At 36.3% G+C, this 72,089-nt stretch overlaps 1 protein-coding gene across 1 annotated transcript; it reads left to right on the forward strand.

Annotated features, from left to right (window-relative positions):
- The first annotated feature begins 4,666 nt into the window (after positions 1–4,666).
- Positions 4,667–39,647, forward strand: zbbx (zinc finger, B-box domain containing). Its single transcript, XM_015378266.1, has 10 exons — positions 4,667–4,764; positions 4,995–5,046; positions 7,818–7,927; positions 22,555–22,776; positions 24,871–25,081; positions 29,916–30,075; positions 32,379–32,476; positions 36,497–36,567; positions 36,825–37,151; positions 39,509–39,647. The coding sequence occupies exons 4-9, from the start codon at positions 22,735–22,737 to the stop codon at positions 36,975–36,977; spliced, it is 735 nt and encodes a 244-aa protein (XP_015233752.1). The 5' UTR covers positions 4,667–4,764; positions 4,995–5,046; positions 7,818–7,927; positions 22,555–22,734; the 3' UTR covers positions 36,978–37,151; positions 39,509–39,647.
- Positions 39,648–72,089: the final 32,442 nt, after the last annotated feature.

The following is a 72,089-nucleotide window of genomic DNA, read 5'->3' on the forward strand; positions in this document are numbered from 1 at the left end:
TAGAGCAGGGAAGAGGTGCTGGCTTTCCAGGAGCAAGACAACAGTACACCAGAGAAGCAGCAAGGCCAAATAAGAAGGTTGAAGCTTTGACTCAAAAGCGGGAGATTGAAGGCGGACAGTGGTACATTTGAGAAGCCAGAAGGGGAGAGTCCACTTAAGCAGGTACAGGGTTAGGGTTAGTCTCTCTTTGGTGGGAGGCCGGGTTTGAAGCCGGAAGAAGATGGGTTAGTGTGGCAGTGACACTGCTCCCCTTCCCTCCATCCGGATGTCAGGTTCGCCTACTGGGTCATCCGGCAATACCAGTGCTGCTGGGTCCTCGGTCCTGAGATTATTGGATGTGAGTTTTATGTGTGAATGTGCGTCGCGTTTTTTTTTTTTTTTTTTTTTCCACAGAGACTGTTTGTTGCGATTGGAGGCACTAGGGTGGGAAGGCATGATTGAGACTGTGTATTTTTCTGGTCAGGTTCTGGTCTGAACTGCTCCCTCTCTCAAGAACATCTCAAGTCTCTGCTAAGTGACTTGACCGATTCCCCGCGTCCTGCCCCCCTCTGCTGGCTGGTGCTTTGGCTTGCCGGCACACTGACAGTGCTCAGTGTTTGGGGGTGGATGCCCGGGCAGGTACTGACTTATTCCTGGTGGATGCTTGGCGGGGCCCGGTCGGGGCTCCCGTCGGGGGAGGGGCACAGAATTATAATAAAGGTATTTATATGCATAAATCAAGCGGAACACTATGGTCATAGCCGTGGTGCTCCACTTGTGAAAGCAAAATCTGTTGGGCTCTCTTTTTGGCATCAAGACAATTATTCTTATTGCCACATTGCCAGACAGGACGCTGTTGAAAAGTAAAAAATAAAACAGCTTTTTAAGAATCTATTTGCAAAGCTCTTGCCAACCTAAACTCTCAAGACTAATACCTAAACATGAAGTGATCTTTGGTAAAATACATGTAGCTCCTACTTGGCTTACACCATATGATGGGTGACTAAATACGGTGTAACACCGTGTCCCGTGTGTCCACCAGAGCTACTCCCAGTTTGTCCATTAGTCCGGTGAGTTTTTCATTAAAAAAAGTTTAGTCTCTGCTATGCTCCATTAGTTTACATCACAGCCACATCCAGTCCCTAACCAGTTAACATAAATTGACAGAAAAGTTTAGATTTCGGAATTTCAGGGTAATTTCAATTTGCTATGTTCGCAGTTCTCCATCACTCTATCATTGCGTCCAGCCTGCCTAGTGCTCTTCTGTTTTGCTCTGGTCAACAAATTTACACCTTGTACATTGCTTGAAATGTGTCTTTCACATAGCTGACCGTATCTTCGCTCTTGAACATGCATTTACATGAAACTCCTACATGTCAATCAAGTGTGAAGCACCCTAACAACAACCGTATTCAAGCCTTTTTAATAATTCCGTCCTACTTTGTGAGTTCTGATCAAACAACTTCATATATTTACCTTTTCAAATCCGAAGTTGGAGAACCATTCTCCTGCTCTATGAAGAGAAAGTGTTTTAGGTACTTTTCTCTGGAATGCAGCTTGTTGTACCAGCTTACGAATAGAATAAATGTTTTGCAACTCACTTGAAAGAAAAAGGGTTAAACTATTCTATACTCACCTTAGAAAGGACATTTTTAAAGCAAGTTGGATATATAATTTATATCCATTGAATTCCAATTGCCTGTTTTATTATTCCTGCTGATCCACAAAGGATGCGATATCAATCAGGTTTCAAAAGAGAAGAAAGTTAGGGTAGGGTTAAGTTTATTATTTTGGGATTCTGTTCTTACTTTAACACTATTAGCTTTCAGATGTCAAAAAGTTTTACAAAAATATCTGCAATTTGTACTGCAAATCCACACTGATACAGTATAACAACTAAGGCTGGCATTTGACTTTACAAAGAGGTGTTTCTTCTGAAAAAGATTTCTAAACTGTAAACAGTCACTCAAGAGCTGTGCTGAGGTACAGTAAGGCCAGTATAATGTATCTATAAAGTGGCATTTGCTCTTAGATACCTAAACTTGTAACTACAAGGACTGTGGTACAGTAGTATCAACAGTTTGAATAACCGACTGTCATGTATATCAGATGTAAAAAAAGTGAAAATATATATTGGATTTCTGCAGCCTGCCGTAGATTTCAATTGCATAGAAACAAAACAATTTTAAAAAGTCTTTTTGGAGACTCAGTGCCCATGTATTTCTTTTAGGTCCTCTCAACCCTTTGGTCCGGAGCTTATCAGTCCATGTAGGATCTTGAAAAATTATCTTTCAATAGTTTTACTCATACTTCTATTACCTATGGTAACACTCGCATGAGTATTGCTTGTGCACGAAATGGTTTAATAAATCAAGTTATTTTATAAACACGAGGCCACACTTTCACTGAAATATGTGCTGTCAATGTGACAGCCTGATAAAACCACTGAGGGTTGTATAAATCAGCTGAAAATGCTGCTTTCTCAGATGTCATGCATAGTTGGAATGCATGCTGTGACAAAAGACTCATACTGGCATCTTCAAATCCATCACAACTCCTCACTGTCTGATTAGTGAGTATAAGGAGGCAGGGGTACATGTCAGACTATAAATGAGACTATTTTGGCATAGCGATACTAATTTACTGTTGTTTAGTCTTAATAGATTGAATAAATGAATCAATGAAAGAGTCAATGCTTCCTCTAGAGATTCGGGAGTTCTGACACAGTTACATTAAGTGATTTCACAGTTTAATCCATAAACCTCTGTAACATAGACTTCTAGTCACAGCTTTACATACAATTGTCAACTTCATGGTGTTTTTTTTTTTTTAGGTATTTATTATGACATTATAGCTGTTCTATGCATGAACTAATTGTGTGACATACATCGTAAAGAATTATTTTTTACACAAGCTTATATCACCGTTCATAATATTGCTCAAATTTCTGAACCTGTCTGTAACTGTATCTTTTTCTTGGTATAAACACGTTTTTCAAATAGCTGAATAAACTTCCACTCATACAAAATTTGATCTATTTACTGCATTAATTTTTCTTTTTAATTGGTGTGATGTATTCCAAAATTTAGGATGAGGCAGAATATTTTAATTAGCCCTTCTTCGTAATATTTGTATCAACTTTTAGCACTTCACCAGTACTAACATACAAACATATCCTGTGTACAGTTATATCAGTATGATGCTTGACAGCTGGGTGCTCCATTTAAAAAGTCTCTTCTTAACTTTTCCAAACATATTTTGTGTATGAGGCTCAGTCTTTGTCTCACTGTACCTCTCTCCAGTGGAAATGTGGATTTTCCATGTCAACAAATTATGGGCAACTGCAACTTTCAGCTTAACTTAAACGTGTTTTGTGTTTTATACAGGGCTTTGTTTCTTATTCTTTTTTTCTTTTTGTGTGTCCTGATTTGCTAATATAGCCCTGGGAATAGATGTCTCAGAAGTAGAGGATAGCCCAACAGGTTTACTTTCATAAGCAGACCATTATTCTGTATATATATCTAATTTGTCGGCAACATCAACACCAAGTTAAATTCCTTTTAAGGGCAAACCTACTCTGCAATAAATCTAAATCTGATTCATATTACTTTTACCATAAGATTCCGCTTTGTACTTTATTTAAAATTATTTAGGGAGTAAAATTGTGTACAACAAGCAGGGAGGTGAGAAGGAAAGAAGTGATAAGAACTAAGGGGAGAGAGAAATCTATAGAGACAGGAAAGAAAGAACCCCCAGCAGAAATAGACAACACTGAAGATATACAGTAACTCATAGAAGTCCGCTTCCAACCATGAGACAAGAGGGACGGAAAACAAAGAACATAACAGCAAAAAGAAGACAACAAACAACCAAAGTAAACAAAAAAGCTTGCAGGGGGATGGTTTTACCCTTAGATATCAATGTATGGTGAAAACAAAACCTATGGTGATTACACAGTATTATGTTTTAGGGTAGTATATATCTGTAGCTGCACCTTAGTTTTTAGTAGTAGTGTGTATCCGTGAACACCTGGAACCAAACTCCCATGGTATCATCGTGTGTAAAGGATTTGCAAAGCTTCTTCAGAGGGAAAACTTGCTTAATAACAGGTGTGGGCTGCCAAAGACTCAACCTACAGATATAGCGATGGTCGCACCGTTCAGAGAAGAGCAGATTATATATTTTAAGGTTTATCTTAATCAGAAATATAGGTAAGAATATAGACAGAATCTTTGTCATGTTTTAGCAGGAGACTAATATTTGCAGAATTCATATTTGGTGGAAGCCTGCCCTTCTCCTTGGTGTCCTGTAGCATTCTGTGGAATGTTGGTTACAAGATATTCCAGAATTCTGTATAGAATTCTACTGGAAATCCATCAGAGCCTTAATATCTGCCGTGCCTTTCACAGCTTCCTACAATTCATCTGCTGTTAGCGGTGAATTCTGGGTCCTGGCCTGATTATCAGATAATTGAGGAAGTGTTACTTTGTCTAAATAAATTATTAATGTCACTATCAAATGAGTGTATTGTTGATGAGTATATAGCTTTATAAAAGTGTATTCAATAATCTGATTTCTGGCACAGCAAATACCAGATTTACAGTAACTGTACTTGTGTTACTACATTACAATACTCTGAAAAATCATTTTGTGTGTTTGTTTGTATTCTTTTTCTCTTTTAGATGTTCAAAAGACTTTAAAGGGAGATTTGGACAATATATTTCTTCAAACAGAACCTCTCACCAAAACAGATCCGAGAGGAACGAGGACAACAAATTCCAGAAAGTAAAGTAAAGTTTTTACTCCAAATCCTTTCCTCCTGTTTTGTGGAACCAATCTTGCAACTCTGAGCTTGATTTATGTTTATTTTCAAATCTTAAAATCTTGCAGCACATACAGCTACACCATTAGGGTATTCTATGTTATTAATGCCAACAAAAAATAAATAAATCAAGCAATCCTTTGAACTGAGGGTATAATTAGATATTAACCATTTTGATTGTCATTTTTCACAGCTTTTAGCTGGAAAACTGAAGATCAGAGTTCTGAAGGATGACACATCAATAGGTGAGAGTTTGAAACTATAATTAGGCACAGCTTCAACATGTTTGTACCATAAAGTAGACCTGTACAAAATATTTGGACCTGTCAATCTATCGGTTATCCTTTTTGAAAGCATATTGGAACCGATTCCAATTCAAATGCCTTAAACATGGGTACCATAGTATAGTTTTTAGTTTAGAGATATTTCTAGCAATAGGTAGAGCTTATACTGTAGGGTCAAACAGTGTTCACATATATACAGTATTAGCACCAATGGAGCATTTGGTTCTCAATGTTCATGCCTCTATGAGTGCCCCGCAGATGGACTATAAGTATTAGTTACACAAATCAGAAAGTTGGACAGGCTGCTATCACCTTAAAACTTAGCTTAAAAACATAGGTGAAGATTCTTAGTCATCCACGTCATAGTGGAAGCCATAAAGATGCCAAAATGACACCATCCCAATGGGGTGGAGTCCTTCATCTGTTTTAATTTGTATGATTTCAAAAAAAACAAAAAAAAAAACAAGGCTTTGTTGGGCTGCTGTATAAAACCTCAAACTCAAAGCTATTCCTGAACTTTTGAATTGAGAAAGCTTCCTGGATGGGAAGCAAATCATCTTCAAACTTGGCAACAAAGTCCAGTGGATTGTTTTTAATTTTCTTTTTTTGTAATTCACTTTAAAAAGCATGGTAACTCTTTCCCAGTGAAGATAGAGTGTCTGCGTAGTGTAGCATGAGTCATGTTATTACTCATTGATGCAAAGATTTTGTAGCCAAATTCCCTCAAACTGCAATATTTTGTAGGATTCTTATCTCAGAGATGGGATTGTCATGCTGTGGAGTTGATATTGTTTAGCTTGGGTTCAGATTACTGTATGTGTTTTACAGTGGGTGATATAAGTTTTGAACATGAAACCAATTTCTCGGTTAATATATTTCTTGAGGTGCTATCAACATGACATTTTCACCAGATGATGCTAACAATCACTGCAATCCACATATACAAAACATCTAATGATAGATGTCCAAAATTAAAGTTGTGTTATAAAGTGAAATCACAGAGGGAAAAGTATTAAACACCCTTTCAGAAATTTATGTAATACTTTGTAACAAAAGCCTTTGGAAATGACAGGTTCAAGATGCCTCCTCTATGGGGAAATTGGTGGCATGCATTGCTAAGGTGTGATTTTGGCTCATTCCTCTATGCAAACAGTCTTCAAATCTTTAAGGTTTCCCAGGCCCCTTCTGCTTATCTTTCATTTTTTCTATAGATTTTCTGTTGGACTCAAGTCAGGTGATTGGCTAGGCCATTCTAGCAGTTTTATTTTCTTTCTCTGAAACCTATTGAGAGTTTCCTTGGCTGTGTGTTTGGGGACATTGTCTTGCTGAAACCCACATTTTATCTTCATCATCCAGGTAGATGGATGTAGATTTTATCAAGAATGTCTCTATATTTTTCCATTCATCCTTCCATGAATTATTTGAGGTTTGTCCATACCATATGCTGTCTAAATGTAGGGCAGCAAACTTTACATGCACTTCAACATGCTTTTTCTTCAGCAATGGAGTCTTGCGTGGTGATTGTACATACAGGCCATGGAGGTTGAGTGCATTACTTATTGTTTTCTTCTAAACATTTGTACCTTCTTCCAGGTCTTTCTGAAGCTCTCCACAAGTAGTATTGGAATCTTGCACTACTTTTCAGATAATTCTTTTCACTTCAAGAACATATCATGGTCGCTTTATGGTGAAATTATGATCTCTCCACTTCCGGTTTATGGTCCCAACATTGCTCACTGGAACATTTAGAAGTTTAGAAATCCTTCTGTAATCATTATCATTTGGAACAATATGGTTGCCAAGGTCTTGTGAAAGCTCCTTGCTTTTACACAACATGAGATATTTTTTGTGTGATACCAGACAACTTTTTATAGGCCATCATTTGCGAGTGAACCAGCTGATAATATTTTGCACTCACAAGGAGTACAGTAGGAGGCTTTTTAATTACTGAGAGATTTTAGGTGGTTTGTTGGCTTTCTATGCCTTGTTGATCCTGCCTTTCTTCACGTGTTCAATACTTTATTCCTATGACATTCCACATTATTGCACAAAACTTAATTTTGATAAATCTATGGGTCAATTTCTTTGTTTGTGTGGATTGCATGGATTGTAACTGACATCTGAAAATGTCATGTTGATAGCACCTCTATAAACTTTACTGAGAAAAATGGTGACATGTTTGATTCTTCTTTTACCCTCTGTACATGCAAAGGAAGGTGTATAGGAGTATTATTTTCCTAATTGTTCATCTTTTTACAACATTGAAAAGTAAGGCAGGTGCACAAGAGTGTATTTGTTTATATAAAGAAGTGATTCATATAACACTTTGATTTAGGAGGATTCAAAATGTCCTGATATCGGTTATCGAAAATATCAAACGGTAAGTACAGCTGGGATTCCATTTATATTGTTAGTTGGTGTTGCAAAAGGTTGTTTTGGATCATATCATCAGTATGAGATGCATTTCACAACAGAATTGAAATACTTAATTATTCCAGTTGTGCATCAACATTATGCTTACCTTTGTTTGTAAAAAAACATATGATTAGGAAAAAACAAGTTACTTTGAGATCCACACAAGTTCTTCAGCAAAGTCTTGTGCACACTATTTCCTTTTCTTAAAAATGTGCTTGGATTGTGTTTGCCAGTTCATTATGCAAGTACAATCCAAATGTCAATAAAGATAAAGTCCCTGTGCCAGGTGTCAAAATCAGTGTGTTTACTCTTAACAGACCCACCTCAGTCAGCAGCTTCCCATTCTGTCCCTACCTCTGGTACTGGACTGACAAGCAGAGTAAAGGCAACGATCTCAAGACCATGTGAAACCAAGACAACTAAATTAGTAAGGACAGAAATACATTTGATATTTACTCTCTGTGTATTTTAATTTACTCACTTTTAAGGAAACATTTGAAGACAAAGCCACATGTTGTCACTTTGTTATTGCTTACTGGCATCTATTGGATGAGTCCCTTTATCAGTTGAAATAAAGTTTATGCAGTCTATATTTATCCTTTTGCCAAAGCATAAATATTTACATTTGGTTTTAAGCTCAGGTAGTAATGAACTTGAGCTACATTCAGAAATTGAATCTTAAATCGCAAATTTTACTTGTTTTTGCCCATTCTTTTTCAACCCTGTTCCTACTCTCTCGCCATTCATCTGTTGATTTCATTTGTATGCATTGTTCTCTGAGATGCCTCTTGATTTACAGTAATTCTGTTCTTTGTCTCCTCTTCACTTTCACTTTCTGCTGTCATTCAGATGCCCATTATCTCCTTATTGTTTCCCTCTTGATCATTAGGTTTATCCATCTTTCTTCGTACCAAACACTTTATCTCCCTACTCCTTTCCCTCCCTTCAATCTGCTTTATAATGAAGTTGTCTTCCCTGTGTCTTGTTTACCTGGGATTCTTTATCTTCTCTCCTCCTTTGCGACACCTCAACTGTCCTATCAAACAGTCGATCTGAGTGTTTGTGTTTGCACTGATAACTGTTTAGTTGGATCCATTCATCGATACTGCCCCTAAGGGCTCTGTTGTTTACTTTTTCTCAGTCTTCTTTCTCCAGCTCTGGAGGTGCGACAGCTACTCCTAAATCTTTGTGTGAAAAAAAGTGAATAACTCCTTGTTATGATTTTTTTCCTTATGTTTTACTATATATTTAGCTGTCTTTAATTTACTACTGATGCCTCCAAGTGATGGCTGTGAGAGCAAGACAGACTCACAGAGAATATGAAGGAGGAGGAGGGGTTGAGTTGGCTGAGTTGACATCCTGCCCTTTTATGTTGTGGAATAAGTTATTCAAATCCAGCACACAAAATGCATTCAAATCTGATGTGGTAATTTGCCTGAAAGTGCATGCGCTGATGATGGCATTGAGCTGTCTATTAAAGTGGCCAATGCCCCCAGCCTTCCATAGCGATAGGTTTAATGTCAGCACTTACTGTATAGCATTCTGGGCGGACACATAGACAGAATGCAAGCACAGATACACACAATGCCCTAATATGCAGACATTTTACATAGCTCTTGTACCATATAATGATTGTGATATAGGGAAGCTTTACAGCTATCTCCACACCACTGTCTGAAAAAGCACTTATGCACACAGCTGCTCAAATACACCTGCAAATGCAAACTTCTTGCCATAAGTGCATTTAGGCTTGTCTGAAGTCATGACTCAGAGTTGGACATAATTTACCAATGCCCCACAGGCACACAGACTCTGCACAATCTTTTCAGTGTCATCTCGACAAAAAGGGGAAAAAAGGGCTGGAAAAACTGCCTACCTTACTTTCTGCATAGAAGCGCAGAATGTAGTGATATGCTGCTTGGAACCTGATAGGGAAGCCTCATCCCCAGGGAGTGACTGTAATTTATCCTCATGCCCGGAGGAGGAAAATGAGGCTGTGTTTTACGGTATGCTATCAAACTACTGTGTAACAGCTGTAAGTATTTGCGTGCATGCTTACAGACATGCTCTCTAATAGAAGCAGCATTTCAGAATAAAGAATTAATGCTATACACATTACACATAGCATAACTTACTGTGATTATGAGGATCTTATTGGATAAACAAGAACTAAATAACTGTGAAAGGAAGAGAGATTCATTTCCAAACTGAGGCTGGAAATTTGCTATGTATTCTTTAACAACAATTTTATTAAGTTGTTGATTTTAGTGCCATGTTCTCCTAATCAGTTTCTAGTATAAGCCAAGAACAAACAAATAAAACAAAAAAAGAGCTTTAATAAAACAGTGGCATTTAATTACCTTTAAAAATGTTCATGGAAATACATACATTAAAGGTATAGAGGACGATCTTTTATTTCCAGGTGGATCATCTAAATAAGTGGTCCTTCTAATTGTCAATCATTCTGGTGATATGTTAACGTAAGGCCGTCCTACGCGTTCACCCCGTTAGCTATCTTTTTCCTTGCATGCACACTTTCAGAATCTTATCTGTGGCGAGTTACGGTTTCATTGAAGCTCAACTTTCTCACCGCTGTCCTTTGAAAATGGCTGAGGGTCCTAAGAGAAAAAGTGTCGAAGTGCATTAGAAGAAAAGAAAGGCCTCAGAAGAGGCAGATATATCCCAGAATGCTTTGTGTAGAGAGCTCTCCTAGCAAAACATTACGGGATTTGCTGTCACAGCAACCCTCTGTCCACATAGGGACCCGACATCAGCGACTAATAGCAAAAATAGCGCAGGCAACGCGCAGTTGATGAGGAATTACGTGACCACTGGAGCAAAAAGCAGTGATCATTTGTCTGAACAGTCAGTTAACTGAGTTTGCTATAAAGTCCACTACATAGTCCCAGCTGTGTGTGGACACAGTAAGCTTGTATGAGCTATGAGAACAGCACATTTTTAACAAGGCATGCTCGAGGAGAAATTCACGCGTATTTTTTCTAAAGTGGAAAAAAAATCCTCCACAGTACCATTAAATATCTTCTTTGAAAAATTATCTAGCTTTTTGTAAAAGGAGAACTATCAAAGCAGCTTAGTGAAAGCACTTTTATTGATTTATGCTGCCTTATTTTTCTGGCAGGCAGTCCCTCATTTCTTTGTGGAATATTCAGTCAAACAGGATGTGACTTACACTGCCACTCGAAGTGTCTTTTTTTCTTCAGAGAGAACTTGGGAAAATTGCTTACATATATTTCTATGTGTACATTCTGAAAAGCCTTGAAACTAACTTTAGTCTAGCTTTAGCCTAGAAGTCCAACAAATCTGCATTCACCCACCCTATTCCTGGCCGTGTTGTAAGACCATTTATGAAAGTCATTTTTGTTAAACGATTAGAGGGTATGAATAGGTTATCCAGTTTAAATGTAAATGTAAACATTCCTACATGTTTTAATTTGCATCTACTGTGCTTGACACAGGTTGTTTACATGTAGTTCATCTTGGTAGAAATTGACATAGAATTTGATAGAGACACATTATTAGTCATTGGAAAAAGGTTGATAGAAACTCTACCTGCTTGTAATGCTTTTAAAATATTTTTGTTATAGTTAAAAATATATGGAAGTTTAAAATACTGAATGAAAGAAATCAAGCAGTATGTGAAAAGAAATATTGAGATTTTATTTTACTTTTAATTTTTTGCCTTAAAAGCCTGCTCTTTTAGTGTATTATTATTCCATCACTGTGTCGTATTCACCCCCACCTTGCCTCTGTGGACCATCCACCTAGGCTGGGCATATCTCCTTCACCTGCTGATGCAGTGTTTTTTTATCCCCTCTATGACTTGAGGATCTTTTAAGTTGCAGTGATAATGACCTCCCTAAAGATGCCCAAAAATGCATATGCACATCTCATGTTCTCCTGGTGCAGTGACATAAGGTACATGTACAAAAAAAGCACTTCTGTTGTTCCTAAAATCCCTGCCAGAGGGTAAATTCAGTACTCCTTCTGTCAAAGTTTGTCTGGCAAAGATGAGGTTGGAAGATAGGGTAATGCTCAAGTTTAAGTTTAAACAGGTTTTCACAGATTGCTACTAAAGAAGGGTAAAGGAATGTGAACCTGCACAGTAGGTGTGCTCTAAGCCCTTTTAAAGGACTACGGCACAGGTTATTGCACAAATCTTTACATTTTTGTCTTTAATACATCCTCCATGGCTCTCAGTCATATTGTACCCATATCCCCGTGCATACATACTGAAGAGAGTCTTTGTCTCTGTTGTGATTTATACTGAGCACTACAACTTAAGCCTCTTTGACAGGTTTTAACAGAAGGGGGCACTGAAGCTCCACAGCAGGATCTTTATTCATAGAAGCTGTATCACATGTGTATTAAGCCTGTTCCCTATCCATGTTCAGTCACTTCAGTTTCAGTTATATATCTTACAGGTCTGCTCTACTTAAGTTTTACTCATTCTCCTACTTTACCTGGCTTAATTTTAAGTCAGTAATATATCAAAATTTACCTCTACAATACATCTGTTTCTGTTAGTTGGCATGTGTTCATTTTTAACAGGTGCCTTTCTTGTCAGTAGCCAGCAGTTTAATTATGAAATACTGAGATAATAAAGCCAGTCCTATTCTGGATACAAATAATAAGTGAGAGAGGTGTAGACAAGAAAGAGCTGGTATATAATGCAGTGAGGAGCATTGGGGACCATCTGGCTACTCCAAACGTTCAATAGAACTGGGTAGAGTAATTTCTGGAATACAAAAGAGACCCATTTCACAAACTTGAATTAGAACTATCTGATTTGAATGATCTAAAGCTAAATAAAAGAGTAATGTACATTTTTTGTATGACTTTTAACTGCTGTTAACTGCAGTTGTTTATCTCTTGGTTTGTACAAACAGGTTGTTTTCTCTATAGAATTGCAAAGTTAACCAAACAACTGCTTTTTTCGCTCAAATGAGCAAACCAAAACAAACAGCTTTTAATTTATGCTCAATTCATACAATATAATACAGCTCATAATCGTTCAAGCACAAAGTACTGATTTTATATTTGATGCAACTCTGTTGGGTTTGCAGTAGTGTGCCTAAATAGTGTTGTGATGCACAAACAACCCCCATGTACTTTACTTAGTCTGAGACCATAACAACTCAAAAATAGTTAATGCAATCAAAATCTTTTTTTTTTTTTATCTGGATCTTATTTTATCAATAAATGCCTCATTGAAGTTGCCTCAGATAAAGAATATGCTCTCAGTGATGCTTAAAGTGTGACCAAGTTGTAAAAGAAAATAAATCTGATATCTAACTCCTGGACTGATAGGGAAATGAAAATCTATTTCTAGTTATCTTTTTGAAACAAGATTTGATAAAGTCTAATAAAAATCAATTTCCCAATAAACTGTTGTCATAGTAAATTTGACAATTTAATGTGACGATTGGCTGCAGATAATCAGTAGACATGTGGTTGCCTAGCACTGCTCTTGTCTATCGAGATGGTGTGTTCTGTTTAAGATGTGCAGAAACTATGTTTTAAATGAACCCTTTTGCATATAATATATGTTTCTGTTACTCACAAAGTAGCAATTCAATCTAATAAGACCTAAATGAGACATATATGAATATAAATGCTTAGATAAACAGTTACTGCATGACGTCAGCTCTTTCATTAGTTATAAACACTTTTACAACCTACTGATTACAACTTTAAGGCAGCATTATGGTATGGTCTAAGACATAGGTCTTCAACAGGGGGTCTGCGACCCCTAGGGGGTCCACAGAGGTACTGCATGGGGGTCGCAAAAGTTTTAGTTGATTAGACTTATTTTTTATATTCTCTCCTTCAATTTTTTCCACTAATTTAAATGTCTTTAAATCCACATTAAACATGAATTTAACACACTGTAGTAAACAGATAAATGGAGGCAGAAGATGTCTTCCAGGCATCAATGCACACATTCAGCGACACACAGGAGCTCTTTCAAGCTGGGCACCGTTTTATTCACAACACCTGTCCCATCAACCAGGAATCAGAATCAGAAATACTTTAATAATCCCAGGGCGAAATTACTTTCGTTTCATTACACCATATGTAATAGAGTGACTATAGGACCAGTTTGATATAACACTATTTCATAGAATATATATAATTAGGGGGTCCCTGCTCCATCTTGCCATCAGTTTGGGGGTCCTTGGCCTGGAAAACGTTGAGGACCCCTGGTTTAAGAGATGCATGCATTCATGAACTGTTCTTATATTTGTTTATATTGACAAAATTCTTGTGTTCATTGAAAAAAGGGACTGTCCTCATCAAATCACCGTAAAGTCAACAAGGTGAGAAATGACAGAAGCTATTACTCATCTACTCATGGCCAACATAAAATTAACATCCCTGCACCAATTGAGCTGTAATTGTATTAAAAATAATTTTCTTTATATACCGGTATATAAATAATAAATAAATTATGTCACATGTGAAAATGACATCCATTAAAATATATTTAAAACATTACTTTAAAGCCATTGCAAGTCACAGGAGGTTCAAGGTAGTTCTAAAAAAAAAACAAGTTAAATGTCTTATAGAATATAAGGTGTAACCAATCTAAGGGTTATCTATTAATCAAACTGAAAACAATTCTTCAAACTTTATTAAACAATCTGGATTTTTTTTTTACACTTTTAAGCTATAATTTTCAGTCTTTGCAGGTTGCTGTATATGCCGTAAGTCTGCATGGCGAGCTAGCACAAAATGCGTTAGCAACCTGCTGTCTGTTCAGGCTTTTTTGATTTGCTATTAGGGGATCCTGAAAAGCAAGTGTATAGGTCAAACATCTTTTTTTTTTTTTTTTTTTTTGCCACCCCTGAGCCTAAAAGTGAGAAGGAATCAGAACTGACCTTACTGTCCAACAAACAGGCTTGAAGTTTTTGAGTGAAATCGAGACACAATTTGGTAGTGTTAACTCATCAGTAGCTTTAGTGACTGTATAAGCAGGGAAATTACACAAGCTGTTTTTTGAGATAAAGTACATTAGAATCCTTTAGTTGTACCAAAGAAATTAAAGGACAAAAACTAAGAAAGAATCCAAAAAGTAAGACGGCAATATATTAAATAATAACCAAAAAAGCTAGGTAATGGTGCTTAATTTAAATAATTGCTATTTCCAAATAGAGTATTTTCCAAACTGAGTAAATTTATCAGAATTTCTAAAAATGCATTAATTCAATGCAGCTACAATTGATTCAGTATTTTTAATTCAATCTAACATTTTCATTTTCAAACCCACAAATTCAACACTGTACAAATCATAATAATGAGTGAGATAAACTGATTTTTTTTATTTTTATTACCTGATATCATGGTGAAGTGGAAGAAAAATATTGCCATCTGTATTCTGAGAATGTATTCCATTATGGGCACCTACTTTATGTGTGTTCCTTTAAATTGGCACAAGAATTTCAATGAGAGTTTAGTTCTGTTGGCTTTAGTTGGTTTGATAAATCATGTTGACTGTGATCCCTCAGCAGGTTCACTTCATGAGATTTTCAAAAGTCATGGACCAAAAATCTGGAGAAAGCATTCTGTTTGAATGAACTCCAAGTCTTTTTAAAATCTGTATAGACTTTATAAAGTCATGTAGTGTGACCCCAGTTTAACAAAGGAGGAAGGAAAGTCAAGACCTTATATATACAGAACTGAGACAGCCAAGACAACCATGAAGCCAGAGCAGCAGGGGACAGGAAATAACCAGTATTTGTGAAATAAAACAAGGCTGATATGTAAATGATCACATTCTGATAACTAAAACCCAGGAAAGGAATATGAATATCAAAGCCCAAATCTCTTTGCACAAACAAAACCATAACAACATTGTTTTCATAACATAAAGGTCTGCTCAATTATACTTTAGCATACTTTGAAAAAAATACATTTATACATTTTTCATTGCATTCAATGCTGAAGACTTTGATGTGACTATCATATCCATTTTGTGCATAAATATTGAGTTTTTTAAATGCTAAACATCATTGTTTACATTTTTTTTCAGTACTTTATCATTTGTGAATTTAACACATTAATGGGCCTTTGGAATGCAAATTGAATTGAATAAACAACGCACATGGATGGGCTGAGACAAAAACTGCATAGTCTTGAAAAAGCTCTATGAAACCACAAGAGACAAACCTTATTCTTTCTGTATCTTTTCACTGCTCATTTGGGCTTCTATCCTCGCTTTAGCCAGTAGTAATGCCAAACTGTGTATTTTGGCAGAATACAGACTGGGGATTATGCTCATGCAGCTGACGCAGGCATATCTCCCCCCTATGCTAATCCTGTTTGATTTTCCTCTAAAAAAAAAAAAGAAAAAAATTATGCTTCCCCCTCTGATGAGGAGCAAGCGAGGATGAGTTACAGAGTAAAACAATCATCAGAAACGTTTTTTCTTACCTGGTCAGCCTTTTACAAACAAAGACCTGGCTCCATAATGATCAGTGGATTCACCATCATCTATGGCTCATTAAGGCATATGAAAAAGGGCGTGGAAAGCTGCAACATAGCAAAATGTCATCAGGTCATTTTTGAAAACATTATTTAAGGGAGAATTTTCCTGTTTAATTAAGCTTTTCTCTGTCATTGTGTCGTTTTTCTTTTATTCCCTGTCAGATCATTCTCATCCACTTTTTGTTTTTTAGCTCCACTCTGAAAAACATGCAGCATGCTTCAATATTTGTTTTCAGTAGGTCATATTTCTGTAATCATCCTACATCTCTCTCCCACAGTTACAAGATCTAAAAGAGAATAAAAAGAAAACAAAAATTGAATCAAAGACTTTCACTTTGAAGTGCAGATTGGGAAACAGAAAGACTGATGAAATAAAAGGCACAAAGACTTGTGCCAAGGGGAATTTTAATTGTTTTTCTCCATCATAAAAGGTACTCTTAAGATGCTGGTTTTACAGCTGTCAGCCATTCCAGAAGCTGTTTAGTAAAAGATTGACTTATTTGGATGTGCTGTCACTATGTATTACTGTTCTGACTGGGATCATTGTGTCTTCAGTTGTAATAAAATCTTTTGGTGTTGTGATGTTTATGTGTCAGTGTTTTGAAGGTGGCTGTCATTTTTCATGCAACAATTACCTTAATTTATTTTTTCAGTTTATCACAACTATTTACGTTCAAACTATGGGCTTTATTTCAATTTGCTCCTCATTTGATGAACAAATGATGGTTAACCAACATAAAGATGTTATTGTGCACCACATAATATATTTGTCTTTAAAAATCAGAATTAAAAATTATGGGATTTGTTCTCAGTCTCTGTGTGAGAAGTGTAGTTTTACTGTTTCAGACTTAATTGTTTTTTAGCTTTTGTGTTTTATCTAACTTATACTTAATTGCACAAGTATGAGCATCAAGTCTTCCTTTCACTTTATGTACATTTCCATTTTTTTTTAACAATGCTTTACACTTTTACTACGTAATATCAGAAGTGCACAATTGTTGAAATCATCAGGAAAAGTGAACATGGATATGATAAATTGGAATTTCAAAGCCATAGTTTCTTGAATTTATTTTTATTTATTGTTTATTTGAAAGGAGACAGTGTACATTAATCAACATTAAAACAATGTAAATATATCCGAGTTAGCTAAGGAGTGCTAATTTTCATCCGTATTCCCCCAGTCCCCAAGCCAGGTATACATTTTTAGGTTAAAGTAGCTATTGCATTTGATTTTTGGGGTTTTATGTTTGTACATTGAACCCTCTGCACTACAATTACACTATCACATTGAGAGTTTCAGATGCTTTTAGATGATCTGCCAAGCCCCTTTATTTATTCTTACTGAAACCTTCAAAATCAATCAAAGTGCACCTGTAAACACAGTTGGAAAGTGGTCAGAAAAAGAAAAAAAAGGGTAGCTTTAGCAACCTACTGTCTGTTCAGGCTTTTTTGATTTGCTATTAGGGGATCTTGAAAAGCAAGTGTAATGGCCAAACACCTTTTTTTTTTTGCCTCCCCTGAGATCATACACTCAACACATAAACAGAATACATCCAACAGGCTGCACATCGCTATCTTAGAAAGAAATAATTTAGACTCAAAACACATTTTTTTCTGACTTTTCTCACTTGCACTTACTTTAGTATAAGCTTCAATAAATCAGATTTGGAGTGTGTAATTACATTAAATAAGCAGAGGATCATTGGGGTTTGCTGGATCAAACATCTTTATAGTATGTCTTTCCTCTACGAGAGAATTATACCCCCCAATAACTTTGCTTTACGTGTGACATCATTTGGTTAGCAGGTATCCCACACTTAAAAATGGGTTTTGTAGGTTAAACTACTAGCTTAATGCAAAGGTCACCTGGTGCTTTTTTTTGCTTAGTTTCTTTGATTGGACTTGATAGAAACTTTTTAAGCATCATGTATTTTCTGTGAAGGTGCAACACATCCAATTTCTAGTGTGTCAGTGTCAGTCATTATAAAGCACTTACAGGGCTTCAGAATTGTTCCATGTTGCCTGGATAACTGTCAGGCTCAAGAATCCGTAGATGCTTTTTTATCAGAGGGTTGATCCTATCAGAGATCAGCTAAGCTTTAGAGGAGCTGTTGAAGTTGTGCCGCTTAATAGAATTAATGATCTTTACTGTCCTGTTGTCAAAGCTGCTGATGGAAAGAACAGTGAGTCGGTGTGTGGACACAGAAATCAAGGTCAATGTAAAGTTAGTAGAGAACAAAGTAGGGCTAAAATGATAAATCTTGATCATTACTGATTAATCAATTATTTAAATAATTGTCAACTAATATGGTAATTGGCTAATCATTACCTTGAGTATACAGAGTCTAAAACATGAACCCACACATAACAGAAAACAAACAAAAAAAACATATATAGAAAAATCTCCTTTTAAGCCTTTTTATTTTGCACTCATTATTGATTGATTAATTTGAAAAAAAATAGTCAACAGATTAATCTGCTTGGAAAGTAATTTCTAATTGTACTTATAGTCCTATTACAACATAGCAGTAAGAGGTGATGTTTTTCTGGAAATGATCAAGCTAATATCAGTTGAGTTATAATCCTATGGTCTGAATAAAAAGTTCCTTGAATCATTTTTCTTGAAAGTCTCTTAAAAGATTGAGCTGATTCTCTTTTCTTATTGCTTAGGAACTCACATATTGCGATTGTGTTGCCTTGAATTCTATATCTTACTTCATGCAGTGAAAGAAACCATTTATTCGGCCATTAATAAAGCACTGACATGTTCCTGATGGTAATGTCATGATAATTAACTTTACCAGTGTGACTAATTCTGCGTCACAGTGTTGTACTTTGTCGTTCACCATAGACTCACATGTCCTCAAAGCTGTACTGAGTCGCTTGGACAGACTATTCATTCAAACTGTTTAGTGGTCAGTCCAAAGACACTGCCTGCAGTGTTTAATTAAAAAGAGAAAAAAGCCATGGGAAAGCAAACTACCTTTAGCATAACTTCCATCTTGCTATATAATACAGTTACCACTTGGTACTGCCAGATTAATATTTGTACTTTCTTGTATATTTGCTATGAAACATCTTAACAACCCATAACTTAAAACTAAACAAATTATGTCCAGTGAACAGTCTCAATTATGTTTAGAATGTATAAATGAAAAAAGAAGAAACATCTCAGGGTGAAAATCAAAATCCTTTTGATGTTGTTAAAAAGATCAACAATTCAGTGTTTATCTCTTTCACTACAGTACAAGTCCTACTGTACAGACTAATATATATTCAGTGCAGTGTCCTTGAATTTTCTCCTTTGATCATGCTGGACATAGCTGATTACATATAATTTAAGACCCATTTTTATGTGTTATACGTTGTGTTTGATCCTTTTTTTATTATTTTTTTTTCATGATGCACACATTTCTGTCTGCAGTCTGTGGATTTGTTTAGATAAAATTGGGAAGCATTCTTTAACTCCTTAAAACAGACCTTTCTGTTTTTACTTTCAAGGTTAGATCAGGAATGTAAGTCTGAGCACTTAAAATGATTAGGAGTTGCCCTCTAAATCGGGTCAAGAGAGCTGTCTGGCATCATCCCCTTTGCTTTATGCTATCAATGTACTTTAAATAGGCCTCTCTTGCTATTTACTGCTTTAATTTGAGTAAGAGTTGCGAGTGCTAAATCTCTTGTCTAATATTTAACAATAAGAATGATAATTCTTGTTGACCACATTTGCCGGCTTTTGGCACAACTTCATGCTGCAGTATGAATACGTCATGGTACCACAGTACCTCGGCCTGTAGCAGTATTGCAGGGAAGAATACCATTCTAGCCTACTTTAGGTAAGGACATTAATGTAGACCTAGGTACATTTTTTAATTAATCATTTCTAAGGAACCACCTTCTGTCCTCTATTAGATTTAAATATGTATCTTTATATCTTGTAGTTTCCTATGGTAAAAGAATATATAAACTCACCAGCTACTTTGTTTCGTTTGTTTCAGTTGCTAGTTAACATGCATGGGTAATTAGTGAACCATAAAGCAGTCATTTAGTTTCTTTAGGAATCCTGATATACTGCAAAGATACTTATTAAAGTACAAACCAGGTGTTAGAATGTGAAATAAATTGGATTTAAGTGGATTTGACAAGTCCCTTTCATACATATGTCCCAGTAGTTTACCGTGATCACATTATCACTTCGAAAAAGAATCAGCACAGCATTAATGCAGGGAGCGACTACATGCAAATTAGTCGCAGTCATTTACCGAAGCAGCTCGTTTTACACTTAGGCCCCGTCCACACGAAGACGAACCCTGGCCTAAACGCACAAATTTTTCACCAAACCAGCCTCTCATCCACACGAAGCCGGCGTTTCGGGGGTCTGTAAACGATCTTTTTTTTATTCAGCCTTCAGAGTGGGAAGATTTCGAAACGCCGTTTTCGCGTTTCCATCTTTACGCTCTAACCGCATATTTTTTTTTACAAGCATGCGTCATAGCGTCGCCTCTAAACACGCATGCGCGACCAGTATCACAACAACAATGGCGCCGTTGCTGCTAATGCTACTCACCCTGCTGTCGGGCTTACAACAGAATCTTCTTCTTCTGGAATATCTCCAGGAAGAATAGAATTAATGATCTTTACATAGTTACATAGTTCAGCACCTGAATTTGACTTAACCACGAAAATGGACCCGCAGGGCAACCATGTATAAATATTAGTGGGCATGCCCAACATTTCGTCGCTTATTTTTGCTTTGGCACCACAGCGCCACTTACAGGCCTGGCATACATTTTGCAGCGTTTTCATGCATTCGTGTGGACGCTCACATTTATTTTACGTCTCCGTCTTTACGGCAAACGTTTTGGAAAATATCAGCGTTTCGTGTTCGTTTTGACTTCGTGTGGACGGGGCGTTAACCTACAAATGGTAAAATGATGAACCTAATATCACTTGCAGGCGTTAGTAATTCTACAGATTTAGCTTTATCTGATTAAGCCAACTCAGAACAAGCCCATCAGTTTTTTGGGGTATCTAGTTTAGATGGATTATTGCCAGAAAAACAGAAGCGCCAAAACAGTGGGCTACTGGTCTTTATAACGACTGTCTGACAATCTTGCTGTTTATCGCGTTGCCGTGGCATCAGCACGGCGGCTACACTATTGCTAACTTACTGTACTTAGTCTCTATATGTAGTGACTTTTCGTTTACTTTTTTGTGACCTTTCTAGCAACTCTTTTTCATGAAAGCAACTAGCAGAAAATCTAGCTGTTTTTTGTGTGCTTTTAAGGACTTTGATGACAGTGTGAAAGCGCTAATCACTCTGACTTTATTGTCTTCAGGGAGCAGTGAGGGCTGCTAAAACACCTCCCTTCTCCAAAGCACTTACTGACAGTCAGACTCTGTAGCTAACTGCAGGCAAAATGAGTAAATGAGTAACGTGTGTATGGCTTCTCAGTTTTGTTTTGTGGTACCTCAAAACTAATTAACATCCCCAAAACATCCCTCCCTGCGTTTAATGCATACAGAGCCTCATCCACCGTGTGTGTCTCTAGTAACTGTCTTTAAGTTAGAATAGATAACATGACAAGGGTGATTGTATGTAGTTTCTGGTTCAGGTAGAACATTAATAAATACTTAAAATGATGTCATACAGTTCATTTTTAAGTTTTAAGAGTGTTTTAATCACAGTCTGTCTCGCTGATGTTGATATTCCTATGGGCTGAATCAAAGCCTTATAAACGATGATGTTATTTGGGGAATTCTAGGGACTTTTATTACAAAACTAGCATCTTTCCTTGGTGAATATGTGGCAACAGTGGGGGCTAACTAGTTCAGGAAGGTTGTTAAGTGGGGTGGTTGGCATTAGGTGTGCTGCGGTGCACTAAAGAGCTTGTGAGAGCTGACTGTTTACAGCCCAAACACAATGTAAAACCTGACTACCTCTATAAAAACCATCCCAAATCCCAACCTGACTTGAAAACCATCACAAGAATGATAAAAATACAAGTAATAAAATATCAAAGCCAAAAAAAAAACAAAGCTAAAGTTAATTTCAATTTAGGAAAGAGCTGTTATCTCACTACCACTATCATTATGCATCTTTCCTCTAATTTTACCGCTTATAAAGAACAACATTTCAGTTAGATTCCTTGTTAATTTCACAAGAGAATGGCATCAGTATGGATAAACTTTAAATAACCAAATTTTGGGCTTTAACTGAAATGATCTTATCCCCCCATGTTGAAAATGTTTCATTAGTTTGCTGTAATGTGTTAGTTTCAAATACATTTTTCTTTTGTTTTGTTTTAACTGTGCAGTTTTGCAGGAGTGCAGTACTCTCTTATGTATTCTTCTCTTCTGTAGTAGTTTTCTCTCTCATTCATCACTGCTTGATGGCCACAATTGGGCTTCATTTTGGTAATATAAACTCTCAATAGGTACCTGAGCTTTTCCTGATGATCTTTCAATATAGATTACATATAGGTTGTGATTTCAGCCTCTTAAACTAAGCAGTACTGATCTGGTGTCATTTACTGTGGTCTTCTGTTGCAGACAGACGCAAAGGCTCATGTGATCAGCCAAGACATCAGCTGCTTCCAGAGACAGATTAACCCTGGCGCTTTTCCCGGTACCTCTAATCCTGATTCCAGTACAAGCCTTGATTCCAATCACAGCATCGCATCCTCTACAATAAGCAGACGAGAAGATGAGATTCCAGAGAAAGGAAATAAAATGAAGGAAAAACAGATGAAAAACTCTCATGAATACAGCCAGGTATGTCCGTCCTGTTGTGGTGATCAGGGGCTGAGATCAAAACTTTAAGAAGTTACAATAACTTTAAGGCATAGAGAAAAGAAAAACATTCAACGAAATAATACTCTGGCATTTGTCTTTTGTAGCATAAACACATAGAAAATGCACATAATTTCTCAATTTTCTCTTTAGAACCATTTTAAATGGAAAGACTAACCTAAATGCTTGCAGATATCTTTTCCTACAGCACAAATTCTGAATATGTTCACATGCCAAATATCATTTGTGACATAAAAACCTGAGTAATCATATGTAAAATCCTTCATTTCAAGTTGTGCTATTCAAAAATACCCACCATTGCAGCATTCCACATTTCACTTATTAGTTTATAGTTGGGGTTTTGAATAAATGAAGCTTCCATTCATGAATAGATACAGCATTAAAAAAAATAAAAGGAGTTGGCTGTGGGTAAAATTAAATTCCATTTGCAGTTCGCATGATGTGACGATGGACTATAAAGATATCAAACAAGCCTCTACATAGTGTGAGATCTACTCTCTGCACTCCACGAGTCAATTGAAAGAACTTCAAATACCCCCTAATTGACGCTATATCCACAGGCTGTTTCTAAAGGCAAACTTGTGAACTGCATGTACCTCTGGACTGAAAGGGGTCCTCAGCAGTGCAGGTCTGTTAGGAACAGTTAGATTGACATTATTATACTCTTTGCACCACATAGCCAATTTGACCTCATTCTGACAGTAGTCTTTTCAAACAACTGAGGTCACAAGTTTCAGAGATATGCTGCTTCATCTCCATCTTCTGTAGATCTAACAAACAAAACCAAATCATTATGCTTGTTTAATGCGGAATTAAATATGCTTCAATCAAGATACTAAGCTTGTGGGTAAAATATAGTACATCATTCTGTTCTATAGTTCTTTACAAAGTATTTATATACTCGTAATAATAATCGTGTCCCTATTTAGTCACATTACAAACACTAATCTTAATGACTAAATCATTTCTATTTAATCAGTATAAACTTGATTTTTATAATTTTATTTATAAGTTGCTGAAAGAAAAAATTTTTTTTTCTTCTTTACAATCCAGTTCCATTCTCAATATATTTGCCTGGATTACTAGATTCGGTCTGTACTCTCTCCCTTGAATATTACATTCAGGTGTACTCTTCACCAATCAGCTAACTTTGGATGTCAATTGATTGCAGTTGATTTATTTAAGAATATCATAAATAAAAAAAATGATTAGATAATAAGGTACTTTTTTAGATTTTCTTTTTTCCATCTGAGTTAAAGCAATAATACAAAAATTATGTTTCTTTCCCATTTAGCTACATTGTGCTACTTTATATTACTCTATCACATGAAGTCTGACTAAAATACGTGAAAATAACATTGCAAAATGGAAAAAGCTCAAAGGGTATGAATACTTTGGCAATGTACTGCATTTTTAATATATTCTTTTTCATCTTATATGGTCTCCATCAACTGAGGGAGTTGTTTATATTTTAATACAGTGCAGGTCAAATGATATAACAGGGAGTGTTCTAAATTAGTTTTTAAAAATCGTTTGATAATTTTCTTTTTATATACCTGTGGCCTGGGCAGTGAAACCACTGACCGATCCATCACTGTAGAACTTGGGTCTATGAGTTATGTAAAATTAAGAGTTTTAAACCAAACTGAGTTCCTTTTTTTATGGTGATTTCCAGAAGCAGGAAATTACTGCCACTTTTTCATTTTCATTCCTCTAATTCTGTATGAACAGCATGCGGTGCGGTAAATTAATCATTGGTTCTACTTTTATTAACTTGATTCTGATAAAAGCCTTTTTTAACAAGTATTTATGGCTCCAAAATGAAAGATCCTCATCCCTTTAACATTATGAATGAACAGCGGCATAACAAATGTAGACAATTTAAACTGTCAAAGCTATGTTGTTTGTCCTTGTGTTTGGAATATGGTGGGTAGCTTTGTGCTTTTAGTGTTTGATCAGGAGGAATGTTCACTTTTAGTAATGAGAATATGTAGGGAGCTTGCATCACATTTTGGCCATCACATAAAAGCTCATGAAATATTCTTTTTGTTGTAGGTCCTGGTTGTGACACATGGAAAGGAAAAAGCAGCGGGGTTAATTAAAGATGATAACAGTGAACTGGCCAATTCCAGTTTTACAGGACAGTATAATGAGGAGGAGTCTGCAAGATCTTTTCAGGCGGCTGTCATGCAGTGGAGGAAAGAAAGGAGAGATGGAACAAGAAAGCTTGTTACAACTGATGTCCTGTGGACACCCTTTAAACCAGGTGAGCTATAGAAGTGGTTGTAGGCATAATACAATATATTATATTTTTATTTGATGTAACAACTGCAAACTGAGAAGTTTAGCATCCAGGATTTATTACACTACAGAGCCATGCTGCCCCAAAATAGGAAAAGCCTTATTGGACAAAAGCTTTGGATTTTATAGCATCATAATTTCCATCAAAAAATGTAGATAAAGAGACTTCCATGTTTTTATTAGACCTATAAAAGATGTGAATGTGCTGGTGATTCAAAAAGGCTTATTAAACACAATTACTATTTTAGTTTAAAAAAGTGATGTGCCATAAGTAAGTAGAAAGAAAATGACAGTACCAAAACAGAGGAAAATAAAAAAGAAAACATCCAGTTCTGACGAAAGTGATTTTGAAGTCATGAATGAAACAATCAGTGCTAAAAACTGGGTTTACAGAGTGGGGGTGCTTAGACACTAAGTGAGGGCGGCCAGATAGTTTTCACAATCATTGTGATGTGATTCCTGAGATGTATGGAGGGCCAAAATATATTAAAATACATGCATGTCGCATGAAAGGGTTAAAAATACCATTGAAATAAATAGATCAATTCATTATTGAATGACATTTGAAAAAATCCATGTATTTAAAAATTCATAGAATTCCTTCAGTCTATGAGTACAATTGAAAAAGGATATAATTGAATATTAAATTAAGTAATTTTATGTCCATCAGTGGGTTTAAAGATTTCATTATGATACATTATCGAAGTTAGGGGGCCACTGTTTATCCTGTACACATATGTGTGTCACTCCATGGAACACTAACTCACCACTAAGCCAATCGTGTTGATCATTTTGCAGGTTCTGATTATAGATGCATGTTTAGCTTTTCTTTTTACTGTCTAAACCAGGCTTTTGAGACTGTGCTGAAAGACACTGCAAACTCTGTCTCTGGCACATACTGATTTGTCATCCTGGTGGAGTTGTACTGCCTGTGCAATCTCTGTAGGGTCCAGGTATTGTTTCATGTCACCATTAGTGACACTGACCCTGTTCGACACTGATTAACAACTCCATCTACTTCTTAACTAACAGATCAATCAGTTTGCCTAGACTTAATTGGACCATCTTTCTTTATGCTCAATTTCGCACTGAAACCTAAATATTAAGGGATGAAGTTGAATGTTATTTAAAGCTGTTTCATCCACCATGACAAAAATATCAGTCACATCTGAAGAATAGTAAACAAATAGCATAATAATTACACAACCAAAGTTTATTTTGGAAATAAATTGTTCTGTAATTGGGTTTTTGATTAAAATAGTCTTCAATTTAAACCAACACAAAGTAGCTTTTCAACCTTCAGAAAACATTTTCATAACTTTTGTGATTATTCATTGACTAACAAGTAGCTGAATAACACCTCTGTCGTGACCCGAGGATGTCAGGTGAGAGTAACCCTGCTACACAAAACAACGATGGTGGCGTTGAGGAATATGTTACAAAACCAAAGTTAAACGTTTCTTATTTTATCTTTGCTGTGTTATTTTATGTTTGTTTTATTTTGTTTGTTTGAATATTCAGTAACTTCTATAAGTTAAGTCTTTACAGTGGATGTAGGAGCGCAGTTGTCAGCAAAATCCCATTAAGCAGCTACAATTCATTACAATTGTACTATAAATGTGAAGAATAAATTGAGATCTGTTCGAACACAGTACTCTTGTATTCTTTTGAGAGCCATTGACTTCTGAAAGTGAACACATTGTATAACATTCTCATATCTTTCAAGTTATGAAGACTCAACAAAAGAATCAGTCTTTGCTTTGTTTCATATTTAAACCACAGGGAAATAAGAAATTACTGATTTGTGCCAACTCAAAAAGTTCTTTATTTGCATTTATCTTACTTTGTTTGGACTCTTGTTAATAATGCCACTTGGGATTTTGTTACAAAAGATAAACATAAAAAATAAATAAATGAACCATTTCTAAAAAATTTGACCCCATCACACACAATCTGAATAAATGAGCTTAAATTTTCATTGTTTTTTTCCTGAATATATCATTTTGAGATTTTGCTCCTTAATATACACTTACCGGCCACTTTATTAGGTACCCCATGCTAGTAACGGGTTGGACCCCCTTTTGCCTTCAGAACTGCCTCAATTCTTCGTGGCATAGATTCAACAAGGTGCTGGAAGCATTCCTCAGGGAGTTTGGTCCATATTGACATGATGGCATCACACAGTTGCCGCAGATTTGTCGGCTGCACATCCATGATGCGAATCTCCCGTTCCACCACATCCCAAAGATGCTCTATTGGATTGAGATCTGGTGACTGTGGAGGCCATTTGAGTACAGTGAACTCATTGTCATGTTCAAGAAACCAGTCTGAGATGATTCCAGCTTTATGACATGGCGCATTATCCTGCTGAAAGTAGCCATCAGAAATTGGGTACATTGTGGTCATAAAGGGATGGACATGGTCAGCAACAATACTCAGGTAGGCTGTGGCGTTGCAACGATGCTCAATTGGTACCAAGGGGCCCAAAGAGTGCCAAGAAAATATTCCCCACACCATGACACCACCACCACCAGCCTGAACCGTTGATACAAGGCAGGATGGATCCATGCTTTCATGTTGTAGACGCCAAATTCTGACCCTACCATCCGAATGTCGCAGCAGAAATCGAGACTCATCAGACCAGGCAACGTTTTTCCAATCTTCTATTGTCCAATTTCGATGAGCTTATGCAAATTGTAGCCTCAGTTTCCTGTTCTTAGCTGAAAGGAGTGGCACCCGGTGTGGTCTTCTGCTGCTGTAGCCCATCTGCCTCAAAGTTTGAAGTACTGTGCGTTCAGAGATGCTCTTCTGCCCACCTTGGTTGTAACGGGTGGTTATTTGAGTCACTGTTGCCCTTCTATCAGCTCGAACCAGTCTGGCCATTCTCCTCTGACCTCTGGCATCAACAAGGCATTTCCGCCCACAGAACTGCCACTCACTGGATGTTTTTTCTTTTTCGGACCATTCTCTGTAAACACTAGAGATGGTTGTGCGTGAAAATCCCAGTAGATCAGCAGTTTCTGAAATACTCAGACCAGCCCTTCTGGCACCAACAATCATGCCACGTTCAAAGTCACTCAAATCACCTTTCTTCCCCATACTGATGCTCGGTTTGAACTGCAGGAGATTGTCTTGACCATGTCTACATGCCTAAATGCACTGAGTTGCCGCCATGTGATTGGCTGCTTAGAAATTAAGTGTTAACGAGCAGTTGGACAGGTGTACCTAATAAAGTGGCCGGTGAGTGTATAGTTACATATGTTACATTCTTTAATACAGCTACATTAGTAAATACCATAATTCCAGGAGGGGGCTGCATACAGTATAATAACGTTCTGCAAGTTACTCATTACATGTATATAAAAGTATATCTAAAGTATTTGAACTGTGTCATGTTAACAAGATGAATATTATCTCTCCTCTTAAGCCCCAAGGATGCAACATCCATTATTTAGGGAAAAAAATGCAGTTCATATTTTGATTCAGCTGGCCACAGGGCAGTTTTCCACTTTGCCTCAGTCCATCCTTAATGAGCTCGGTCCCAGAGGCTGTGATGTTTCCTGATATTTCCTGATTAATTATGAATGAGTAGGTATGTTGAGCAGGTACCTTTTATGGGAAAGAATACTTCTTTACTTTATTTGTAGAGTTTGTGAATTAAATTAATTCTCTTTGAGCTGAAGCAGTTATTACCTCCTCGGAAAACTATGTTTTTCAATTGAGGAATATGGGCTGTAGACGGATTCTTGTCATTTGAAGCACAGAAGTGAGAACGGCTGCTTCCTATTTTTATACATTGAATTTTAATTTTTAAAGCTTTGGTCCTCCAGTGATGTGAATTATCTCAAGTAAACACCCAAGTCTATAAGTAAATTGGAATTTAAATGTAGATTAATTGTGCAAATATATGTTTACATGTTGATGTTTTCACAACTGCAATGAAAAAAATATACTCTGTCTATAAAAATATTTTGGTCATCCATCTATCTCTTTCTTTTGCTTACATTTCTACCTAGCTTCTGTTTTTCCTCCCTTTCTACTTAGTATTTCATTCTCTCTTCCTGTTGATTTGATCAGTTATTAAATTAATGAATCCTCATAGAGATCAGACGGTTTAGGGCTGAGCATGGTTGTATAAAAGAGAATGGCTATTGCATTATAATGAAACTAAAATGAAATCATTAAGGACTGCACCTTATAGCAATGATTACCACTGCTTAGTGTAAATCTATATTAGTGCATTTTTTTCACTTTTCATCCAGATTTAAGTGCATACTTTTTTATTTTAGATTGTTTTTGGGTGAACATCTGACTGGGTGTTTTTGCTTATCATTAGACCTTCTATTTTCTTCTGCTTTACTGCTTGGACAAATTCAGCTCCTGTCTATTCGCTCTGCTCTGCAAATTGCTGCTAGCCCCTCCAGTGCTAATTATTTCTGCAAGGCCAATGGACACAAGGCCCAATTTAAAGCTGCTACCGTGAACATCCAACATGTCTGCAGAACAATCATAAAATGTTCTTCACTTCTTTCCTTTTTTTTTATATTGTTTGAAGTCCTGTCTTCTTTTTGTGAGGTTAGCTTTTGTCTTTCATTGTTTTGGCACTTTTGCCATGGTGGTGAGGTGTTTTCTCACTTGTTAAAGAAAGGTGTCTTCAAAAGGCTGTTCATAATGTTTTCCGGCCATATCCTCTGTCTTTGACTCACTGTTATTTTACTTTGGGCTTTTGCTTTCCTACATTTATATCACTTCTTTTTTTTTTTTTTTTTTGCAATATCCCTCTCTCCATATTTTCCCAGCATTAGTGTCAGCAACGTCAACCCAGACTGACCTCCCTTCAGACAAAGAAGCTGAAGGACAGAAAAGGGAAGGAGCAGAAGGAAAGCTCATTGTCAAACTGGAGTTTTCAGAAAATAGCCTTACCCACATGGAAAGACTGCTTCTCAAAAAGCACCGCAGGTACAGCTAATAATACATATGCAAAGCACACAAACCATTTAAATAAGACCACCTATTTTTGCCACAAGTAAAATTTTCTTTTTTTTTTTTATTTTACTGTATATGTAGTTATGTATCAGATTTATATATTTAGGATACCTTTCAATAGATCTGCTTATGAGCAACATGTTTATACAGCACAGTTAATTAGCTTTTTGCTGCCCTTTATGCCGGCACCCTACATAAATTTTAGTGTCAAAATGGCTTAATCTAAATTAGGTTGGTTTGACATATCGATGCATAATACGACAAAATGTGATTTCGACAATTTGTCATTTCGGGTAATAACATTTTACACAAGTGCTTCTTTTCCAGCAACACATTCTCTGTCACTTACATTGACCATGAAGACGGCAAAACAACTTGTACACATATTTATTTTCTTATCTCTCTTTTTAACATGGCACGTGCCTCACCTGCATCTTCATAGTGAGCACTTATAAGGCACTAGTGAACAAAGCAATTTCTTTGTACTGATTGTGCAGTTCACTGTCTGCAGGTTGTGCTTCTGCAGGTCCTGTTATTATAACTTTTATTTAAGCAGTTTTTTGGGGCCTTACTAGTCAGCTTGTGAGCAGGTCAGGAGGAAAGAGAGCTGAGTGGAGTTCTGTGCGTTTTCTCTGCTGGAGCAGGAATGCCCTACATCCCAAACTGTAGCAGCCTTTAACTCTGGGATAGACTAGAGAGCCAATCTGGAGTGCAATAACCCTGAAGCAGGGATGGTAGCAGAGCTTAATGGAGAGACAGAGAGTCTTACCGGCTGGAGGGGAGAAAAAAGGAGAGGTTGAATTTTAACAAGCTTTAATAATAATGGGAAAAGGAGGGGGTAGAGAGCAGGAGAGAGCTTTAAAGAATTGGCTAAAAGTGCTCAGCTATATTAGAGTCGTAAAGTCTATCACCTTAGTAGATTTGTGCACGGCCTGCAGGTTATAGAAAGCAGGCTTTTGACTGCGCTGACTGAGCTGTGTTGCTGGGATAAGTGAGTACATATTCCTCCTCCAAGAGCCAGACTTTTTTGCAGGTTGTGACCAATAAACTCTAGATTGAAAACCCACATAGTGATATTCCTCTGCTTTTTAAAAACAATTTTAGCATACTGTAAGATTTGGTTTAGCTTATTTTAGAAAAGGAAATGTTTTATTCAAGTGCTTTACCCCTGACAGCACAGTACACATGCATGACATTTGCTTAGTTATAAAGTAATATTTTTATCAGCAAAGCTTGAAAACTGCTTAAACATTTATAGCAAAAACATGGAGTTATTCTGCTATTAATACAGACCAATTAGATTTTTTTAAAGAAACTGTTTCTTGCTGAAGTGGAGTTTCTAGCTTTTTATAGAACTATTGTATAATTTTTTATTATAATTGATTATTTTTTATTATTAAAAAAAATATATATATAAAAAAAAAAAAGAACTATTGTATTATTTACATGAGAGGTATCACTTCCCACACCATCAAAGTTGAGTTTTAGTAAGTAAAGAGTAATAAAAAAAAAATAAAAAAAATTAACAGTGTACTTGTTTGCATCATCTTCTTGAACTTTGTTATTTTCAGAAAAGGTGGCTTATCTGTTCAATAACCTAGCATTAGCAGTAAATATGCAAATTACAAAAATTAGATATAATTATTGTAAAAGGGGTGCATTTCTTCTTATATAGTTATTATTCTTATTGCTATGACTGCTGGCTTCATTTTGTTACCATAAATACAGCTACCTCTTTCTTTTAATTTCCTTTTTGCACTCGGGTCTGTCCTTTCTTTAAACGTTAAAGATTATTTTATTTTTAGATGCTTTGTATAAATTTGTTAGGTCAACTTTTGTTGTTTGTTTTTGTTCATTATTAACTCACTAATGTCACCAAAGTGGCTTCCAGTGGCTAACTCCTTTTTTCCATCCCTGAGTCTATTTGAACTAAGCTACTGTAGACCCAGACATGTTGTTGGACTTGGGCTGTAAATCTGTGTTGTTCATGGCAGCTAATAAAACACCTGGAATGATAAGTTAATTTAGTTTTTTGTAGCTGGTAGGTTGCATCATGGTTTGACATAAATGGTGCTGTGAGGTTCTTCAGGTGAGAAGCTAAGTACAGCTTGCATTACTTTCATCAACAAGACTCAGGTTTATCATAGATCTATTATCATAGATACTGTCCTGTCCATTTGTCCCTGTAAACAAGGAAAGGGACAGAAAGCTTACATTACATATACAGTAATCTGCCTTTATTTGATGTAATCTTCTGATCAGATTTTTGTTTCCAGGACTCCATTTGAAAGTCCTCGATCACAGGATTTTGGCATGGATTTAAAACCACTACCTTCCATAGACACTGAGGAAGAGATGGCATCAAACCTAACTGGTTATACTCAAGCGCATGCATACACTAGCATCCATCATTCTCTTTTCATGGATATTTCTTTTACAATAAGGGGGGAAAAAACAACACAAAGATCTTGATGCTTTAGCTGCACATCTAACCTGGTGTTTGAGACAATGAGAGCAAACTAGCAAACCTCTCTTCAACAGAGTAGCTATCTTGCACAATCCCACATCCTCCTCACATATCACATTCAGATATACAAACAACCAATTGGAAAATGTCTTTCTCTCAGCGGGTTAGATGTCCTTGCTCATCCATCCATAGCAATGTGACAGGTAATCACTGGCTGTGATTGCGCAGGTAGAGGGCTGTTAAAGGTGGCTCAAACATTGACAGAGTAACGGATAGGGCATGGAAGGAGAGATGGGGTTCAGTCTGTACTTTGCAGCTCACTGTCTGCCTCTCATCAGTCAGTGGAGTGTTCTGATTTCTAACTACAACTAAGGGGTAAAAGAGATGTAGCCCTGCAATAAATCCACCTTTCAGAACCTCCAGATCCATTTTCTACTTCATGAAATAAAGACAAACTCTTTGGAGTAGTTTTTGAGAACTACTCGTAAGAGCTGCTCCAAAATCCAACTACCTATGTTTATCAGTCTTTGAATTGTCTGAGATCAAAACTATTTACTAGAAATGCACTCACTCAAGAACAACATCCATTAAACGGATTTGATTCTTAAAGATATTGATAGCTTTTTGTCTTGGCTTTGATCCAGTCTGTGTATTTCACACATTTGTCTTTTTTTCAACTGTTTTGTTGACTAAATCAGTACTCCTGTTCACAAACAGTAACATGTATAACGTAGTGGCCTCTTAGGGGTAAATTCCCCAAATGATCCTAGACACACATGTATACATATAGACCTACACACACTCATATACCTGTGAACTTTTGCCAGAGGTAGGTGGCCACGTTTTTTTCAAGAATTTACAGCAGTTTCTTTCTTTTTGATATTTCAAACATTAAAAGACAGTTGACCCAGATCTAGCCTCTGTTTTCCTTCATGCGTCACATTGAGTAAACACAACATAAAGTCAAAGGTTGAACCAGTTACATTAGTTGGACATGTCTCCACATGGGTCTGTCAGCAACAGAGCAAGAGTTTCAGAGAACGGGTTTCACCCCACATGTAGAGAGTAAACAGCTTCTATTATTTATTGACACACTCGTTTCTCTCCCTTTCATATTTAAAAATACATGAGGGGGGTGGGGGGAGGGCAATGCAACCTGTTGTAAAGCTCATGAATTAGAATAAAGGTTTGAGGCAGGTGGTAGGAATAGGTTATTAAGCTCTGAACAGCTCTACATTTCCCAAAGACACTTCTGTTTTTGTCTTCTCTGCATACAGTTACAAGAAAGACTCATCAATTATTAAATTCTGAGTGGAGGAATCAAAGTTACGATGGGGGTTGCTTTTTTTGTAAACAAGTTGTTAAAAAAAGTTAGAGCATAATAAAGACTTGAATGTGGATGGTTCACTTGAAAAAAGGTTTAGGATACCATCGTAAAAGGTTAAAAGACGACCCCCCCTGTTGTGTTTTTATTGTTACCTTTTCCTCTGCCATGTAACAGTGGTAACCTGCTTTGGAGCATGTTAGGTATACACATTAGAGATGAAGAATATGAAACTAATTTATTTGTGACTGTTTATGACTGTCCAGAGAAAAAAACTGAGAAAAAACCCCCAGTTTTTCTACCTGAAAAGCAGTCAGGTTAACAGTGTTGCATACACTTTGGAAATATATATACCAAAAATGACAAATGAATTTATCTATAGGTCCATTTCCACTGGAAATTGATAATTCTTCTCTTGTCCTAGTGAGAAAACCTGCCTTGTCATGTATCAGCATGTAAAAGCACAGAGCCCTGTGCCAATATCTAAACATTAGAGTCTAAAACAGAGCACAGACATAAAAACAGAATTTTTTTTAGATCTTATACAGGGGATATCTGGAGTGTTGAGAGAATAATATTTTCAGTAACAAAATCTTAGAAACAGCTACTTTTCAATAATTTGACAGTGATGTTTATAAGCAGAGTCCTTCCCACTTGCCCTTTTTATTGTTTTTGGTTGCAAAATATACAAACTAATATATAATAAAATATATAAATATACTAATCTACAAACTCTTACCATTTTACATTAACATATTGAGTAAGGAACCATGCATTTATCTACTCAGAACAGAGAAGAGTAGCTTTGTAGTATAACTTTAAAGTGATCATCAAAATTAATATCAGCTAAGATGAAAGTATGATTTTTTTTTATATTTGTATCAAATTGCATATAATTTTTTTGTTATATTTCACAATTTGGAGCCCAGCTCCTCTCTCTGCTGTATTCTAGGTTCTTGATCAGTGGAGCCATCTTCCAATTACAATCAAATAATAGGTTCCATTAGAGAAAACAGGTTGATGAGGAAGCAATTTTGTTACTTACCCATTTCAAAGTTGAAATAGCTAAAAAGTCATTCTAGCAAGAAAAAAAGGAAAAAGTGAAAAACATTCTGAAGACTAACTGAGTAAAAATGTTGAGAGTAAACCTGCCATGTTGAGGTTAATGAATAGCCATTAAATCAAAGCACGCTGATTAAAGCATTTCCCATTAAACATTTTCTTCACCTCTTCATTCTTGACATTTTAACTGTAGTCACAAAACTGTATTTAGGTACTGTCAATATTTCTGTTAACATTTAAACTTTATACTTAAAAATCTCATTTCCAAATGACTCCTTAAGATAACATTCCTTAATGAAAAATGAAAAATACAGCAGTGAAAAAGCAAAAGTAAAAACACAACCCAAAGCGTCCTCCACTCATCCTCCTCTTCTTCCTATATTAACAGAAAGAACAAACCAATACAGCCACAGTCCCTCTACTTTGTTTTGTCTTAATAGTTGATTTTTTTATTATTCATATAGTTAAACTTTTTTTAAGTGAGACAAATTTGCTGCAAATCAGTGTGATATATACACACTGAATTGAATTAAACCATGAAAAACTGGTCTTGAGCTCTACCCATTTTTAATTTCACAGCAATGTGCATTTGTTCAACTCGAATGTAAAAAATGCCCCATATCTAAATTTTCAAGCCTCGTTAATTATATTAATTTTTTTAATTTTTATATTTACAGCTGAAGAGGAGGATTTTCGTCAGTATTGCTCATCATTGTTCAGTGTCCCAGTCAGCAAGGAAATGGCTGGACCACAGGTCTCCACATCTGGGTTGTCTCTTGTCATAGAAGACTTGGATGATGTAATGTAACTGTAAAACAGTTACTTGACATGATAACTTAAGAAGGATATTCACAAATTTACCCAGAGGGTCACAATATGACATTATCTTCTTTATTGTGTCTCTTTTTCTGCACAGATATGCAGAGATATGATGGTCTCTTTTGCTGAACAGAAGTTGGATAACAACAGAATGTATGTCTTTGTTTAAAAAAATAAACTCTTAACTGTGAGATAATAGCCAGAGATAGAAGCTCCCTAATTAAATAGAGAACACGTGTTTTTAGCAGCACAGTCAAGCACTCTATTTCACTAACATAAAAGCAAAAGATGTGTGTGAACCTAAATGTTTTTAGAGTTTGAAGTGCCTCTCATGACAAGTCACGAGTAGCTGGTAACAAAACCAATGTACAACAGATGTTCTCTTGATTGAAAATACATGTTTTTTCTTTAAGACAAGAGAGATGAAGGTAATTACTGTCTGTTCTCCCTTAGTGCAATTCACATTCAGATGAATAAAATGTGCTGTTGTAAAAGCTGGAGTCGGTTGTTAAGGGATTTGGGATAGGTTTTGTTACATTGCAAGTCTGATTTAGCATCCAACGAGTTATGCTGAAGAAAAAAAAGGCATATTTAATATCCCATTTGGCCATCAATTTGCAGATGTGAACTAAGAAATGCTTATTTTTTCTGAGTTTCAGCTGTTTAACAAATCTCCAGGAAGAACCTGAGTTAAAGTCTTAAAAAGCCCTGTTTGTTCATAGGGTTTCAGAAGCTGATGACTCCTCTCTCCATCCAGCCCAACCATCCATCACATCGGCTCAACCCAAAACAGGCAAGAAGCCATTTTACAATTATGATCAGAACTCCAGACTGACTAAACAATGAAATTATGCAGTGCTCTACTAATAACTGGAGATAGATTTTTTGTCTTTTGACATTGTTGTTCATCATATGCAGAAAACCTAATCTGATACCTTTTTGAGATCATTAAATAGTTATATATTTTTTAATGAAGGTTGTTTCCAATTCAGCCTCTAGCATTGTTTTTGCAAAAACTGTCATATAATTGTTTTATTTCTCTGTTTACAGCTTCTGTGTGTACAGCATCTGCTCAGGAGGCTGCCAGAACATCAAAGAAATCAGCCAAGTTGCCATTTTCCAACTATGGATCACCACAGTTCTCCTCATCCTCACCAGATTCCCCATTCAGTACTCCCATGCCCCCCCTGCCTCCTGTTTTAACTTCAACAGACGTATCAGTTGTGGATGGCCCGGCGTCAGTCATCCCAGAGGAGCATCTTTTCTCCTCTTCATCAACTCCTTTTTCTCTGAGGTCTACGTTCAGTGTCTCTCCATCAGACTCTGCTCAGCAACTCTTATTGCCAAAGTTTTACCACTCAACCCCACAACAACAAGGTACAGAAAAAACAATCCTCCCAGTTATTTGCAGAAACAATCTCATCTCTGAACCCTTATGAAACACCAAGAGGCAATCTAATCTCCCCTTAGCAATTCCAGCTTTCCTGCAGTGACCCAGATAGTCTTCTATTAGGCAATCAACTCACACTCTCTTTATCACCTGATACTGTAAGACCACTGCTAACATCAAAGGCCTTGGAGACAATTATTTCAACATCAATACAGGTGCCGAACAATAGTCCTCCATTTCTTTCATAAAGCGTCTCTAAACAATGCAGAGTCTGAACTTTTAATGTTTTCATGTTTTTGGTGACCACAGATCAACTCCATCATCTAAAAAAAGAGCACCGTAGCTCATCATAACACTCCTGAAATTTCACTGATGATTCTGTAGAAGTAGGGAAGGCTTCAGAATATAAACGGCGCACAACAATTGTTTTTTTTAGCCTATGTTAGCACATTTATCTGTAGTATATCTGATCATGTCTGTTTGCAATTGTGTAGAGCCTTTTACACAGCTTCCATGTAATTTTTACTTGTAAAAATCAGAGAGCCATTATTTCTTTGTTTTTTACTTCACCATTGGACCCTGTCGAGCCCATTACTTAAACTGCCATTAGAAATATGGTAAAATGTGTGTTGGTACTGTGAAAAAATATTTTAGTTCATAGAGTATAAATGCTTTTGCAACTTAATATATGCTGACCACCAGCTGGTATCCTTACCTTACCTGCATCAGAGGACAAACTGTTTTTAGACTCTGAAATTCTGCAAGGATAATTGGAAAAAATGAATTAAAATAGTTTCATGCAACTTGAAGCTTACATTCTTTCACAGGCCTTTCTTTAAAAAGAATATTCTTTACGATATTTCACTATTGAGGAACTATCTTTCACCACAGGCCACAACTCCCCCCCCCCCAGCCTTCCAGCTTTGCTGACAATAAAGATAAAAATCATCACTGTAGATAGACTTTGTGAGAAATAACTATATAGATAGAGTCTGATGCAATATAAATGATAAGATATGGTTTATAAAAAGACTTCCCTTAACTTTCCTGGTGTTTCACATCGAATACTTCTATCTTGCAGTTTTTAAATGACAAAACAGGAGAGCAGAAAAATATTCTGTATTTAAGGATGATAGATTACAGTTTTTTGCAGCAAATAAATCTCAAATGGATAACACTTTCATGGCACTGCTTAAACACGGTTAACAGGGAACAGCTTGTACATATCACAGTGAGAGTTCCTTTTACTCCCTGGGGCTGTCAAAGCAAATTTAGATCTATCTATAAAAAAGTTGTTTTAATTTCCTTTTTTGTTTATTAAAACTGATTTACATTTGTTTTTCATTGTACATCCCACATAAACCTGTAACAAACAGAAAGGTAATTGCCCTCTAAATAACGGTCCTAAAGTAATACAAACACAAATAAACAGTCAAGTTTATTTCTTTGTCACCACTGCAACACTACATAATCCTTTACTAGTATTGTAGGTGTTATATCAACACAGGGCAGTGAGTTCCTAATCTTAATCTAAAGACCACTCTGGTTACATTTCTAAAATCTACAGGAATAAAGTCATTTACCATGTTTACAACAAGTATAATTGATGGTTGTTCTTTCAGATTTAGGTTCCGATCTCAATAAAGAAGAAACCAAATCTCTAATGCAAACATTTTCATGCACTAAAGAAGTTATCCAATGTCATAATGATGCATATTGTGAGACTGGACCTCTGTTCAGCATATCATTTTAAAGAAATTATCCCAGAAAAGGAGATCCCAGAACAGGAGAAAAAGCAGAGTTAGAATTCAATCAATTCTGTACATTCTTAGAAATTAGAAACTTATTTAACTGTTTACCACTTATATAGGAAAAAGAAATGTCTGCTGCAGTTTTGACAACTGAAAGGGTTGATTCTTTCACAACTTTCTCAAAATAGCTCGACTTTATCTCACTTCCATCCCCTTACTTTACATGTCCACCGATATTTCTCTGTTCATCCATCATCTCTATGCTCTCCTTCATCTTTTTCATCATTCATTTCCACTACTTCTTTCAGCTCTTTGACCAGAGAGACACTGAATGCCAACTTTATCAGCTTATTGGAGCTTTAAAGTGTCAAGGACACTTACATCATACATTACCATTTTCTTGAATACTTGATATAAAAATGTTTTCTTCTTCTTTGGTTCAAGACATGAAAAACAAGGACAGTCCATTTTGCTGGTCACCTTGAAACTTTAGCATGTTTCAAGCCGTAGAAAAAGAAATGTGTAATGTTTGTTTGCCTTTTTTGCTTCAAATCATAAGTAACTTTTATTCTATTTTTGGTGTTCTTTTAAAGACAGCAAGGATGAGATGAGGAGGGGAAGTCTTAGCCTGATGTGTGAAGAAGATTCCTGCAGAGAGAAAGCTCCGACACATCTACCAAGCCAGAAATTAAGAGAAATGAACGATCAGGAAATGTGTCACCCAGATGATTCATTTCGACCTGCAAAGGAAACAAAAGAAAAAGATTTGGAAAATATAGACAAAGAACAGCAGCAAGAACCACAGATGGTAAAATTTTAATGACTTTTTTTAAATTCCATGCTAAATAGAGACGATGGATGGATGGATGGATGGATGGATGGATGGATGGATGGATGGATGGATGGATGGATGGATGGATGGATGAATGGATGATGGATGAAGAAAAATTATAGCAAAATCTGTAAATTAACACATCAGGGTATATTTAAATAGGTTTAGAATCACAATTATTTCAGCTTGAAATCCTTGACAAAGGGCAGCTACACTTTCTTTTTTTATCATTATAACCATAGGTCTGGAAGAAACATTGTCAACTTCAGAGGTTGCCACACCTTCATTTTCAACCAATTATAAAAACCCTTTTTAGTGGTATCTTAAATCAGATATTCTTGAGAGAATAAAATCATTAAAACAAAAGAGTTTTAGTGTCTCAGCTCATTGTTAGAAAAGCAAGGGAGCAAATCATTTATTTTTCGACAAACACATATTACAACATACATAACAAAAATATTCTGCGCTAAATCCTCTGCCAAAAGGATTTTGTTACTCAGGTTTTAACCTTTTCTGCTACTCTCATTATCTGCTATATTCATCATCCTGCAGTATCAAAGGCTAATTGATGAGCTAGTCTCAATGCATAATTCACAAAATAAGCTTTTTTTTTAACACTGTGGTCCTGGTCGCTGTAGAAACAGCATATAGCAGAGGAGAGTCAGCAAACCTGGGTAATATCCACAGCGCAATTAAGGATTATGGAAGCAACACTGTAGTCAAAATCTAAGGTGACACCATGGATGGTGGATGGTGTATAGACTTGTGATGCAGATTAAAGGGTGGGTGATATTTATTTTGGTGCGCTTCAAGAATCAGAATCAGAAAATGATTTATTGAAGAAATTTGTTTTGGTGATGCGATGGTACACATGGACGAGTAAAAAATACAGCTCATATAAATAAATCTAGGAATATCCAATTAGTTAAAAACTTTCACATTACTTTTTCAATGTTACCGTGACATTAGTGTCCTTTGTCGGAAATGCTTTTGACAGTTAAAATCCTAGGTCACTTTAATGACTTATGGCTCATGACATATGTGTTTTAAAGGTGTCCTTTGATTTGGCTCGTTGTAATTTTTGTTTTCAGCAAACTATGCTTGTTGCTGGAACAGCAATATTGTGCTAATATAAAAAAAAAGAGCCCTCTGAATTTGATCCTATGATTTTTTTTTTTAAACTTACTACATGTTTTAAATATGCTTGTTCTTGTTTCCATGCTTGAGTGCAATCAAATCATATAAATCTTTTGATCTAGGTTAGTCAATTAATATCGACAGAAGTTTTTGATGTCTGGATGTTGTTTTCATTATGTAAATATTCTGTAAATAAATAAGATGATTTGCAACACTTTAAAGTTCCCTTCAGATATGTGTTAGGTGCTGTCATAGAAGGAAGATGAAAATGTTTTAGAAGTTTATGACATTAGATTTAATCACCGCTCGAAAAAAAAAAAAAAGATTTCAGTGACCCACATTTTGGATTTCTTAAGTTACTATAAAACAATATCCGTATCAAACTAATTACTCTAGATCATTTATCTATAGCTCAGGGTAACATTAATCTGCGGTGTAAAGGTGAAACCCACTGACAAAAGAAAGCAGAAACAGAGTGGATTAAAACGGAACTATCTGAACGGTCTCAAATGAGTAATCTACCATTTAATGGCACAAGTCCGTTGTACTGTGGCTGTGGAATGAAAAGAAAAAAGAGGTGCAGACAGTGCTTTATTAAAAAAGCTTGAATAATGATGTTCACGATTGTAGAGATGGTAGTTATCTGGACCCTCCGGACCCAAATCAAGCTGCTCCTGGTATGATTAGATAGTATTTTCTTTTCTAATTCTCTCCCTCTCTCTCTTTGCACAAGGCTTTTTCTGGTCTCCTATCCTGTTCATTTCTTGTACTTTCTCTTTCCCTCATGTGTCTTTTAATAATCTTTTGTTCCTTTTGGGGTTTTTTTTTTGCATTTGCAGTCCATGTAAGGTGTCCAGTCATCATTAGAACATAATATATTAGTCTGCATTAAAAAAATATAATTCATTTCACGTTGTGCAGTATCACTGTTGGTCTCCTGCTAGTTCATTGAATATCTTTTACCCTGCTTTCCTAATTTCTTTCCTCATTCCTGCTCCTACCTTGCTCAAAGCATTGCTATTCCCACTAGCCTTTCTCCCTACATTCTCCCAGCCCATCTGCAGTGTCATGCAAGGCTAGCATGCTAATGTATCAGATCTAATCTTAACTAAACAGAGCTTGCTCACTATTCTCCTGTCCCACAGGAGGACACTTGCATGGGAGGAACGGCAAACACACAATTGTGAGATGTTCTTGTCAGCTCCAGGGGTTAATTAAAAATCAATTCATCAAGTGGAAACAAAGGAAACAGGGAGAGAGGGGAATAATCTTCATTAAAAGACTTTGTCTTATTAATATGTATTTACACGCTCAACATTGAAAAATACCAATTCACCATAGTTACTTGGGTTCATAAAAGTTACAATGAAATTTTATTTTAGCCTCAATTACTGACAGGGGAAAAAAAATGAGTTTTAAGACAGGCTATTAATTTTACTGTGCTGGTTATTTTTCTGGTTATTCTTGTTGTTTTTTTGCTTTATTTTCATGTTTTGTTTTATTACTGTTATGCCATCATTGTTTTAATAAGTTCCAACATCAATTTAATTGCTTTCTTCTTTTTCTTGCTCTCCTTTATCTTCTCTTTCTCATTCCAACACCAAATGTTTTTCCTCTGTTCATTTTTTATGTCTGCCATCTATTTCTGGCCTCCATTCTTCTCTCTCCCTCCATCTGTTCCCATATCCCCTTAGGTGATGCGAAACCAGACTGCTGAGTTTGGATCTGAGCAGCTCTGTGATCTGGATGGGTTTTCGCCTTTAGGTTTTGACATGGATACCAGTCGCCCTGACTCACCAAAGCAGACACTCTGTGACGAACTTCACACATGCCAATTTCTAGAGCGTGACTCGGACCCAACAGGTTGGTTAAAAAGCGGAACGTGTTTTGATATGTATAGGGTTGTTTTTGAATATTAATGCCTATCTTTCAGAGGATTTCATCAATCTGGATCGTGTTTTTCTGTAAGATGCATCAGGAAGTGTCACTGCTGTTTTTGTGTGCTGAGAGAGATTAGATTGTAAAGATTACCTCTGTGTCCAACTTTTGCCTGAAGATGCTTTCCAATTTGAAAGCATTATTCATATCACAAAGGCCTCATAATGGGATTTTCAACAAATATGTAAAAAATGTTGAGCTTACAAGAGACATGGAAATGAGTTTTAAACCCAAAGGAGTTTTGGATGCTTGGCGAAACAAGAGAGATGGGAAGTAGGGGACAAAAGACAATTTACTTCTCACTGGTCCAAGGGGAGCTTTTCTCAGATGTGCTTTTTTTATGTATGTGTATGGTTTCCTGCTAGGGCTTCTGAGTCACTCTGCTTGTTTTTTACCTGTATTCTACCACTTCATTTCTTGTTGAAACAGGCCTACACTGACCTAGACCCAAGCCTTATCACTTAACCTCACCCCTGAACCCCTGCTGACACTGAATACTTATTGTCTATCAGAATAACTCATACAGAGATGACACATCTCTTCCTTCTTGTATCTCTCGTAGCTGCAAAAGTAAATAATAAAAACTGTGTCCTTCATTTAAATCAATAGCACACATTCCTCTTTTCTATACACAATACATTTAGTTACCATCTAGTTTAAACATTTATTCAGTTTTCTTTTAAGTATTTTTTATTCACAGCACTTAATGGTTCTGTGAATAAGCTTTTATAAAATAAATTGCTTATATACAACTGTTGTCTGTTGGCCATATGGTTAATTAGCTGTTAAAACGGAAAGATGTTATTTTGGTTTCCTACAGGCAGTCAAATTATCTTTCCCTCTGCTTCTAAATTATCCTGTCAAATAACACTGGAAAAGGGAACCTTTTAGATGGAGAAAGTTTCATCCTTATCAGAAATTTAACAGATGTTTTTTTTTCCTTATTTTTACATTTGTGAGCTGTGAACAAAAATCCGTTTTAAGAGGTTGTCATGAACTCTGAACATTTTTAGTTGAAGAGGACACTCATAATACATACCTTGTAGGCATTTCTCAAGTTTTCCATTCAAGCCATTGAACAGATGGACGAACAACACGAGGTGACAGCGCATTGACATTCAAAGCACTGCAGTATATGAAAACTGAGTTGTCTTATTAACAACAAATATTGTACAGATGTAATAAAAAAACCTTAAACGGGGCAGTTTTTGAAAAAACTATAATGATTATGAAATTACCTCTTGTGTTCTTTAGAATTCTTAATGCTATACAGAAAACATAGATTAGAAAAAGGAATACAGATGTTACATGAAAATCTCAATAAATCAGTATCATTTAAAGGAATAGTACACCCAAAACATGATTAGCCTTCATTTTCTACTCACCCCCATGCTGAACAACACCCTGGAGTACTTTTTTGATATCTCAAATGCATCTGGAGATCTGGGAGGCTTCTTGCTGTCTGCTGACATTCAAATAATGGAGGTGCCCAGCGCCCGAGGCAGAAAGGTCCATAAAAGTCCACAAAAAACGTTTCAATATTCCTCCATACTGCTCGTCCAATGTATTCCAAGTGTCCTGAGTGGGTAGCATCCAGAATTTACTCGAAACGAAGTCATTTAGAATGTTTTTAGAGCATAAACAGTAGTGTATAGGATTTCCTGAAAGTGCGCACCTGCGCGATCACGACACTACGGAAGCCGGCAGACCAAACCAGCGCATTCAGCTCGGCAAAGAACTCATGCTCTTCCTCAACACTGAAGTCCCCAGACATTTTTCTTTCGTTGTTTCTTTCTTTGCACAGGTAAACAGCACATTTCTTCTTCTACGCTTGCATTATTGGCAGAGCAGACGCTGAATGCGCACTTTCATCTGGTTTGGTCTGCCGGCTTCCGTAGCGTCGTGATCGCGCAGGTGCGCACTTTCAGGAAATCCTATACACTACTGTTTATGCTCTAAAAACATTCTAAATGACTTCGTTTCGAGTAAATTCTGGATGCTACCCACTCAGGACACTTGGAATACATTGGACGAGCAGTATGGAGGAATATTGACATGTTTTTTGTGGACTTTTATGGACCTTTCTGTCTCGGGCACCATAGACCTCCATTATTTGAATGTCAGCAGACAGCAAGAAGCCTCCCAGATCTCCAGATGCATTTGAGATATCAAAAAAATACTCCAGGGTGTTGTTCAGCATGGGGGTGAGTAGAAAATGAAGGCTAATCATGTTTTGGGTGTACTATTCCTTTAAAGTGTTTTTTTCCTAATTTAATTCTGAAAAATTAATTATGTTGTTTGATTATCCAGTTAATTTTTTGACTGTGTTCACCTAAGTGATTTATATAAACAGAGTGATCAAATAGATCAGATAGATCAAATATAGCCCTGTTTTTCACCAAAAGCCCTGGAAGTTAAATCTCTAGGATTTGTTTTCCCTGTTAATATGAATCCCTCGGAATTTATCTCGCTGCATTTCCCATTACCCTATGACATTGATTTAATTCAGGCTAAGAACTTTAGTCCAATGGGTGGCTGTAATAAGCTGTTGAAAATTGTACTTATCAAAGAGGCATTACTGAGTTTTCTCATAATACTGCCACCTGTAGCCAAAAAACAGAACTGCACCACTCATCTTGTTATTCTTATAAGTGCTCTTAACAAGATTTTTTAAAACGTTTTTCCTCTTAGGTGGACTTGTCTTTGGTTTCTTAGTTGAGCTGGATGGCGTTTGCTTCTGAGTATCCACAAAATCCAACTTGAATATAACGCTTTGATTGTTTGCTAGTTCTGACCCATTTTAAATGGGAAGCTTTGTTTCACATCTGCCAAAGAGCGTGGGGACTTCTGACCCGAAGTAAATTAAGAAGAATAGGCTTATAGGTGCATTTACACTGAACTACTGAGGTGTCAGTCTTTTCATCTAATGAAGCTTCATGCTAAAAATATCTTCAAACTTATTTTTATGGCAAGTTAGAGGTATACAAAACATTTTTGCAGTCATCCTCATCTGTTATTACTGCTGCTGGTAGAGTAACACTGCAGGGTATACTGCTGTACAAGATTCCACCAGTTTAACAAGCCCCAGGAAAGATGCAAAGTACTAGGGCTGTGGTGGAACCAAGGCCAAGGAAAGTAAAGCCCTGGGAGTGAATTTACCCAGGTTAATGTGTATGGAAACACCACCAGGGCTTTAAAAAGCTCTAGGCTTCTGAAAAAAGCTGGGTCTTTTTAGAGTTTTTTTTTTTTTTTTTTTGTTAAGTTTTCAGAGGGCTGTGTCCAACCATCTTGCATAGATATTTAGTGAAGAAAGGGGATGTGGTAGAAAACAATGAACACATCAGGGGTGGCTGCAGTCCTAACAGGATTATGAAGCTAAATCCATTTAAGCATCATTCAAAAGGTCTGGACTACTGATTTTGTCTTACCCAAGCCATGATGAAGGAGAATTTCTTGCTAAGTTAGCCATGGCTAATGCATGTACAGCAATATAAATATATGATATATCTTATTGTTTTTGCTTCTTGTTTTTACTTTTAACAGTTCAGTATCAAACAAATTCTAATATGAGACAAATATACATAAGTAAACCCAGTTTTAATATATTCAGAGGGAAAAACTGTAATATAAACCATGCCACCTGTTGTCCTCTTTGTTTTTTTAATTAATTAACTGTGATTAATTTTTTTATTTTCTGGTTTCACTTGGTGTACCCAAACTGGGATTACCATGTAACCAGTAGAATTATGAAAATACTTTAACAGAATAAGCTTGATTACATGAAATAGGTGATACATCTCAAAAAGCAGTGTATTATGTTTGAATCTAAAGCAATTAAAACAAAACAACTGAGAAAAGTCAATGTCATGATCCTGGCACTGATGACTGGATTATTGGTTCATTTCTACCACCTTCCTAGCTCTGCCCAGTTTTCATTTTCACTCATCAAATTCACCTGTTCCAGGTCCTATTTAAACTTCTTGTTCCCAGCCATCAGAGACAGATTATTTGAGCCATGCATGAGAGTCCTCTAGCGCAGCGGTCCCCAACCTTTTTTGCACCATGGACCGCTATATGTCAGACAATATTATCGCGGACCGGCGGGGCGGACGGACCGGCCGGGGGGTGGACCGTTTTTTACTTGATCGTATTCAAATCACGACCCCCCCCCCCACCCCAGTGGACCGTCCGGGCGGGTAAATACGATCAAGTAAAATGATACGACTGGCATAAAATCAAATACAAACAGCATAAAAATAAAAGAAGCCGTTCCCATCTAGGCGTAATCGGAGACAATGACAGACGAAGTGTGCTCCTGATGTCCAGTCTGCTCCGTAGCTTTGTTTTGGTCGCTGTAACCGCAGAAACTTTGACTTTTTTCTGCTCCTGGATTCTGAGTTTTGCTTGCCCTGCTGTGATATGTTTTGCTGGACCTGTCTTTGAATTTCTATTTGCATTCTGCCTGCTAACGTCCTTGGATCTGTCTCCTGACCCCCGCTTGGATTTCCCTTGCGTACCTCTTTGGATCTCTGATCTTCTTGCCTGGACATCTTCTCACGCATCTTCACCAACTTCGGATTTTTACTTCTGCTCTTCCTCATCTGCCAGCTTCTGCTTGTCAGCCTGCTCTGCCTCACTCCTGGAACTCTCTGGACGGCTCCCGCCGCATACTGTGTAGAAATCATCCGACAGGGGTCCACTCCTTCCTCTGGGCTTCGACTGAATTTAAAAACCAGGTTAGTGACTCACATGCTTGTTACTGTTCCCCGCCAGAGTTTCGTGGTCACTAACCTAAGTTTCTTTCTCTACAGAGAGTCCAGTCATCCTGTCCCAGGCGTCAAGCCGCAGATTACTGAGCAGTAAATAAAATGCATTTTTTGTAATCACTTCTGTTCTCTCTGCTTGAATTCTGGGTCTTACATTCCGAGACTTGACATTGACATCTGTTTTTTTAGAGATGGTGACAAAACCATTTCTAAGGCCGTAGGACTAAAAAAAATAAAAATAAAAAAATGATATCCTCAAATAGAATGCTGGGGAACCTTCACATTAGTAGCCAGCCCATGCAAATTACTTCCAAGAAAGCAACAGGGATTTCACAAAGTCACCAACAACATCTAAAGGACTCAGACCTACTGTAGACTTTCTCTTGTGAAGGCTTGTATTTGTGATTTATCAGACTGGGTAAAAAACGCATCTATATGAGAGTAACAGTTTGGAAACTTCTGATAAACATGATCCAAATACTAGAAGTTGTGGGAGTGTGTGTGTTGAAGTAAAACAACATTTCATGAAAATAAAATCATGAACACAATGTGATAGTCTGGGGCTGGACCTTGACAACCTGATGCAATGGATGGAACTGAATAAAATAAAGCTTCCTAACAAAAAATCCTTAAGAGTATGAAGCCGTCAGCTTATCTGTCTGTCTGTCTGTCTGTCTGTCTGTCTGTCTGTCTCACTATGGTAAGGCCCTAATGCTTAAAAATCCAGTACAGCTAAATTAAAGCAATTGTTTTACTAATAGTAAGCAGAAATTCCTCCCCAGTGAAAGAATTTGTTCCTGCAATTACTTGATGGAAATTGCTGCCTCATGAAGTGAAGACTAAACATTTGTTCAGTGCAACAAGTTCATATAATGTTTAAGTCCCATATGCTGAATTGAATTGCTCTAATGAACTATTTAGTGATTTCCTAATTTACTGAGATTGTCCCTTTTTTCTATTCTTAACAGTTATTGCATTTAATTTAACCCCATAGCTCTTCTTGCACCATGCAACCAACCACTCTTCAGGTTCGGTACTGTTATTAAAGCTCTAAACATAATGGATATGAAAAGTAACAGGAGAGCTGCATCGCCTTGACAACACTTCACACGTCTTTATTGCCCTCCATCTGTTTCCTTTATTTCTCTTCCCACTGAGGTTTAACGGATCTCATGTCTTCACCTTTGCCTTCCCTATATTCCCTCTTCCATTCGGCTCTGAGCTGTCATTGGTGTGGATACAAGGCTGCTGGTCAGTGGTTTCTTGTTGCATGTGGATCTATGAGAACAAAAGCAAGAGGTAGATTAAGCCAACACATAGGCAAAATCAAGTTGTTTTTTTATGAGCTCTGCAGAGCCATGCAAATACATGTAATGTACAACAATATAAGCTGAATTCTAAAAAAAAACTGATCAGTAGATTTTTTAATAATACAGATAGAACTAAAGAGGAATAGATAAAGGAAAAAACCCTAGCTGGCTAAAAGTGACAGCTTTGTTCAATTTCTTATTTATTTTTCGCTGATTTAGACTACTTAGAAGCTGCACAATCCAGTCAATAACATTAATTAATTGGCTGACCACTGGAGAGGAAGAAGAAAAAAAATAGTAATTGCTTTAAAGCTATGATCATTGGCTGGAAAGTCCTGTTAAGCCATTCTGGTTTGTTTTTAATACTGTTAAATACAACAGTAAATAGAGACATTCATTTAAATGTCTGCATAAATTTCATACATCTCAATAACTGACAATAGGCTTATATGTTATATTAGAACTGGAAACTATCGGTGTACACAAAAAGCTTGGGTAGGATTTGACAATTGACCTCTGTTACTTCTTGCTGTTCTTGTTGTTTTAGTTTGTCAATGCTCTGTCAGCATGAATAAGTACTTCATATTGTAGAAGTCATTTGGGAGCTTTTCTGCTCTTAGTGGTTTAACTAATTTACCTTAAAGCCTAGTTTTTATTGATTTTTTGTCAACTGCAGCAAGAAAAGATACTGTAATTATATTTTTTTTACTGATGGGCGAAACCTTGATTATTAACGTATCACTCTTTGGTTAAAGCAATTTATTTTAATTATGTGATCTTCAGTGTCCACCACTCATTATGGCATTCACTTATGGGCTTCCTTTAACTGCAATTATGTCATGTTATTGACTTTTGTAGCTTCTATGACAAAACAAAGGCAATATTATTATCAACGATCAAAAATATTTGTACATGTAGGTCAATTTGTATTTGAAAATACAATAATACACAGCTGGTAAAACAATAAAATACAACTGCTCTCCTTAAAACCAAAAATATACAATGCTCAAAATGCTCCAGACTGCATAAATCCAATAAAACGACAGAAAAGCAGAGTGAGGCTTAATAATCAAGATAAATATGTAGTCCGTTAAGAGTGTTTGGGCCTTTTAATATAAGCAGTAGGACCAAAAAAGTTTTTCAAATGTCTTGTCCTACGTTTGTGGACTAAGAAACTTTGTGAAAAGGGAAGGAGCTGAAATTCTTTGTTAATGGGATGGGATTTGTTGTTTTAAACAGAAAATGCAATCTGCTGTAGCTGCTTGTTCCATAGGGCTGAAAATGACTGTTGTTCTCCACTACCAGACTCACCTGAAAGTGCAAATAATACATTTCTTGAATTTTTCTAATTTTTCACCTTTAGTTATATTTATGTAGTATTTTCCAACAGCCCATTGATTCATGCAGATAGTTAAAGAGAAAAGTGAAAATTGAATTTATGATGTTTTTAAAAAACTGCGTTAGATGTACAACTTGCAGCAACAAAAAGCCAAATACCGAAACATAGTTTTATCACTGTTCATTTTGATACAACTCCCAGTGTTGTATTCCAATAAAGACATTCTCTCCAGGTCATATGTATAGAATTTAAAGCAGCTTAAAATCTGTGTTAGTTTCACATTTTCCATGGTAAGTTTAATATCATTAATCATCAAAAATAATTCAGTTAAATGTGATGAGTTCAATGATCAACAATTCATCTTTTGGATTATTCAGCTGATACATTTTTTTGCATTATAAACCTATATTATATTAGCAAGATTTTTTTTTAACTATTTTTACTTTTTTTTATCATGAGCCTTGAACAAGGCTCTGAGGAATACCTGGTTTGTGAAGCATTAAAGGACAGCTTTGCAGAGCCAAAGTGAATTTAAATGTATTTAACCAAGAGTGAAGAAATTTCAGCCAATGAACTAGAAGCATCTGGTAAACACCTTCACATGTGTGTCCATGTATTTTCTTCTGTGTGCCCTTGAACAGTTAAAGGCAACCTGTGCACCACCTGTTTCTCGTTTCTATTCCTACAGTATCAATCTAATTTCCCACATACGGTAATTAATTGACCAAATTTAACTCATAGCCGCACTTGCCTAGCAGTGAGTATCAAAATCTTCTAAACATATTGCACCATACCACTCTGACACAAAAAAAAACAAATATGTCCTGATAACGCTTTATGGTATTTGTCACAGGATTTTGATCATATTCTTTCTTGAAATAGGGGTAGTTGCAAACCAGGTTTGTACTTTTTAAACACTAATATATTTTTTACCGACCTATACCAATCTAAAGTGCCTGTTTTTTTTTATCAAATATTAGACTTTTATTCAGTCGATAACATTTTTTATCTTAAATGGTGACATACAGTCAAAGCACAAATTGACAAATTCATTATTTTAAACAAAAAAAAAGAGAAAAAAAAAGACAAAATGCCCCATAGTTGGGTTGTATAACTGGGTACACTCATTTATTGATTATTTGAAGTACCATTTGATTAAGTGTCAGCATTAAGTCCTAAGTCCCCACTTCATCAGTTATGATGTGATGTGTAAGATGAAACAAAATTCAGCTCTTAAAAAGTTTTCTTGACATTTGCACATTTTCTTTCTTAAGTTGACATCATAGTTTGCGGATGCTAGAACTATTAAAAATGATATTTCTACAAAGTGTTAGGATTATGATCTGTGAGTCTGTTAAACCCAAGTAATACCTGCCTGTTGCGTTTCAGAACTAATATTGTCCCAAGTAGTTTATCTAATTGGGACAGTTACACTGTCAGAATAAAAAGTCATCTTCATTATGCACTTGGCAAAGATTTGGGAATGGAATGAGAGTGATGTCCTTGATGTACGATATATTTTATATAATGAAGTGTTATTTCAATCTGAAAAATCACACAGAAAGAAAAAGACAATTAGAAGAATTTTATTGATACAATTATTTTAAGTCTTTGGCACTTAGATCTTGGCAGGAAACATTAGAGCTGAATTTTATTTTACCATGCATGAGCAGGTGTATGAGAAAAGGGATGTTCCCCCCCAGGCCTGAAACTGGTGGTGGAGTGGAGATAAATGAAGTTGGTTCAGTCCATAGACGATTGGTTGGCAAGATGATCTGCTTCAGCTGTATTGGTTAGATCCAGCAGATTTCGTGAGCTGATACTTGTGCTTGACTCAGAGTACCTGGAGAATACATGTCCAGCTTGGATAAACACAGGTTTGCATGAACATGTCCATGATGAGCAAGCATGAAGCGACAGTGGACAGGGGAAAAAAATCCCCTTTGGGAAGAAAACTCAGGCAGAAACAGGCTTAACATGCTCGTCCTCTGCTGGACCAGTTGAAATGTGACGAGGATGCAGTAAGAGTCCCGAAGGTATTATACTCTGGTAGGGACGAGGTTGAAGAAGCAACATGGAAAAGCTAGATGTAGATTAGCTACAATGATGGAGAAGGGATGGAGTTGGGTTGAATCAGGGTCATCTGAATCGAAATTAGATATAGCGCTACAACTGCTTGCACTTTGGCTAGCAGGTTGAGTCGTGGATTTGAAGACTTTTTAAGATGAATTCTGCATGCTGACTGGGTTTCGTGAAGGTGCGGTTCAAAGCCGATTGGCTTGCGCGGATGAGCCTCTGATGAATGAGGGTTAGTAATTTAGTTTCTTCAGTGGATAGTCCGCCTAGGCTTCATTTAAACAGTTTGTCCTTAGTGACCTCCTCTCAGGAAAATAAGTAGAGTGAGAGAGAATGCCTTAAGGTGTAAACACAAAGCTGTCCTTAACAAAATTATTGGAAATAAAAAACAAACAAACAAACAAACAAAAAACAACTCAAAATGTATCAATGCAGTCACCACCATTGTCAGAAAACATGAAACAAAAATTATAAAAGATCAAGCCTGACAACACTGAATGACAGGCAGGAATTTATTTCCCCATGTTCTACATGTGACATCAATCTGTAGACTTAATATTTCTTCACTCAGAAGTCCAGTGAAGCTTTTTTTTTTTGTTGCTTTTTATGGTATCCTAATATTGAACTATCAAAATTTTCAAAGACATATTTTTCTTAATTAACATTTTACTGCTTTGTGACACTGTGAAAACTTAATTGTCCCTCAATCACTCAAAAAGGTTACTCTTGTTAGATTATATTCCACTTTTTAGTTACTGCAATGCTGTCATAGAATAGTGACCTGTCCAAGTGTCGCCCAATTTCTCCCATAGAGAAAGTGCCTGGAGATGGTCACCAGCTCCACCGCCACCCCGATGAATAGCCTATAGTCTTTTATCTGCAAAACAGCTTGAGTGATTATCAAATAACAACATTTCTAGTAGGAATGTGTTTTTCTCAGATGTTTTTTGTGATAATCTTAGTTTTTTATTCTAACTTTATACTTAATTAACATAGTTTTTTTAAACACTAAAGAAGTAAAGCAGGATGATTTCTTTACATTTTAAACACTTTAAAAATAGTTGCATCCTCAGGATTGAATTACTTTTACAGCTTGAAATTTACTTGTTAATTTAGCCTTGACTAAAAATAAATCACTCAATTTGCTATATTCCATGTTTTCCTTTTGTGGCTTTTGTCAATTGATGCCATTTAACCTGAATCAAGGTTTTACCAGCATAAAATGTGTTAGAAGACTTTCCTACTTTGTTTTATCATCAGAATACTTAGGCAACGTGTTGACATACTTGATGCGTTAGGAATTTAACAGGAGCACTAACCATCTAATTTTAACATTCTTCATTTGCACTAAGAAGCTAAAGAAGAGGAATTTCATTCTGCTGTCTTCTCAGTGTGCTCCATTTGTTTAAAAGATTCACGGAAGACATCTGTGCTGAATATTCCTTGTGCATGAAATTAATTTCTGAAAACAATTCCCCTAAAATAAACTCTTTAAAATTTGCAGTTATTTGGTTTACCCTTTTTTGTCTTCTTTCTTTGATTCCCTCGACACCAATGGTATTTCAGTTTTATGTTTTAACTGCATCTAAACTGCATCTAAATACTATTGAAAGTTGCATATATATATATATATCAAACTAGTATATTAAGAGAGTATAATTCATGCACGTCATAAAACCTGGTTCATAAAACCTGGTTCAGATATATGCAACCTTGCAATAGTTGCACGTATTTTTAGGTATATCAGATTGCTAGCAGTGCATCATATTTCCTTTATTCAGATTTTTTTTTTCTATAGCTACTTGTAACGAAAGATTTGTTAAATGCATTTCTACTAATTGATTCACTGTCTTTATTCATTAATGTTGTGTCTGAAACTTCCAAGAACTGTTGTAAGATGGACTTTATTTACTAATTAGATTATTTTTGAAGGCAATTGGTTGATCTAATTTTGTTTTACAGGTAAATAGGTAGCAGCTAAATGCAAATGCAATGCCCACTTCAGATATATGCAACCTTGCAAAAGTTGCACGTATTTTTAGGTATATCAGATTGCTAGCAGTGCATCATATGTCCTTTATTCAGAACATTTTTTTCTATAGCTACTTGTAACAAAAGAAAGATTTGTTAAATGCATTTCTAATAATTGATTCACTCTATTTATTAATGTTGTGTCTAAAACTTCCAAGAACTGTTGTAAGATGGACTTTATTTACTAATTAGATGATTTTTGAAGGCAATTGGTTGATCTAATTTTGTTTTGCAGGTAAATAGGTAGCAGCTAAATGCAAATGCAATGCCCACTTCTGTACTTAAAAAGTATACCCATTGATGTTTATCACATTGAATCAAAACAAAATACATTCTGCTATAATAGATAATGAATTTGGCAGGAAACATTTGTTCTAAACTGTAATGACTTCGGTGCAGGGGTATGTATGTTCAGTGGTGTTTGCGGCTCTGCACTTTTCAAATCATTTTGCCCATGCCATTTACTCTGACAGTACAGGTGTTGGTGATGCTCTAAGTGGAGGTTCTAAGCTAGCTTGAAGACGGGGACAACAGGAGAGAGGGAGGAGAGAAGGTGGGATGAGGAGACAAAAGAAGATTGAAAGAGTAAAATCTTTAACACAGGAGCTGAAACTGGTTAGACAGCAAGCAGCATGAGAAATCAGTGTGCTACAGACATACACATGCTCAGCCACACTATCATAGCTTCTCAGTGGGGGCCTCAATGTAATTTACAGTGAGCAGGTGGGGATGGATGTTCAATCTGATTCAATTTGATGTGGCTCGCAGTGGAGTGGGATGAGACACCACTCATTCCACTAACTGTTGTGATCATTTTTGTATCTACCACTCTTTCTTTGTAGCCAGAGTCACATTCCCTCTACCTTTGGCTTTCTTCCTGTGCGCCTCCCCTTATCTCCACCTAACACTCACATTTTCTGTAGTTATTTTCAAAGAATTCTTTTAGCTGCATGTCATTATGTCTGTCATCGCATCCATCAATCTACAGCATTTTTCTTTCGAAAACAAGAGTTAAAGCTTTGTGTCAAAATAAATAAATATACACGCCTCACAAATCATATCAAGTTTTCTCTTCCTCTAAGGGCATTAAACTGTATGACATATTTTAGGAAGTTTGGTAAAATATTCACTCTCAGTGATATCTTCAAAGGGCCTGACTATGATCTAACAGGGACATATTCATATGATATTGAAAGAAATTTGCTTTGGAAAATGCTCAAAGCTAAGAAAGAACTCAATTGGCAATCATTAAATACAGTCTAAACCTTTTCTTATGCATGACTTAAACTTAGACTTAACTTTATTTATTCCTTGGGAGTACTCATTCAGGGAATTTCTCGTTCCAGTAGGTTATATAGAGTACAACGAGTTAAAGCAAGATGCTATTAAAGATAAAATTATGACAGAAAATATAAAAAGAGTGTACATAGTACCGAAAAGAATTAAAAAAAAGAAAAAAAGTTGTAATGTCCTGGAATATGTTTCCCTTAGATATAAACATATCTGCACAGTAGAGAGCTAAGAGAAGACTACAAAGTAGTTGATTTGGGTTATTGCACTTGTGCTGCAGGAATGTACTCACTACACAGTAGTTGGCACGTGTTATTGCACAGTGAGAGAGAAGAATATTTTACATGAGTGACAATAGGTAATTTTTTTTCATAAGATGTGCAAGGATGGAGGTGCTGACCCTTGACCCTCTTCCTATCACCTCCTCCTTCCCACAAAAGAGGATTTGTACAGTTGATGGTTTGGGGAATAAAGGAGTTCAGCTGTCTGTTGGTCCTGCATTTGGGGAGGAGCAATCTCTCATTGATAGGCTCCTCTAAGTGGTGAAGACAGTGTAATGACTAACCTGTATGACGTAATGTATTTTACTGAGTGGGAAACATGGTTCATCATTAAGCCATAAAAAGTGTAGAGGTCTTATTAACTTTAAAACTATGAATATCATCATATTGTTTCAATATATATTGACAGTTGTTTAACTGGTGATACTAACTAGTGTATCAGTCATGCCTTAAAGACATCACTATCATGCTTTTTGCAACTGCATGACAGCTACTGCCTGTAAAATGAATCTGAAAAGTGAAGGAATGTAACAGATGATGACAGATTTCACACAAAGTTCAGAGGTTCATTGTTGCTCTTGCAGAATGTGTGCGGCAGTCGCCATCCTGTGTGGTCTTTTAGTGAAGGAGTGAATGACTAAAATCACTGTGGTAAATGGGGTAATCAGATTTCTTTCAATTTAGTTTTAATTGAGGAGCCGGCAGCCACCTGATGCCAGTGATTAAAACCGATACAGTGCATTAACTTAATACGGTGAATAAGCAGTTTCCTTAGAAATATTAAGTGGCTGTTCTTTATTAGGAAATAATAGATGCCCTGCAGCCAGTCAGAGCTGAGTGTTACAAAGGTTTTGAATTAGTTTATGAATAAATAGGGTGTAGAAATGAGTGACCAACAATGTTAAGTATACGCTATAGTCAGAGCATTGACCTTGAATGTGTTTTTTGTTATTGGAATAATCTGTTTCTTATATGTTAGCATGTTTTTGGACTTGTTTCAATTTGTAATCTGTAAATGTATTGTGAATATTCTGTAAAATACTGAAAAAAGCAAGTCCAGTTCAATTAAATTGCAAATATTTAACTGTATTTGAATTAAAAAATCTATAGTTTTATCTCAACACAATAGGTAAATATATTCTTGATTTATACATTTTTTAAAAGGTTTAATCTCAGCTTTTTTTCTTTAACACCCTCTGATAATTTAGGGTGTTTTCTCAGGGAATTTGTTTCAAAAACATTTCTTATATAGAATTCTTATATAAAACATATTCACAATTGTTTTGGAGGTCTTGAGTCCCATTGAAAATTTCACCTTAATTAAAACCTCATCATCCTTTTTTTCCCCCTATGCTTTTATCCCTTCCTGTTTGTCTCTCTGTGCTGTTACAAAATTTGGTCTAATAGGTTGTTCAGTATCCCAAGCCTCTCAAGTGGTTACGGTGATGTGTAGCGTGGACCTGTCAGGCTGTGAGGATCCAGATTTGGACACTGAAATAACTGCGCATCTTATGCACAACATGGAGCAGGAGCTAAAACTTGTGGCAAATACACAGTTCAACTGTAAATAACTCTGTTAGCAATATCTTCAAGACATGTTAATTTATTGCAAACTGACATATAACTACTGATTGATCTTCTTTTATATCTGTTTTTTATAAAAACTATCCAAGATTTAGGAATGGATACAGGAGACAGTGGGGAGGAAATCCAAGATAAGAGCAGTCATTTTAAATGGTATGTAACATTCACCTGGCCATTTTCAACACATAAGCAGCAAACTGTATACTATACATCCTGTTTTACCTATTCTTTACAAACATAATGTTTGAAAATGTAACAGTGCAGAATTCATCTGTACAGTCATTGCCACCACCATGCGTCACTGTAGTCATGATGTTTAGTGCCTAGTGATGTGCAATTTCCAATTTCCTTCAAATGTGGCATATGGCTTTCACACCATCTGTTTAATTTGGGATTTAGATGACAAATTCTGTTAAAAAGTATTATTATCTAAGACCAAGGTAACTTCTATCTGCCTCCTTTTAAAAGACTTGTCAAAGACAAAAAACTTTTGTTTCATCTGCAATCAAAGCAGAAAACTTAAATTCATCCAAGTTTTTCACCCTTAGATATCCGTGTAGCCTTTGTGCAAGGGGAAATTAATCCTATACTGTCTGATAATTCTACCAATTTAAACCAATATACAGTATAGTAAAGATATTTGGCCCCAACACGTATATTTCTGGTATTCCACAAGTAAAGCTTAAAGAAGATTTATCATGAGTGTGAACTAACATAGATCTGTGAGATAAATAAGATTTAAACAATGCTTGTGCTGTTCCCTTAATTCCCACTGAATGTTCGAGCCTTTCTCAAAAGAATAATGTCATCACCTTTATATTATGTAGAACTAAAATATAACAGGAAAAATACCGACCCAAATGTGTTGTTTCAGTGCTATATTATGAGCTTTCAAACCCAATTTAAACTCTTCAAAAAGTAATTGCCATATATCTTTTCACATATTGATAAGCAGCTTTTTTTTTTTTCAAGAATTTAAGATCTGAAAGGAAGGTTTAAGGCACCACAAAAAAAAGTTTTTCAATTGAAGATTTTCTTTCCACATATTAGATTTGGGCTATAAAGTTTGTGCAAATTATTATTATTTCTTTTCCCATGAAATAAAAAATGTTTTGAAAGTGAATGATTACTTGGCAACAGATGGAAAAATATTTTTTTAAACTGAAAAAAATATGGAAAACTGATAAATAAAGAAACTCTAAACTAATTTTGAAACTAAAAAAGAAAAGAAATTTAAAACTGAGCATAAATATTAAAAAATATTGCTATTTTCTCTCCAGTTCCAGATTTTTTTTTTAAGTTTGGCCTTAGAAGACATGGAGATGTAAGTGTCTGGCAGGTGTCTGGGCAAAATAATCCTAGCTCTTGCATTCAGGAATTGTGGGAATATACATGTCCTTAAAACATGATGATCTTCTATGTTCATATGACCTGGATAAAATAATCACATTCTTTACTAATTAATAGATATTTTAGGACATAATGGATATAATGTCAACTTTATCACTTTCTTTTAAAAAATACTTCTTATATAACCTGGTTTAAGTTTGGCACGTCCATGCAGCAAAATTACACCTTTTTAGTAGCAAGGCCCTGAATTTCAGCAGCGCACACCTAGAAAAGCAACTTCAGCAAATTTGTTCATGATAACTTAATAGGATTTCTTTCCAGTGTTGCACAGATAACACAATAGTAATACCTCCAGCTGCCAGTGTCCTGCTGAAATATGTCACCAGTTTTTTTCTGAAGTTTTAATCAAGGAATGAGTGTATGTGGATGATGTTCAACCTTTAATTGGTTGATTTGATCTTTTAGGGATGTGCCCAGCAAGAAACATGACCCCGAGGAGGAGACTCTAGAGGGAGATCGACAGAGTGTCCTCTTACTGCCATGACTCACCCTGTCAAGCAGAGACAAGCAAAAAAAAAAGAAGTTCATATTTGATGTTAATTATTTTCATCAGTTGTTTTGCAGATGCATTTCCTCACACTTATATAAAATGAAGAGTTTAATAAGTTATGTATTTTCTCTAATTATATGCGATATGCGTGTGCCTCGCTTCTGTGCAGCATGTTTATGTTAATCATTTGGGTGTTCTGTGCCTTTCAGTGAGACGCATGCCTCTAGAAGGATTAGCTGAAGGAATAACACAATTTGACATGCAAGGGATGACGATGGGAAGGGAGGTGACGGGAAGACAAATGGTGTCTTTTCCTTTATTCTCAGCAAGTGCCTGCCTGGAACCCTCTGACTATGTGTTTGTAAGGATGTGGGTGTGTGTAAGTGTGGGGGGGGAGGGTTGTTTTGGGGCTCTTTGAGACGTGAGTTAAAAGGACAGACATTGAGGGACGGCTGGCACGGAGACAGGATTTTTATTTCCTTATGGGGGTAAGGAAGAACATTTTCTCTGTTGTCACTACTTTGTTCCTTAATAAGGTTATGGTGGCACTGGATCAGGTCAGACTGTCTTCACATACACGTGTATGTACTGAGTAAACTCATGTAGATGATAAATTAGAGAGGAAAAAGGAACTGTGCCAGTGGGTGCTGCTTCTGCCATCTCTCTGTATGTTTGCAGCAGTGGAGGAAGAATAACACCAGGCACACAAACAGGTTTGTCGTCTCTGCGGCGAAAGCGCAGATGCTCCAACGCTGTGTGCTAGCGTGTATGTTCCTCCCTTCCGCTGTTTTCCATTATTCCCTGCAGCCAGTCCTAATCTATCATGGCCGCCAATGTCCTCGGCTGAGATCACTACCCAACCTCCACCACTTTATCTCCAGCTGATATGCATTTGAGGATCAAACGAGAACAAACAGGTGGAAAATCACGCTTGCATTACAAAGCCAACACACACCAAAACTGAAATTCAATAGACGCTAACTTCGTGATGGAATTTCAGATTAGTTTGTGAACTGCTTATTGTGTGTGGTAAATGTGAGTCCGCACAGCTCTGCTCTTTACTCAGTAACTGTGGAGGTATATAAGGGCATTTTTTGGGCCTGACGTTAATCGCTAGAAGCAGACAGCAAAAGCCCTGTAATCCAACAGCAATTACCACAAGGCTGATTGATAGCATGGGGACAGAAGGAGACAGACAGAGAGACCAAGAGATAGACAAGGAGAGAGAGGTGAAATGGTAGATCTTTGTTATTGTGTCCTTCACTGAGTTTATCACTTAATGTTTAGAAGAGGAAAATAACAGAGACATAAATCTGATGGATATCGAACCACTAGGCTGAGTTTAAACAACTCTGAGATCTATGCAGTCCATTTCTTTCTTTTTTTTCTGTCTCCTTCACTAGCACAGTCTCATTCAGACCCTCAACCACATGCATACAAACATACAAACAAGTTTAGAGAAGCAAGGGTGACCTTTGTTAGATTTATAGCTGTCTGTTAAGCTTTATTTACTGACAGAACGAGTAAAACTCAAGAAGCTGACATTTAAGTCTATATTAAAGTACTTGGAAGCCCACTCTTATTGTGTCATAAAAAACAACAGAATTGTCCAAGATCCTGAAATCAAAACTAATTTTAATAGTTAAATACACTTTTCTACTGCTCTGTCCACAAGTTATGATTATTTTTTGATACGTCTGATTTTTCTTTTGCTTCAGAAAATAAAAATTACCTGATAAAAATCATTTAGATTTTCCTAATGATAAATGGCAACCAGGATCCTTATGCCTAAAGACTTGTGTGGATTTGCTGCTGAAAGCATGTTTGTAAAATTCAGGAAAGTGTTTATGCACTAAAAGAAAAATACCAATCTGCATGTGGGAACAAGCGGAACCTGATGGAAATTATATGATTTTAAACTCATATTTTATGTATTCTACATTGTTATTGCACATTAAAAAATGTGGTTGTTCAACCCAGTGTTTTAGTAGTAATGACATAATGATGTTTATTAAAGACAAAAAATAAACAAAAATACATTCAAAATGATAAATCACAGGAGAATTTGTTTTCTTAAAGAAGTCAAATTGCAATAGCTTGTTTTCTTAAAGAAGTCAAATTGCAATAGCTTGTTTTCTTAAAGAAGTCAAATTGCAATAGCTTGTTTTCTTAAAGAAGTCAAAACCAACTATTTTTACCCACTGTATACAATGTTTCTGAAATTGCCTTTAAATTTATATTCACTTTTTTTTTGTGGAAAAAATATTTAACTATCATAGTGCTCATTCAGATTTTTTATACCCTTTTTTTTCTCTCTAGGGTTTGTATAAAAAGTTGACTCGTATGTTTGTGTGTTGATACCAGTATATTAACACCTTTCCCATGGGTCATTTTTTTATTTTTTCTCAATGCCTTACGCCATGTGTAAAAGGTTAGACAAGCAGCAACACTTACCAACCCTGGATGTTGAAATAGCCCCTATTGGTGATATTGAGCTGAGTCTGATGAAAGTAGATGGGATAATGTTAGCAGCATTCCACAAATTATGTAAATCAAGTAGGAGGACCAAAATGTTACTATGATGGGAGAATGGGATTGTGGGCTTTTCTTGTTTGAACACAAAACCTTGGCTGGCAGATTTTAACTAACACCGACACCCACATTTAGACATTTACCTGGCGATGTCAAGTTAATCACCAGGTGAACACCTTTAATTTAGGCCCAGTTAAACTTAGAACTTCACCATGTAACTTTTTAAAATCTTTATTTAGTTTACCTGAAACCTTTTAAGGGTATTCTAACATTCTTAGGGCCAAAAAAATAATGCTGAGCAAAGATTCATTGTGATGGAGTAATAACAATCTGGACTTGACTGTCAGTCTTAAAATGGCATAAGACTCAAGACCTTATTAGATCAGAAGCTTTAAAACTCTTCATAAACAAAATTCTCATTAAGGTGATCTTTTCTTGCTTTATATTAATATTTCTGAAGAACCTTTCCCCATACTCATTATAAAATCCATTTTATTTCCTTCAATGAAGCTTATTTGTTATGGAAGGTAGCCTGCTACTGTATAAGGACTCCAGTGTTTCACTGAATATATTTTCCAAATAATAGTTGAACTGAGAACAAATTGAATTTAAAATGTGATAATGAAAATCTTAAACTACATTACAGATGTAATTCTGGTCTGACTGATTGATTTATTTTTCATATATATATATATATATATATATATATATGTATGTATATATATATATATATTTATTTTTTTATGAGGAACATCAAAAGATAATACACCTACTGAAGAAAATGTATTCACTCTAAATGCTAGATCACACTTTCAGTATCTTTTGGATATTCCAAAGTAACATTATATGATTGTAGCTTTAATTTCAGTTTATTCTGTCAGTGTTGTCATGCCTAGTAATGCAGAAAATTATTAATTAAAGCGTGTCCACCTTCAACCCTAATGGTGCGCCAAGAATGAAGCATACAGCATCAGTCCTCTGAAATTTCACTCATAAATCTCTTCATGTATGCAAACTACATCATCTCAGTATGAATAAGTGGCTCCTTTTCATTTTGGCTTTCAGGTTGGAGGCATATTTGCTGCAAGTGCAGCTATCTAATCATGTCCCATGTTGTCTGTTTCAAGCTTGGTGCCTCATTATAGGAAGAAGAAGCAATGTCTTCTATGTCTTTGTGAAATATAAAAAAAAAAGCTTCACAGCTACTTAGTTCGTGCTAGCTGCTTTCTGTGTGTCTTCCTTATTATTCCCAGATTGTGAATAGATATATCAGTATGGTGTTACACAGGTGTGGTATAATGGGCAATCTTGTTTTGCACACGTAGGACATACACCAGAAAGACTTTTAGAGGATGCATTAGGATTCCACTATTCGCTAAACGCAAATTCCCGGTTCATGGTCAGCATTATTATTTTTTCCCCTTACTGTGTCCCTGCTGTGTTTTCTCATGTTGTAGCCTGTCCAGTTTTAACTTAGTTGTCAGTTATAACTTTCAAGGTTATAGCCTCATCTATGCCTAAATGACCCCCATATGGTGGAAATGGAAGTACTTTTTGCCCTGGACAGAAAGTTCAGGCGAGGGAGTTATAATAGAAGGGAGGAGAGAGGGATATGAAGTGAGGAAATATAAAGAACAAAGAGGTTGTGGTGGTAGAGGAAAGAAATTAAAGAAAGGTCAACTGAGGACGAGAGAGAAATGGAGTGACATTAAGGGAGGGAGAATGCTAGTTTGATAAGGAAATGTATTTTCCACTCTACTCTCACTACCTGCTTTATACAGGCCTACATTTATCTCTGCTCTGCTCCTGACGTTGTCCTTTTACTCCTATTCAATCACTCCACCTAAAACCATTCCCTCCATACTCCTCCTTAGTCTTCCCCACCTTCACACTGTCTCCATGGTTTCTCTGCTCAGCTATGCTCATCTTTTTTCCCTTGTGCACATCTTTCTGTTTCATTCCTCTCCTTTTCCAATCCCTGCCTTGCCTTCAGCCCTGTGGCAGTCTGGGTGCTATTGTCGAATCAGTAGGACCAGCTGGCAAATCGATACATCACTGTAATTGATTTTGTCGGGTCTCAAAGTGTTTAATAAGAGCAACTCCCTCCCCTCCCTATTTTCCTCACCTCCTCCCTTTTGCATGTGAGCTTTATCGAGGTCCAGTTTAACGGTTAATGGAGGTATCCATGTGCAACGAAGTGCTAAAAGTGGTGGGTGAGTAAAGGGAGCTGGGGTTGTAAGACAGGTGAGGCGAGGCAGTGCTGGTGGAGGGGTGGGATGTACTGGAGGTTAATTAGAGGATTTCTCTAGGTGATGGATTGGTTCAGCTGGTTAATTAGGACAGGTAAAGGCTACAGGAGATCTAAAATGTGTCTGGCCTTTGGAGAGTAGCACTTTGTGGGAATTAAGAATGTGTTCATTTAAATTTGTGCATGTTTGGAATGGTACCTATTACCTATTTCAGTGCTTGCTCACAGACTCTATAGATCAATAAGTTTTGGGTACTTGGTCAAGTTATTCCAGTGGATTAATCAAAAATGATGCTCATACACAGACTTTTAGCACACATAGATACGGTGACATGTGGTGAAGGTCATGAGCTGTGAGGCACTGAATCTTCTTGAGCAGGAAGCATCAAATATGTGCACCACAATTAATTTGAACTTCTCTTTGATTAAAACATTTAGTTTTATTTTTTGCATACTTTAAAACTCCAGTGTAAGATTTTCACGCTGGCACACCTTCTAGTGGTGAGCTAAATGAATTACACACGACTTTGCAGTGATACCTTAGACTGAATCTGTGGAGTGTCATAAATAAATGTGAGGATGTCAACCCCCTGCACAAGTTAGCGTGTCCTGTCAGGAGCCTATCTATCTGTAACCGTAACGTCCTCTGACCTACACCAGCAGTTTATAAATAAAAACAACCACACACCCCTAGACTCTCACTGCTATCGCTTGTCCTGTGGGCTCTGATCAGATGGAAGCCCAGTGTTTACACTGGAGTAGGGGGATTACTCTGTTAACTCCCTGCTAGCTTCAGTTCATCTGGCTGGATTGTTAGTCAAAGCTAGTAGCTGTTTCTTAGAGAAAACAATGAATACATCTCTATATTGAACTAACTTATCCATCTAGCAGAAAGCGTGCAACTTCTTCATCCATTTTCTACACCCGCTCCTTCATGAGTTGTTTCCACCTAGCAAAAAACTACGCTGTTATAGACCCTAGTTTTGTCCAGCTTGTAACTACTTTTTCTTTTCTGTGTTACTTTTCTCTCCCCCTTGGCAAACAGTATAGATGGTCTGCCTTTTCAATGGAAAACACCAAAGAGAATTATCCTCGCTTGTGATAAAACAGAAACAATTTTAAGTTATTTATTCTCTCAGGAAATACATAATGAACCTTGAATACTTTACATTTTAATACGTTATACAAAAAACATTATTTAGGTCTTTTTTACTAAATAAAATCGAGGGCGACCCGGATATATATCTCAATGCGCAGATGAGCCAATGGTATGGATCAATTCCCACTAGTGTGAACATACAATTTATTAGCTCCTTACTCAAAGCTTTGAGAATTCTTTCATTTAAAATGGGATATTATTTGACATTTGGAGAACACGTATTTATAAAAGTAATACTTAATCTTTGCCAAATAAAAAGCCAAATAACCTACCCAATGTCCCTTTAATTAATACCACAGCAGTCAACATACCAATAAATATAGTCAAATTCAATTAGTACTTTTTTTATTTGGTCTTATCTATCTTTTTTATTTGTATTATTTATCTTTTTTTTTTTTTTTTTACATATGAAGCTCAAGGAGGCAGGTCCCATTAATCAGTCTTATAACCTCCTGACTCACGTGTTTGTTCATGGATTTCTTTCTATTCTTCCAATTCAGTTAGAAGTTAGTTAGCTCCTTATTCTTTACATATTTTGTAAATATGTCACACACATGTATTATAAACAGAAAACGGGTAATGGAGCACAAGTAAGTTTTGTACATGTGTAATCCAACATGTTTATTTGCAATATAAGAATAGACAGCAATGAGCCAAATATCTGCAGCTGTCAGTTTCTGTGACACAAAGCCTTCAGAGGTGAGACGTAGCTATTCACTGCCTCACTCCACCTTTCCGAATGTGCAATGCCACCATTATTCAACCACTTTGTATTCCAGAAAAAACAGAAAATGATTTAAACATTAAATCTGAAAAAAAGATGTTGGACCACTGGACATCTTATCTAGTAATTTTTCTCTCTCTTCAGTTAAGATGACCTTTTCTTGAGTTCACATGTGGCTTAATACACAGCATACAGTAGTTGCAACTATACATTGGTGTCAACAAGAGCCGAACATATAGTTCTGTCTTTAGAATTTTTTTACTTGTACACAAGGGCTTCAATTATTTGGGTTCATGAAACCAAGGCAGAGAGTGAGATTTCTAACACTACTGAGAAACCAAACGAACAAAAACATGTGGCAACAATGACGGGAGGCAAAGAATCTTTCCATCTTAAAGAAGACAAGGAATCAGGCACTGGTGATATAGTGTGTTTGTCACCCTCAGCTTGTTCGTCTTGTGTGTATGTCTGCATGCTGAGGACAGACAACCTCCCGGACAGTGAATCATTAATATCAGCAGCCTGTAAGACACTAATGAATAACACAGGAATATATTGCTGCTCAGCTTGTCACACACTCTTCCTTTCCTCCTCTCCGCACTAGACTGATTTCCTCCGGTTTTAATGAGAAACACCTGTTGGACCCCCCCTGTCCTCCATGACACACACAGACAATCCACCCACCTCCACAGCCTCCAGTTTTCAGGAACTGTGGACTCCTAGTTCCTTTGTGTTGCATTTTAAACTGTTTTTGGTTTTTTATGGTTAGGCAGCCTCAAACTCCTTATTTATAACTAATAATAAATGAACAGTTTATTGATAGGTATTTGTGTCACTTTATCTAATGGCTCTAAATAAGTTCCTGTGCAGACAGTTGCCATCATCTAAACATGATATTAGTGAAAACTTTGTGTCAGCAATGAGATGGAAAAGGAAAAAGTTCGGATTTCTTTAATAATATAATTAAGAAACGTGTGTACAACAATCCAAAAAGTCATTTAAAAATGTAGATTATTATTTCAATAAAGTTTTCATTATTAACTGGACTGAAATCATACAGGACATCAGCATTCTTTAATTTGATGATTTACATAGAGCTGAGGAAAAGTGGAAGCTATGGGCAATCTAAAAAAAATAAAATAAAAACTAGCTCTGTGTCGAAAGCATTTTTTACAAGAAAAAATAGGGTTAATGATTATAAATTCCAATTTAGAATTTACAACATTGAGTGGATTTAACTTCGCTGTCTGGATCATGACCATTTCTCCGATTCTTGTTTGTATTTAATCCTTAAGGAACTCCAGGGCCCTATTTCACAAAACTAAGACAAGGGATTAAGTTGGGATTTTTCCGGATATCCGGGGCATATTAAGCCGTAACTCAGTTGGCCGGACTGAGTGGGACAGAACATCTGACCAACTGCATTAATGATCTTGTAAATCACACCGTTACACTTAAAAATCTTAAAAAAATACTGTATGAGTTTGTCAGTGATGAGTTACCCCATCTGCAAAGAACCTGCATAAATATTGTTCTATAGTCAAGTGCTGTATTTTTAACACTGTTAAGGTAACCTTTACCATTACTAACTTTATCATTTTCTTTAAGGATATCATTATTGTTTGACTGTGTTTTTAAAGACAACGTTGTTCTTAGTTGGACAGGAAGACTTTTAATAGACTATTATGTGTGTTGAGGGGATAAAACAAATGCAGACATATAAATTATTCACAGAAAAGACCTGGATGAACATTATCATATAATTATTTCATTTTTCTAGGGATGGTATCCGCTCCAAGCTTGCTTCTGCAATTTAGCACCATACAAAATAGAGCCATGGCTTTATCATAACACAGATGATCTGTGTTGGACTTAGATTTTCTTCTGATGGTTTGTTCCTGTATGCAGCAGGAGATAATGAGAGTCGGAGCAAAGTCACTCTTTACTGTATTGCTATTTGTGTGTATTTTGCATTAAAGGGAAGACACACCCTTCATGGTCACAGAAGAATAAATTACATCAAGGAGGGATTTTACAATATTGCACATAATATGAAGTAGGCCACACATCACAAAAGAAACCTTGGAAGAGGTGGAAACCTTTTTAATACAGGACATCAATTTATTATGTCTGACATCTGAATTAAACGCAATGTTCCAAGGATCAGAATCCTTCTCTGGATTTTTCCTCCGGAAAACTCCAGATCTGTCTTTCAATTAAATAAAATCAACTGAGCAGATATTTTAGTTCAGCTTGCCAAAAAATATCTTTAAAGTTAATTTTATGTTACAGAAACTAATACCAGTTTTATATCACAATTTTTGAATTCCTTGTCTGCGATTGCTGCCCCAGCTCAATTCTGCTTCCACCTGCAACGAATCATTAGGGTGAGCCACAAAAGATACAACAGACCCATCCTTTAAATAAGGAAAAAAAGAGAACATATTTGGCTCCTCATCCTTTCAGAGTATGCTGCCCCTGAAATCAGACACAGATAAAGAGACTACAAACTTACAGGGGAAAGATTAAATCATCTTGGAGAAATAAACCCAAAAGTACAAAGAATAGAACACAAAAATAAATGAAAAGACTAAAAACAAGGAATTAACTGATATGTCAACAGCTTAATGAGCACCAAGATGTGAATGGAATATTGCAAACAAAAATAAAGAACTTAGATCAAAACACAAAGGCAAACCAAATCCTAGACACGCAAGGATCATAACACTTTGGATTTAGTGTCATACCTAAGGGCACTTGAACATGTGCTGGAATGGAGGCTGAAATGGAGCTCATAACCTCCCATGTGCTAGATAACATCTCTTACCCACTGTGCCACAGCTGATGGAATCTCACCATTTAGTTCTGGTTTTGCCCTTAAATTAACATCTAATTATAGAAGCTCACCATTTCTGGCTAACTGATTTTGTTCTCCAGACACTGATTTACTAGGCTGTATTACTTTGTGCCAGGAGGTCTGCTCAGCTAGGATTATACCAAGGCTGCTTCACTTCTGCTGTGCTTTCAAACACTCACAGTATGGGTTCACAATGTGCACAATATGCTATGTGCTGATTCACCAGACTTTTATGTGTCCAAAGCTGTTTTACTAAAAATCCTCTGTGCATCTTGGCACATATGTATGATCTGACACATTCCCAAACACATTTTACAATTCACACTTCAGTTTAAAAAACTGGTAATTACAATGAAAGTCAAAGCATTAATAACAAAAAAATTGATAAATCTAAAAATCTGAGCTTTTTAAACTTTTGTTTGAGACAAAGTAGATCAAGCCTGGTGCAAAATAACCCAATGAAGGGTGCCTTGTGATGCCTTTGATTTTTGCAAATGATGCTGTAGCTTCAGGTTTACCCTTGAATTTTCACACCTCAAAAAATCCTTACCTACATATATCCCTGCACCAAATATAGACAACCCAGCAAGCCTAAACAGAAAAGCCTTGACCGGCCTTTTTGAAGCATTTCTTGTTGCAACGCAGGGGTGTTAAGCACTGACCACCATTCCAAGGACTTCAAAACAGCACATTCAACATGCACCCAGAGGCAGTGGTGTAGCTGAATGTTAAACAGAGAAGCTTTTTAGTTGGCCGACTGCACTGTGGTTAAACATTAAAATACTTTTTTGTGTTCAACTGCAAAGGCGTGTACAACATCTGCATCCAGCTCTGTAATAACCTGTGTGCCTGTGATGGTGTACCTCCACATATGTTTGGTACAGCAGTGTGATAAGGCTAAACACACTTAAGGCCACGCAATCAACGAGTAAAGTTTCTCCGTTGCTGTCATTAAAGCTCCACATAAAAGCTTAAGCTGCTTTTATCCTTTCAAGGAATAAAGGGAGAATGTCAGTGCATAATTAAATTAGATGAAAGGAGGGGAATTAGAGGCTTCCTCCTCTTTAAACACAAACGACTTAATCAGAACCTTGGGCTAAATGAGAGACAGACGGCTACATGATCACGGAGAGGATAAACATTCTTCCCTCTAATTCTAAGATTTTCTCTGACTCACTTTTATTTATTTCTTCATTAGATCCCTAATATCCAAAGAAAAAAACTCAGGACATTCTTTTAAATCAAAGGATTTATGTATTGGGATTTCATATCAACACTATCTGATATTAAAACAAGGAATAGAATATTACAAATCACAGTTTCTATGTAAATGTGTTGTGAAAACTTTTTTGCCTCCAACACATTTGATCTGTATTTGCTTTTCGGTCATACCCAGGCTCTTACTAAATGCATTGCAGCTGCTGTAAAGTTGTGGGACAGGTATGCTGCACAAAGATGCTGTGACTGAGCTGTCCCTGCTGCAGCTCTAGCTGCAGAAATGATTTTAGAAAAAAAGAAGTTCTTGTGGTTTTACTGTTTTTTTCTGTGAGTTGTTGGACAAAACTCATTATCAGTGCACAAAAATATCCCTTCTTATCGTTCTCTAACCCGTCTGTTTTATGTTTTTTTTTTTTTTTTGCTGGTCAAGTTAAAATAGGTTTGTGGTGTGATTTTATTCTGAAATTCATGTTTTTTCTGTCTGACGTCCAGCTTTTCCTGTTTGGCGTGGGCAATAAAGGAGCTTGATCTGGAGACCGCTGCAGCACATGACCAAACTTCGATTTTTGAGGAAACACTTTGTTGACCCATGTCTGGTGTGACCGTATGTAATGATTTGAATGTTTTGGGTTTCATGTGTCGCTCACACTGCTGCTGCAAAGCCGTTGCACTGCGTACAACTTGAGCTCAGCATAAATGTTTTAGATCACCAAATATATTTATGTCATGTGTTTCACATTTCTATTTGAAATTGCTTTAGAATCACATTTTCTTCAAGGCCTTCTCCCAGACTCTACCCCCATGACTCTCTCTGGAAAATAGAAAATAAAATCAGGTCCTTAAGCCATGATTTTCCCATCAATTTCCACTTATGTTCAACACTTTTAAACTCTTTGGGTTTAAATTTGTACCCCCACTGATAAGGAAGATGATTTCCATTATATCCTAAATTGATCTGCTATGTCATGTCCTGCTTCAGTAAAAACAGAATCTTTTTGTTAGAGTTATATAAACAAAGTGCATCATAGGAGAAAATGATGAACAGACAGGCTGGTGCTATAAAGCCTGGGAAGGCAGCCGCTCTAAATCAGATCTAACAATAAGCAATACTAAGACTAAAATACGTATTATTAGCAGAGATGGGAAGTAACGAAGTACAAATACTTGGTTACTGTACTCAAGTAGATTTTTCTGATATTTTTACTTTACTTTACTACTTATTTTTATGGCGACTTTTTACTTCTACTCCTTACATTTTTACACAAATATCTGTACTTTCTACTCCTTACATTTTTAAAAATTGTCTCGTTACTTTAGTTTTGAATCATTTCAATGGAGTTACCGTTATTATTTTTCACGTCATCAATACCAAATTCAATCTAATTGGATGGGAATCTACGTTGCATTTGACGCACCACTACAAGATGAATCGACAGATTCGGCGGTATTCATTGGCGGCAAATCATTGCAGCTTGGTGGCGGTGGCGTTAGCATAGTAGCATGGACGACGAGATGATTGAAAATGAACACAACGGAGATCTAGTCCTATTGGCAGACATCCATTTAAAATGTAGGCAACGGCATGAAAAAAGTGGTTTCTACTTTTACTTTTATACTTTAAGTACATTTACAAGCCTGTACTTTGTTACTTTTACTTGAGTAAAGAAGTTTAATCAGTACTTCCACTTTTACCAGAGTATTTTTTAACACAAGTATCTGTACTTTTACTCAAGTATGGAAAGTGAGTACTTTTGCCATCTCTGATTATTAGACAGGGAAAACCGTGAGATGAGGCCCCATTTTAGCAGCAACACATACCAGAGCCACAAATTTACCTCCACCTCTTATTAACAGTTTGGACTGTCAGTGGTGGTGTAATAGTGTTGGGAAGATTTTTCTATGTGTACTTAAGGCCCATTGGAACAAACTGGGCTTTGTTTAAACACCACATT

Source organism: Cyprinodon variegatus, unplaced genomic scaffold, assembly GCF_000732505.1.
Source record: "Cyprinodon variegatus isolate N-32 unplaced genomic scaffold, C_variegatus-1.0 Scaffold168, whole genome shotgun sequence".
Classification (NCBI taxonomy): Eukaryota; Metazoa; Chordata; class Actinopteri; order Cyprinodontiformes; family Cyprinodontidae; genus Cyprinodon; species Cyprinodon variegatus.

What these genes read in the sequence shown, in the direction of transcription:
- zbbx (XM_015378266.1), top strand. Translation starts at nt 22,735, where the DNA reads ATGAAGGAAAAACAGATGAAAAACTCTCATGAATACAGCCAG. An exon ending in CTTCTCAAAAAGCACCGCAG is followed by an intron (nt 30,076 to 32,378) that starts GTACAGCTAATA and finishes TTTTGTTTCCAG; the next exon opens with GACTCCATTTGAAAGTCCTC. An exon ending in GATGGCATCAAACCTAACTG is followed by an intron (nt 32,477 to 36,496) that starts GTTATACTCAAG and finishes GTTTGTTCATAG; the next exon opens with GGTTTCAGAAGCTGATGACT.